General features: G+C 38.2%; 2 protein-coding genes, 1 non-coding gene and 1 pseudogene across 6 annotated transcripts; 1 reads left to right on the forward strand and 3 right to left on the reverse strand.

Annotated features, from left to right (window-relative positions):
- Positions 1–7646: 7646 nt before the first annotated feature.
- On the reverse strand, positions 7647–15549 carry LOC145778871 (1-acylglycerol-3-phosphate O-acyltransferase ABHD5 pseudogene; annotated as a pseudogene). Of its 2 annotated transcripts, XR_014290481.1 has the most exons (3): positions 15407–15543; positions 11494–11595; positions 7647–11364 (listed from the first exon to the last, which is right to left on the reverse strand). The product of XR_014290481.1 is annotated as a 1-acylglycerol-3-phosphate O-acyltransferase ABHD5 pseudogene, transcript variant X1 (transcript). The 2 variants fall into 2 exon arrangements; XR_014290482.1 differs by lacking the exon at positions 11494–11595 and having other exon boundaries at positions 15407–15549.
- A 1910-nt stretch (positions 15550–17459) lies between these two features.
- On the reverse strand, positions 17460–35340 carry LOC145778872 (heparan sulfate 2-O-sulfotransferase 1-like). Of its 2 annotated transcripts, XM_082590461.1 has the most exons (7): positions 35203–35334; positions 32277–32344; positions 28946–29119; positions 26341–26559; positions 25419–25516; positions 24362–24519; positions 17460–20687 (listed from the first exon to the last, which is right to left on the reverse strand). In XM_082590461.1, exons 1-7 carry the CDS (start codon positions 35312–35314, stop codon positions 20443–20445), a joined length of 1074 nt encoding a protein of 357 aa, XP_082446587.1. In that variant the 5' UTR covers positions 35315–35334; the 3' UTR covers positions 17460–20442. The 2 variants fall into 2 exon arrangements, with proteins under 2 accessions (XP_082446587.1, XP_082446589.1); XM_082590463.1 differs by lacking the exon at positions 32277–32344 and having other exon boundaries at positions 35203–35340.
- On the forward strand, positions 31035–31136 carry LOC145779187 (U6 spliceosomal RNA). The gene has a single exon (XR_014290535.1). It is a non-coding gene; the product is annotated as a U6 spliceosomal RNA (small nuclear RNA).
- A 23262-nt stretch (positions 35341–58602) lies between the features above and the next one.
- On the reverse strand, positions 58603–60299 carry LOC145779036 (uncharacterized). Its single transcript, XM_082590618.1, has 2 exons — positions 59632–60299; positions 58603–58822 (listed from the first exon to the last, which is right to left on the reverse strand). Exons 1-2 carry the CDS (start codon positions 60297–60299, stop codon positions 58603–58605), a joined length of 888 nt encoding a protein of 295 aa, XP_082446744.1.
- Between the last annotated feature and the right edge of the window lie 10455 nt (positions 60300–70754).

A 70754-nucleotide genomic window follows, 5' to 3' on the forward strand; every position in this document is an offset into this window, starting at 1 on the left:
GCAAATAGGTAGGTGGGAGTCTGGGAGGCTTGTCCCCCACGAAAATTGGACAAATTTACCTTGTTTTGACTGCTCCTTACATATTTTGTGTCTAGTAAAAACAGAGAGAGACTGTTCACCAGGCATTTGATAATAAAAGTAATTTGCGTTCTTCTGGTGACTATTTACTAGGTTACCTCCTGATGTTACCTCTTGACTTAAGCTAGTTATCATCTTTAACATCAGGAGGTAACCTAGTAAATAGTCACCAGAAGAACGCAAATTACTTTTATTATTTTGTGTCTTATAGCCTAATATTATTTTTAGTTTTAGACGTAAAACATTTGGTACTGGGTCAAATTTTTCAAATTAAAACCGTATTTTAATAAAAGTTGGAGTTGCAAAGTTTAGTTTGGAATTGAAGAAAAATGTCAAATCATATTTTATAACCACAGAAGGTTTTACTAATTTTTGGTCAACGAAGTTTTGTGTAGTCTTGTGTAGTTTTGCATACTTTTTTTAGTGGAATGTCGAAAATTCATCTGAAACGTCACCAATTTACCACTGCAGTAGGCTATGTAAGGCCAAAACATTTTTTATCTCATACTTCTATTCGTATTGGAATAAGTTTATTTGGTCGTTAACTAATTGAAGAAAACAGTGTGTCGTGACCCACGGAATGTTGTAGTAGGCCGTGAGTGTGTTTATTTCGGAATATTGCATTTTCTCAGTTCTTGAGTGGAAAAGAAAATTTTTTTATGCACAATCCCGCCAGTTTATGAAAGGTAAATTAGCAAGCAAAGCGAGAAAGAAAATGTCCCCAAACCAAATAAATGTATATTGCACTTTTTTTCTTGTTTTTTTTTTTAGTTGGAGTCACATATCCAAGTGGCTCCTTGGATTCGCCACTGGCCATTAGAGAATTCAATTTTGATTTTTTGAAATTACTACCTGACAACGCTACAAAATCTTCGTGGAATTTTAAAATCGAAAGACAATATTCCACGAATCACTGGCAGCAATAATTTTGCGACAGGCCCTGAGGACATATACGATGATGATAAGGAACGTACACACAAGTTAATTTCTGTTATACATCGAAAAACGACGTTCGTCTGATGATAGAACATGCGTCTGCAAAAAGTACTAATCCTGGCTGCTAGCTGACAAAAAAGCAAATTTTTTCAATACGATAACTTTACCTACCAGTTAATAATAGAATAAAGTCGCTAAAAAGTGATACCACTGTGTCAAGTAGTAGGAGTTTACTTATCAAAATTAAAAATATTTAATAAATTATGTTTGCCAAATGAGGGTTCGTGTTTTTTAATGTCAGTGATTATAGTTTCATTTCTATCTTTTACACTTCAGGTCCATATATTTGAAATACATTAATCCAATAGCTGCGTAACTGGCTTACACGACGTAAAAAGTCATAAAAGAGTAAAAAGTCGGCTATATTTAAGCTCTGAGACCAGTAGCATTGACAAGGGGTCTAGAGGTGTAGACTAGAGATTTCATTGGTTCCGGGCACAAATTATCTTTTTAACAACCCTCTGTGAAACCATCTGAATTGTACTAGTGTAGGTTTTGGTTGGAAACTTAAGGAGACACGCAACACTCTTGTAGCAACACATTCTCCAACTTGATGGCTAGTGTGGAGGCTACACCGGTATGGTTAGCGAAACACAATGCTCGCTGTTCTATAGTGAGTAGTCAGGTACGGTAGTGCTGACGCCAGGAAGATCGCTCCTTCTCAACGGCTCAAGTATTCATGATACGTTTTTTGAAGAATTTGGATTATTTGCTCCTAAAAATTGAAAAAAGAAGCGGCTATGAGTTTATAAACCTGTCGGCCTGCATAGAATTTTCGAAGACGTGTATGGGGGATTCACCTCATTAGTGCCGCGGTGGTATAATCAGATAAAAAAAAACGAAAGCGTTTTCGATATATTTTTCGTCTTTTAATAGACGTACTGACGCAGTTAACAGCTTTTCTTCAAAAACCATTTGCATTTGAACGAGGGCTTATCTATTAACTATGTCATCAAGATACCATTATGTAGCGCTTACGGTGATAACAAAAAACAAATAATTCTACTCACACAAAGAGCTTAATGAACACGCACAAGATAATAGCTTTAAACGTAAACACTTTTGTCTAATTTTTGGCAGATTATTTTCTAATGACGTTTGTCGGTTTGTTTGGTTAGATTAGGATCTCAAGTGAAAAACAAAAGCATGATTTAGTAAAATAAACGTTGCTTGAATAGATAAACTACTTCTAAATGCTGATGATAATCTGATAAACTAAAAGCAATTGCGTTTCAACAAATTAAATTTTGAACACAGAAAAGCTTGTGTAAATTTTTTTACCTGACTGAAGATATTTTATGAGAGCTGACTTTGTGTTTGTTTTGTTTATTATTTAGTGTTTATTTTTGTCGTAAGCTTGTTAGAGTAGGCCATTTCTGAAAGAAGAAAATGTGTTTACGTCACTAATATAAATGTATTTCATGTAGGTTAGTAAAAAAGCTTCCGCTAAATCATTTGCATGCACGCCATAGCAATCACATTAGGCATTGAATGTAGACCTGCTCATAATATTAACAAACTCATTTACATGCTGCATAGCAAGTGAAATGTTCATGAGAGATTGAAATGTCAGCCAGTTGATCAAGATTCCGTTTCATGAATACAGGAATGTGTTGGAGAAGCATTATTCATTCTATTTTTTTTATTTAAACTATTTTACTGGTTTAACTTGTAAAAACGGCTTGACAACGGCAAGCTGCAACTACAAACTGAGAGGACCATTTCGACATGACAATTCTCCCCAACTTTGATATGTCTGGTAACCAACAGGAAAGATGTTTTTTCGATCTTCCATTTTTATATTTCCTTGAATTTTATTTCCATTCCACAGAAAAAACTTCCCACCCTAGCTTTCATCTTACACCTTAGTTGTTTATCGAGGTACGAAAATAAATTGTTCGACATCGAACTAAAACGAAAATTTACTTGACAGTTTTTGTATGCGATCACCAACAAATCTAAAAAAGTTGGGGTGGCAGTGACACGCAGCTCAGCCAAAACAAAATTTGAAAAAATGTCACAATTAGTACGGAATATATAAAGCATTAAAATCGGGTATAGGGACTTGCAGCATTAGGCTAAAACGTTAACAAATTTTACCATCCTATGTTTTGTTTGTTTTTTCAAGTACGACAGCTTATATCATTGAGCTCGAAAGATGCGTCTTGCACATTTTAATTGTTGACTATTTAACTGTAATAAGTTATAATCAACATAATGAAACATTGTTTTTGTAAAAGTTAGATTTAAAAGATTTGACATAAAATTGAATTAAAATCATTTCATTTAGAAACAAATGAAAGCCTATAATTTACAATGTTTTAGCTTTTTAAATCTTCGTTGATTGGAGAAAGCGGGGACAGTTCATGTGCAGGATTTATTATGGAAAGGGGGTCACGTTTTTTGAGTGCTTGGAGCTTCTGAAACATGTTAATGTGGCCTTGAGCAGCGAAAATGTCATTTCAAACATTCGCGAAACATCGAAATCAGAGCTAAAAGTTTAAGGTATGCAGCGCCACCTACCGTTCATTTTTTCTCCTCGTAATTTACAGTTTCCGATCTAAAATTCTTGATTGATTGTGAGAATCTTGATCTTCGGACAGGAAAAACGTCTTCGAAAGCTTAATCCTGGAAGTTTTGCATACTTGTAGAGGCTTTAAAACACTGACGCAAGCCAGGTCACCGAGATTAACAAACTGTAGTTTCCGCTTTTTGCCTAAGTTATGAATTATTTCACCCACCAAGTAGGATAGGCTAACCCTGAAAGGAGAACTATCCTTAAAGTGCCCCTGACAGGTTGGACCCAAGTATAGTAACTTTTCTAAGCATTTTCTAGCGCAGAATTATGCTTAACACTTTCACTGCCAACCTTTGGGTATCCAGAGACAAAATTCTAAAAAACACACACTGTTTGCAATCACCATAAATCTGGTCTTTGTTTGCCAAACTGCATGAGTCTGACTGTTTTAGAAACAGGAAGACTTGTATTGTCTAAAAGTTGAAAGAAATTACTAGGTTTGTATTTAGATTTTTACTGCAATTATCAATTATTTACAAAAAGTTGTCATTTTTTGTGCAAAGTGAAGTATATCCAGTTCTTTATTCGCAAAACGGGTCAATATCGCCGTGACAACCTTTGTGCGGCAAGCGTAGTACTTGCCTGACATCTACCGGTGAAGTTTATCGCAGTTTGAACATTTTTTTCAGATATCTAAACGGAAGCGAAAAAAAATCAAAAAAACACAGATTTTTTGTAGTTTGTCATAAATTTTAATCATTTAAGGCATTTTCAAAAGAAAATGCACAAAATTTGTAAACGTATTGTAAAAGACTGTTGAAAATGCAACAACTTTCATGTTTTGATTTGTTTTCTAGCAGTTACCGTTCTCAAAATACAGCAGTTCAAAATCAAAGCCTTTGCTCAAGCTAAATCCTGAAAATTTCATCAAAAAACGCGTGGCAGTGAAAGTGTTAACGAACTTTTTAATCTTAACCTCGAAGCTCGACTGGTAAGGGCGAAATTTATACAAAACGACAGTTCCACAGCGCCACCACAGGCGAAACTCCATATTTCACTGCTCTGCGACGACTTTGGTGGTATTATGTCATCGTGGGTGGGCGTCGTTAGCGACGAATAAAACAAATGCTTTCTAGATGTAATTGGTGGATCACAGTTTGGTCGGAGTTGGTACAAGCGGTTGCTTTTTTCGAATATTTATTCTTTTTTGCAGTTTAATAAAACTGTACTGGATACGTTCTTACAAAACCTAAAATATACTTGAGGTGAAAAATGAAGAAATCGTACGAATCATCATTCATATTTATTTCATCATCACTATTCATAAATAAATAAAAGTTCTCTTTCTCTCTCATAATGTGCCTTCAGTTGGCCATTGAAAACCGGTGTAATAGCCATCTGGACTTTAAAATTGTTTCGGATTTGCCAAACAATGCATGATGGCAGCACAATCCGATTGTTGCTTCCGAGAGTACCACCTTGTAGTATCCACTCCAATACATGCCTGTAAGCGACTAATTACCGATACTGCCTGCAAGGAAATAAAATCACTTTGTTTAGTGTGCATTCTTTAGCGTTTAGGGTATTTTTAGCCTAATGTAGCATCCTTACTCTTTCGATAGGTCTCCGTTTTCTCCTTTCGGTTTATTGCTTTTTCTCCAGTTCTTCCTGCTTCTCATAAAAAAAGTCCTCAGAACTGCAGGATGTAAGTGTGCCTCAAAATGGGTCAAATTGGTAACACAGCTAGATGGGTCTTTCTTCAAAAGTGCTTTCGTCTGTGGCACTTCATGGCAACATACACATTCATTGGGCTGGGACATAGACTCGCACTTGTGGCAAACGCACCACCTACAGTTCCCAGCACGCTACTCATTGCTGAGAAGATCCAAATCGGGTTTGTGGTGTTAACAAAATCATCTCCATTGAAGTAAAGAGAACATATACGACTAGTTTTGTATGGTCCATCCCACTTTCGAAGACTTGAAGAAAACTTTGACTATTTTCTTCTCAGCACCTTGTTTTGTTTGAAAGCATAAAAATATAGCACACGTCTTTGTCAGTGACTCTGTCACATAAACAGCAATTTCCAGGCATTACCTCAACCATAAATTAAGGGTACTGTCTGTGAGATACTGCTGTTACACTGCAAATGGCTATAGCCAGATTAGGACAAACAAAAAAATTATCCAAATTGTAGCCCTACAAGAGTTTAGAAAAACTGCAATTTCAATTGAATTGAGATGCTGTTTGATAAAAATAAACTCAATCTATTTGATCTAAACCTGATAGTAATAATAAGTTGACTTTTTCATTTCGGTAATTCTCATTTTGCACATGCTTTAGACCAATAGAGCCCCACACATTGACGTTTTGGAGCAGTCGTACCATACCTTACCAACTCACCACAGAGAAAGAATGTATCCTTCCCACTCACGGTGACGTCACAGCGGTGTTGCCGTTTTTATTTTCGTAATTGACTGATTGCCAGATTTGCCGAAAATGAACGAAAGTTTGCAAGCGTGTAACTTAGTAGCCTGTTGATATTTTTTACGATTTGCTGGTCAGGGAAGTTTGTTAGTGTCATCTCTTTGGTATCTTAGGTAAATTTAGCAAATTTATTTTCCTGTCAGAGGCACTTTAAAGTCAGTTGCTCAAGCGCCTAACCATCTCCTGCTTAGTGTTGCGTTTATTTTTGTGCACAAAGTCTGGCGCATAACCATCCGCTTTTTTTGAAGTTTGAATAACGTGAGAATAGGTCTATTTAAGTGGACTAGTAGGCTAGTTAAGAAATCAGGACACTTGTGATGGTGCACTTCAGCAGCGGAAGTACGACTAAAAATGTAGCGCTTGTCCGCTACATTGGAAAAAAGCAGTGGCTACTAAAAAAAGTAGCGCGCTATACATTTCTGTACATAGCCTCTTCTAAGTGAACAGATTGAAAAAAAAATTCGTTGTCCGAGAGAAAAGTGGTGGAAATAATTCAGCATCATGTCGCCTATAAGTATTGTTTGTTTTATATTTATCCTGCATTGCGGGAAAGCGGACTTGAGCGCTATGCATCGGTGTACGCCTTCCGACGTACACCTGACCCACGCTGCAGCCGACGGCAATGTCTGTTTCCGGTTGTCTACTTTATTTATGACTTATAATTTGGTACTACCCATTACTCGAAATCGATCACTGGGTAAAGGCAATTATCGTAAAGTTTCTTGCCCAGAGAAACAACAGCAAGTGCGGGTGGCTGGAGTCGAACATGCAGGCTCTCGACTGCGAGCCCAACGCGCTAACCACTCGGCCATTGCTGCCGACTGTAAATCGTATGTGTAGAAGAAATTAGTATGGTATGTGTAAAAGAAATTAAGGGTGATCCTGAAACTTTTTAAATATCATTACCCCTAACATGGTAGATTTTAATTATCCTCGTATCTAAAATAACAAATTATAGCTTGCATTCAAGTAGTAATAAAAAAAAGTAACATCAGGATTTAAAACCAAATGTCCATTAAAAATAAATTTAAAGACAAACGCTCTTTTTTAAAGAAAATTGAATAAAAAAAAGATATTGTCTATGCAAGAATGAAATAAACATCATGCTGAAATTTCAACGGTTTCCCCGTTAGATCAACTTTCAGACGAGAATTCACGCACAAGAATTTTCATAAAAGAAGCATGCAGATAAAACAAGGTTGTGTTGCAGCCAGCCCCTTTTTCTGCATTTTATTGTGTTTCAACGTGCACTCAACAAGCAGAGAAATAAAAAAAACTTCACTCCTTCTTGTGCCACATATTCAATTTTTCTTTCCTAGGAAAGTCAACCTCATTGGTTGGAAAGCATTCATTTGAACGATGCCAAAGAATTGCGAGACTTGTTGAAACGTCCGGATGGAGCCCAAAGATCGGGCTGAGCGATCAAACCAACCGGCAAAAGTTGTAGGCCTACTCTTACATAGTTTGAACGCCGCTAAAAGTAGTTGCTATCTAAAGATGGTTGACAGGAGCCATAATAAAAAGTCATTGGTCTAATTCCAGTAACCACTAAAAGCAAACATTGTTGACAGTAAAAAAATAAATTTTATTCTTTTGCATGCCATATAAGAAATTACAAAAAACTTCGGTTAGCCTAAAGCACAACGTTGCTTGATTTGATCTTTATCCTTGGACTGAAAACGCTTTATGGAGAGCTTAAACCTTGCAGTTTCGCAAGCTTTAAATCACTGACGCAAGCGCACACCCCGAGAGCCGAACCAGCGCCGCTTGACCTTGAGTCTGGCTCGTAACCACTTAGCTAACGGGCCGGACATTTCCTATGAAACAAAATGCTCTCAAAAACCACTACGGTAAATATATTTATGTCATTAAGTCGGTCAAGCGGTGCTGGACTGCTGGTCCTATTCAAAGGGTGTGCACTTGAACAATGCATTTCAAGGACCGCTCTTCAATCAGCGGCAGTGAGTAAATGAAATAATTTACAGACAACACTTCAGCAACAATCGGAAACTTCATTCTGTCAATCTCGGTGACCGGTCCTGTGTAAGTGGTCCAAACCCTTTACAAGCATGCGAAACTGTCAGGATTAAGCTCTTAAAAAAGCTTTGAAATGGAGACAAACAACATTCGTAGTAAAGTATACAAAATGGTGTAATATTTGAACAGGCCCAAATTGATCTATCACAATAATCTCACTGCAAAAAGGCAAGAAAACCGTACATGCAATATGGAATGCATGCGTAAATATGGTGCAAGACGCCACAACTTGGTACTCTGTGAACCAATGCTTGACACTGCAATTGCAATAATATTTTTTTCTTCAAAAAAAAGTACGCAGAAACCAAAGAGGTAAAGTATCATAAATTTTAAGAGTGTGCTTCTAAAAACAATATGAAGAAATGTGAGGCTGCAAGGCATAAAAATTGTGTAAACGGAACAAATTGAAACATTTAAGTGAACAATTTCAAACGTAGGCGAAACTTGCTTCTGGTTTTAGAAAAGCAGAACAATATGCAAACAACCTTCACCTGAAGAATATCACAATCTTTGAAGATACGCGCTCATATTGTCACTAATCAGTGATAATCTTGCACTGTACCTATAACTACAGGATTCAAAGCTCTGATGTGAGCAGAACTAGAGTTTATACATCAGCAGGATCATTAAGCTATTTCGAGGATTGATGACTTGAAATGGATCTACGGCAGGGATTAATGAAATTAAATGCTAAAAATCATAAAGATTAAGCAAAGGACTACGTCACGACAGTGATGCCAAATCCAAGTTTGCAATAAAACTAAACAGTCTTGCTATACTAAACTATACAACCCCACTTGCTTTGCTTAAGACAAACGCCCAATATCCCAAAAGTCCATAGCAATTCCTTTATAATCTGTTATTGCATGGGGCATTGCTTGCTCAATTTAGATACGAGTCTCCGAATGATGTGCATTGTTTTTCTACTAGTTCTTCAGCCAAGGGTTTGCTGTTCAATAGCTTCAGCTGATTTTTGGCTGAACAAATGACAAGAACAAGACATGACAAAACGTCAAAACTAGTGACGTATAAAGAAGTTTCTAATCGAGAGAGCTTTAAATCCCGTAGTTATAGATATTCTTTGTCTGAAGCACGCATGATAGTAGTCCATCTTAACCTGGGTAGTCAGCCAGTCACACGTTGTGCAGTTAAAAACCGGTTGAAGCCAGTTTCTATTTGTTGAAACCAGTCATGTACGTGCATTGTGCAACCGCACAAAGGTTGTTAGGACATCATCACAACATACACGACGTGTTCAAAGAAGTAACTGCGGCTGTTTTCGATGCAAATTTCCGAGGCTTCTATGCAAAACTCCCGGATGTAGAGTGAATTCAACAACAAAAATGCATAAAGTAAATAAAATTTCTTAACTGCACATTGCCAAAACAAAAGGAAACAAATCTCCAAAAAATTGAAACCAATCTCTTGACAAACCGTAAAGCCACAATGAAAGAAAAATAAAAAAAACTATGTCACAAAAAAAGCGTTAAATTGCTTTTATGCATCACCAACTTTGAGGTATGAAGATAAAAATCATCAGTTGAAACACACATACAAAATATGCACTTGGAGTAAAATCGTGTTGACTGCACTCTTCCACATGAGGCTTCCAAGAGTTGGTAAAAAAATATGTATTGCAAAATTAAAGACATTCGCACAGTTTATAAAGGTGAAATAACAGTGAGGCAATGTTCCGTAACACTTTGAAGATGCACCCAGCGTTACTGTTGCAATGCTGCTGACTGTTCGAACATGTTCCATCGCTAATGGCCCCCATGAGACATTCGACGTTTTATTTCTCTTTCGCTATTTTGATTTTTGATAATTCGCTTGCCCACTATGACCGTGAACCATTAAGCGGTAATAAGCAACTCGAAAGCACCAGAAAATTAAGCAACAAGCTGCAATACCTGGTGCCACCACTTGCTGAAATTTCTTACAAAGATTTAAATACTCGCTGCTTCCATAACAATGGTCTAACATTGCGAGTTCGTTACTCTAAAAGAGGCAAAAATGCTGGTTCAGAGCGTTGCACAAAAGATAAAAAACAGACCTCATGTGTCTATTGTCCGTGCTTCTTGAGGAAAAATAAACGAATTTCAACTATCGGATATAAGCTCTACAATCTACATCGTACAAAGAACATTTCGCTTCTACAAGATCACCAAACTCTTTCGGTTTGTCAGCATACAGATTATGAGTGGCTCCCTCAATTGAATAAACATCGACATTATGATTCGGTAGTTTTCGTTGAGTCTCGTAACCAGACTCAGCACCAATCCAAGACTTTGACCCGAAGATAAACGTCACGGGAATCTTGTTTTCTAGGTCACCTATTCTTGAAAGCATAGGCCAGTAACTATGACCAAGATTTCGGTTAAATTTTCGAAATGCCACCTCGCCAGAGGGATAACGCGCATTGCAATGATAGACATAGTTTAGAACGGCATTTTGATGGTTGGCATTTAAAGTCGGATAACGAAACTTGTAGTCTTTTCGAGAATATTCCAATAATCCCTGGCCCCAGGGACCTGCGGCCCGCACCAAGGCAAAAGGGTTGAAGGGACTTGTCAGACGTATCCCTTCCCTAATCCACGCCGGGCGCTCCCACGGGGCGGAGTCGAATTGAGAAGAAAGCGGGTTAAATGGGGTTAAAACCTTAAACAAACACCGGCACCAACTCAAGAACTTAAACGCTCTTTCGTCTTCAGATTTACAAGGGGAGAAACCCCATGGATCAACAAGAATTAGACTTTTTACTCGATCTGGGTATCTCAAGGCGTAACAGCTCACGAGATAACCACCGAAACTGTGACCAAGCAAATGCATTTTCTCAAGTTCTTCCTCTTTTCTCCACTCTTCGATAGAACTGACGTATTTTTCTTCAATTTCTTTCGGATCCTTTGGAAACTTACATCTTGAACTGCGCCCAAAACCCAGCAGGTCGAAAGCGTGAACAGACCGCTTCTTGCTTAAGTCATCGAAGTTTAATGACCACAAGCCAACTCCACCAGCAAAGCCATGAACCATTACCAACGGTGTGTTGTTCGAAGCATTTTTATTTGCTGCAACCGTCCATATCTTGACACTGCCAAAAATGTTAACGTAGTATTTCTCCAATCGACATTTCACAACAGAGAACATTTTCTCTTCTGCTTCTATCAGCAGTTTTAAAGAAGTCGGTTTCCATCGAAAATAACTGGTTTCATCGTCAGCATCGATCATTTCTGAAGAAGCCGACACTTAATCTGAAAAAAAAAATACGGTTATGAGATTAATCGATAGTTTTTCATATGACAAACCAGACATCAGGAAATAACAACTGAATCTATTCTGGACGTAACTGTTTGAGCGTGGAGTAATTTTGAAAAACCTACGTTTTATTGTGTCCTCCTTGGAAAGTATCTTTAGGATGAAGACTTACGATGAAGTTATAACCTTTCAGCAGCAGACCTTGCTCGAAGCAAACTTTTCAACATCTAAAATCCGTAGAAAAAATAAGACTAGTTTGAGCACTATCAGTTAAGATTTTAAGTCTTTGTGATTTAAACTTTTGTGAGAAGGTGTAATATATATTTGTCTTCTGATCTCTCAGAATTTATTAACGTCCAACCAGTGTCAGGTAATATGTATATTAAATAAAAGGTAAGTCGGCCGCACTTCACTGTGACATGACCCACTAGGGTGTGTCATACTTTTGCAAAAATTTATTTTTTATCGGCTATGCTAAAAAAGGTGATATTTTAATGACAATGGCAAGTCCTGATAATTTGAAAGAATTTGAAGAAGGTCTACCTACATCGATTTTCACTTGAAAATCTTCATTTTTGGCCAAAATTTGCATTTTTTAAAAAATTTCTTGATTTTATAATTTGATGCCCAACAATTTTTTCAGCTTTTTTGACTCCAGTATGGCTCAAAATAGTTACACTCTCCCTCCTAAATGTGGTTAAATGGCTCTACCCTCCAAAAACATTCTTGTAAATAATGTCAAAAAACCAGTGAATTTTGAAAAAAAAAGCCAAGAATAGTCTCCATTATTACTTTCTGATTTGAGGGCAATGAGGATCCTGACATGCTTGTGTTTTGCAGAATATTAAAGGATATGATTACATTCTAAAACAACATTAACAATAAAGTGATAAACAAAAGTTTACAAGATAAATATGTGATAAAGTGATTGAAACACCTTCTCCAAGTGTATCAAATCATTTGTGATGCAATAATGAACTCTGGTTGCTTGATAATGGTAGCTTGAAGGTTGCTGGTTTTCCAGTTTGTTTGGGAATGAAAAACCAAGGAAATAGTAGGCTTTCAAAGATAATTTAGCAATATCCAACACCAATGTATAGAATCAATGTGAATATTGCTGATTTAACAAAAGCCAGCTTTAGTTCAGATTGGTTTAACCTGTTCACTGGGTTCAGTGGTCAGTTAGTAGCCTAAGATTGTTAAATTTTGCAGTAGCCTATGTCTGCAATGTCATTCAAAGCTTATCCAGATCGCTTTTTGATTAGATTCATCAGGCATTGTTTTAACCAGATATACAGTGCTCGTACAATATAAGTTATAACTTAAGCTAAGCATTCAGCTAAGGTTTACCATGCAAAGTAACATACTAAGCACAAGCTATTACAGGTAGGCTACTGCAAAAAGTTTAGTCATTGTTTTGTTTTTGTTGTTTCCAGATCATTTTTACTGTTTAGTAAAACTTGACTGCAGTTTTAATGAAATAGTCAGTATGGCTACTAACACAAGAAGTGCTTCCAGCTGTCATTTAAGTAATATGATAGGATGTGGCAGCAAGATGCTGCCATCAGAACTTCCAACTGTCAGAGATGTGCTGAAGCTGGGTCTCTTTTTGCGAGAAACAAGTGAGACTAATCGCAGAAATTATACACAGAATGAGCTCATTACATATATCTACAACCACGTGTATGCTCAGTGGCAAAAAGCTAATGCCCTATTCAAATTCCCTGTCATTATTGCAGAAAAAAGCATTATGAACCGGTTAAAAAAACTGTGGAAAAGAGCAAATGAGATTGGAAGTGGTAAGGGAAAAACCGAAGTACGCCAAAAGTTTCTAGGAAGCATAGACTCATTGTTTGACATCCTTCATTGCAACTGTGTTATAAAAAAATGTGATGAATGCCAATGTGGTTCGGGTTGTGAAAAAGTGGTTCATATTTTCTGTACCTGCACCCGTGAACATAAGATTACAGTTATGGATTTAGAGTACATCAAGGGACAAAGGGAAAAAAATAGCAGCAAGGGGCCCCATCAAATGTCTCATAAGGATGTTCCTGAAACAAGAAAACAAATTGCAAGTGCTTTAAATCAAAAAAGAAAGATGGAAGCCAGCGAGAAAAGAAAATTTAGACTAGAAGAGAAGGATGAAATGTTCGAACCTCAAGAAGAAGAACAAGATGACTATCAAGCAAACGAAAGTCCACAAGATAATGAATTTGTTACAGAAGCTTCTGCTGGGCCTTCTACTATAAAGCGACGTAAGCGTAACACAGAAAAAATACCAAACATTGCATTAGCTAGTTTACGACACAACACAGGCTTACGAGAGGCAGCTGAAATAGCCAGTGCAGCTTGGATGGATGCTGGGATTATATCAAAGGATGACCTATCTAAGGTGATTGACCATAACAAGCTCAGAAGAGCACAAACAGAAGTGATGAAAAGCATCGAATCCAAGCTTGAAGAGCAGATCAAAACGGAAGGAATTTCCTGTGTGTTTTTTGATGGAAGGATAGACAATACTAATTCTTATTTCTATGTTGAAGGATCTAGCCAAAAGTACCCAGGAATGGTAAAGGAGGAACAGTACTCGATGTATAGTGAGCCAGGAGGAAAATTTTTATTTCATTTTACACCAGATACTGCAACTAAAGAAAAGAAACATGCTGAAATCATTGCTGAGAAGATAATTATTCGAATGGTTGGTCGAAAGAGGATTGGACAAAACTATCCTGGCGGTCGGCGGTGACTCAACTAACGTAAACACAGGTTGGAAAGGAGGAGTAATGCACTGTTTGGAAACTAAATTGAACAGAAAACTGGTTTGGATAGTTTGCGACTTGCACACTGGAGAGCTGCCTTTGAGGCATCTTATAATTGCTCTTGATGGAAAGACCGTAACTGATAGTAAGTGGCCTGGACCCCTAGGCAGGATGTTAGACGATGCGACGGAGATTCTGCCGAATTTGGATTTCCAAGCATAATTTAAAGGGAAAAAAGCTACAAAATCTTCAAAGCATTGTTCAATTTATCATGGGGGTCTATCTTCCTAACTGGTTTAATATTAAAGTGAAACATAAATGGACAGAAGGTCCCGCCAATTTGTTGTTCATGCTAGAACAGATAAGAAAGCAAAAGACCGAAGTGCAGCAGCTGGTCATTCCTGCAGTGCAAAGATCAGCTTGGAACGCCTTCAGCGAGACAATTTTGCAGGCAATGCTTTGTTCCCAGGATGAAAGTGAAAGGGTTTGAGCTGTTAACAAGATCATTGAACTGAGAGGAGAAGGAGAAAGCAAAGTCGGAAATGAAGCAGTGCGAGTGAGACGGGTGGAAGAGATTAATATCGATGCAACTAAGATTTCAGACATGATAAAGTGGGAAGTATCGGCTTATGAGCCACCTCTTACATGTTCTCTTACAAGCAGTGAACTGAGAAAGTTTTATGCTGTTCCTATGGACGTGCCCATGTGGTCTAGTCACTCACAAAGTGTTGAGAGGTGTGTAAAGATAGTGTCTGAAGCAGCAGCAACTGTTTTTACACAAGAACGAAGGGAAGGGTAGGCTACATCAAATCCCAGCAGGTTAGCCGTATGCTGATGTCCAGAAATCATTCCAAACAAGACATAGCAAAGTTGATCCAGTTTGGCAGTTTCGGAACAATTTAAATATCCATTTTGCCAACTCTTGTTGTGTTTTTGTAGTTGTGCAACAATTATCTACGTGTTTTACGATGTGTTGCTGTGTTTTAAATGTTTTTTCAATTTTTTTTAATTTTTAAAAAAATTGAAAAAACTTCAAATTTTCTCGAAATTTCGGATGCAAAATGATGTAGGTAAACAAACTTCAATATTGCTAAAACTTTTTTCCCCAGTACTAGGCATATATTTGCACCATTTGTTGGGGTAGCCGAGAGAATATTTATACAGATTCTAAAAATCAAAAAATATGACACACCCTAATGACCCACTCTTAAATTTTGCACTGAGCAAACAGAAAATACTTCTGTGGACTTTTGATAAAACTAAACTTAGCAGAAATTACCTGAAAAAAGAGGTGGAGTGCTTTGCAGTACTTCATTCAAGGATTGTGAAGGAAATTCAATGGTGTTATTTACATGTTAAGAATGTTTCATATTTTGGTTTTAGCTTACCAGTCATTGTACAATTTAAAGTCACATGGCAATATTTCTGCAATACATATAAGAAGCTTAGCTTTAATATAGTGTACGTCAACAAAGGGAATGACTGAATAGTCAATGTTCAGAAAAATACTGCAGCAAAAAAAAAGAATGCGCTGAAAGACTGAAGTTTTTCGACGGCTTTAACAAACTGTACGTACCGCATGCTACGGTACGTGTCACACACACTTAATAAATCAGTTGCATACGAAGAAAAGGACACTGTGAAATATGCAACGAGGCTACAGCAGACGTGATTTTAAAGCAATAGTTTCGTGACAAAATAATGCAAAAGCACAGGTTGCTAAGATATTAATGCAAGACAAACATATTGTCAACAAACTGATATGAAACGGTTTAACAGTAGTACCATACAAGAAAGTTTCGCATGAAAAACATGATGATTTTTTTCATGAATTTTAAACTTAATTATGTTAACAGTTGCACATTTAAAATGTTAGAGCGATGATTTCTGATGATTGAACGCCTGCTTGAGGCAAAACAAAATGAAAACGGAGAAAAGCATTATCGTACATTCTTGGCAAAGACAAACATGTGATTAATGACTTTAATATTAAATCGGTGATGAAGCAGATATCACAGACGACACGACATAATAAAAGGACAAGAAAATTTAAAAGTAACAGTGGTGGCCAAGTAAAGCCCTACTGTAGCCGAAGCCGACATAGCAAAATTGTGAAGACAATAGCCAAAACCGGTTTTAACCGGCTACAAACGCATATAGAGTATTGAAAAATAACTTTTGTTGCTTATATTTAACAACGATTGTCCGCATTGAAATGATAAAGGCAGAGACTGCAATGAATAGGTGAGTTGAAGTCAAATTAAGAATACGCTCAAAGTCATGGTTTTTAACGAACAAACACTCCCCTTTCAAAAACGTCAAAGACAAGGCAAACCTACTCAACAGATAAAGAGCGCATTAAATGTAAAAGGCAGTGGCGCAAAGCATCGACTAAGATTAGTGTTTTGTGTTCAGAGTTCCACAACACACCACAAACTAACCAGTCATGAAAATTTAAAATTATTTATGAAGCAAAGGTTTAAAAATATTTAACAATACATTCAAACCCAGCGCATTGCTGTTCACACACAGATTTATCGAATATTTCTCTGGTTTTAACAAACGTACCGATAAATAAGATTAAAATTCACAGATAGGTATTGTAGTCACAGACATACAATGTTAGAAAAATTCGCTCTTCCTACATTACGTGACCGTGTACGTACGTTCTAAATCGATTGGAAGAATTTACTAACTGCGCCTAAAACAAGCGCAAGTTTTGATCAATTAACAATTCAACAGATGGTATCAAAAACAATACTGGTTAGGTTTTCACCGCGATAAAAATAATAAAAAGTTGACAAAAATTGTTCAGTTTTGAGTATACACGCCTATGTTAAAACGGAAAAAGCTTTCAAAAAGCCAGAAACATCTGTTTCCAGTGGTCATTGGCTGGTAGCTTTCACATGTAGCTTGATGAACCGGTGTGATCGTGGTATTCAAACTTATTAGATTTTACCAGTAGCAAATAAAAAACTGTTTAGTACCTTCTCTGGCTGCTAGAATGTTTCATACAGCAGTTCGGTTTGAACGTTTTGGTCTAAACTCGAATTAGTTGATTTAAAAACCATCACTTTTACCTACAGCTCGAATTCGATTCCAGGCTGCGTTAGATTCTACTAAAAACTTAAGTAAATTGAGCAATGTGCTCTGTCTTCTAAACGTTATACAATGTTCTTCCAACGTAGCAGAAAAAGATCATTTCCCGTTGCTGTTAAAAGTTGTTTGAAATTGTTGTGAGTTACTGAAACAAGGGCTCACGTCATTTTCGTTCCATTGTATAAGAACGAAGCATCGTGATCGTTGAAGCTTTTATTCAACTTTGCGACGACAAAGTCCAAAACAGGAAAAAAATGGCTATTTGCATTTTTTTTTTTTGCAGACTCAGCTTGTTGGGTGGTTTGCTTTGTTATATGAACAAACCAAGGAAGAAAACTCATCAGGCCATAAACATTTGTCTGATGGAATGTACTTGCATAATGCAGCACATTACCTCTCATTGGTGCAATGTGGAGCATACCAGACTGAGTTTATAGCTCTAAGACAGAGGCGTGCAACATACGGCCCGCGGGCCAGAGCACGGCCCGCGGTACCCATTTACGTGGCCCGCACATTCTTCATTAAGTAGCCTATTATTTTTAAATACTTTTCACTGTTAGATCGGAAGATGTTGTTATTTGTAACGTCATCATTAGCATTATCGACTTTTAGCATTATTACATCATTAGCATTATTGTTGCGTCATTAGTAAGCGTTCTAGAAAACCGCCTTGTTCTTCTGGCAATGATTCAGTAACATAAATCTTACTTTATGGGTGCAGTGTGGTGAATATATTAATATTTATTCTACAAAAAGCTTAGCATAGTAAAAATGTCTAAAAGTAAGAAAAGGAAGGTTGATTATGAAAGGCGGAAGTTCAACAATGAGTGGTGTATAAATTACTTCGTTATTCAACACAATCAAGATGTTGTTTGCCTGATTTGTCAAAACACTATAGCAGTAATGAAAGAGTACAATATCAAGCGACACTACTGTGCAAAACACTCTGCTAATTATGATAGCATTGTGGGTCAATTACGGGTTGACAAAATGCAGCAGTTGAAAAAGTCTTTGAGCAAACAGCAAGAGGTATTTCACGGTTACAAGAAAGACATTGAGCTTGTTACAAAACTGATCTTCAAGATATCTGAAACTCAATGTGTAACTTGATTGTGTGTACTTTTCCATTAAATAAATTGTTCATATAAATTCATGTGTTATTCGATAGACTGGCCCTCAGCATCATTATAATTGTACGTTGTGGCCCATTGCGATAAACAGTTGCACGCCCCTGCTCTAAGATCTATATTCGAAGTCAAGATTATCAAAAAGCATTAGCCTACTTTTGGGACAGGAGAAATATTCTAATAATTCATTTTTGATTAAATTCGGAGTAGCCTTAATGTAAATTACAATATATCATGACATAATTCGACTCTTGGCTCTAATACCGAAAATTTAGACCATTTCAAAAATTGAAGTCCATCAGTTCTCTTCAGGTGTAATTAACCAAGTGCCACCCTTTCTACTGCTGAACTGCAAGCAGCAAGTTTAAATTGTCTCAGCCGATGGTTTGGGTCGTATACTTTTGCAAAAGTTTCAAACATTTGCTGACAACTATAGCAGGTATAAATGAAATACCTTTTAAACTAAAAAAATGTGTTAACTAAAACCATTTAAGAAAAATCGACAAAATTGTGCTTTTAGCCAAAACAGTAAGTTATTTCAGGTCCAGAATTAAAAAAAATCATATAAACTTATTGTAGTTCTTCACTGGCATCACTGCTACAAACGCAGCACCGCGTCCACGAAACGTTTGTTTTGTAGAAATAAGAAACTAATGATCCAATAAATGAAACGAGGGCATCACTGCACAGTGCACAATGCATGAAAAAGATAACTTTAGCAACAAAGTGTAGCACTAAACGCAAGACAATGCACATAAGCTGAACTATCACATGATGTTATCAGCAAAAACCAACATTTATTTGATGATGCTATTTAAAGTAGACCTATTTTCTTTAGCTTGTTCTAAAATTTAGAATGCCGTATTTTGTTCCGAGTTTTGTGATTTTCCTGGTTTACGTCATCATGGTTCTGCAGTTTGCCGAGGTACAAAAGTAATCGAGCTCTTCGCACAAGTCAGTATCTGATTGACAAAGCGTCAGAAAAAGAGTAGTTTGTCACTTACAACATGCTGTGATAGCTTAAACTTATTTAAACAAGAACGTATCATACTTTAAAGCCGACGCACGGTAAATACACTCTTATTAAATTGCAGCATAAACCAAATATGACGTTGACCGAGAACAGAATTGCACCCTGTGCACGAAGAAAGAAATCTAATACAAGCCGTTTATCGCCTATAAACTCGAATAAAAAAACACATTGCGACATGAAAAATCATACAAAAACTAGTGTGGGTAGACAATTACCTAGACGTACATACTTCAGAGCATTGTTAACAGAAGCTTTTCATATAAACGGAGAGCACTTTAACGCCGATATTTTGTTACATGGAAAAATAACGGTATGTCCAGCCTACAGTGGCGACAGCTGTTTAAGATATTTAATAGCACGGTTATACTCATCAAAAAATTGTCAACTACCAGTATACGCAGTGCACGCCTTTTGTATACAAAAAAAAAATCAAAGTACAGTAAAGCAACCTCTTATCGCAGCCAGCGAATCAGTCTTTCTTACAGCAAAAGTAATGCTGTAGGGTAGGGGAAGACATAGTAAAGGATGGTTGCAAAGGAATGGTTTCGTTTTGTTGTCAATGTTTAATGAAACCCTTGAACAGGCGAGTAATAAGCAATGACTATCAAGGCAAGAAGCAAACCTAAAGCAAAAAAATGCAAAAAAAAAACAAAATAAGAGAATAGTAATAATTGCCTAGCTGCCAGACATTTTTATGTTTAAGACAGCAAAAAAATAAAGAAATTAATAAATGCTGAAACAATTATGCATGTATTTGTATAGGTGCAAGTAATAAGATGAGAGGGAAGAACGAGGTGTAGGTGAGGGAGATGGTATAAATCAAAAGGCTAACTTGTCACATACCAGAGAAACTAAGCGAAAAGACTGATATATGTAGAAAGAATTGACAGCCAATCTTCGAACAGATGGCATTTGATGATGCACCAAATAGAAAATGTCGTCAAAACAAATTTGGAATTTCTTGACAATTAATTAAACAGATCACCATTATTAAAATAGAATCTCTTCAGAAAGTTCCTCACCAAACACTCTAACGACTCAATTTTAGCAATCAGGTCAATCTCGCACTCGACCATTCGGGCCAAACAACTTTTCATATCTAAACTTTTTCTCTTTGATGGGCTGCAGCAATCCGTCATCATCAACGAATGTTGAATACCGTTTAACAAATTCAAATTGTTTCTGCGCAAAATCATACAGTTCTTTCTCCATTCTATACGTCTTGGTTTTTTTCAGTAAACTGATAGTCTCTTTGGAAGGAAGTTCTTTATGGATTGTCTTTCGCAAATGAGACTTTTTACCTGAAGATATAGACGTTAAAAGCAACCAGTGCAAAAGCAACAACAAAGCTTGTGCATGTAAAATAATAAAAACTTGAAAAAAAACTGGAAACAGATCGCTTAATTAACACATGAACAATATTTATACAGTATATACAATTATACATGATAGTTTTGCAGTCTATGGTTTACCTGCTGTGGCATTGGCGTTATGCAGATAAATATAATACAATATTATTAAATAGTTTATAGTATATATAATATAGTTCATATTATACTTAATTTATTAGTATACATACATATAATAACCGGTATATATATATACTGTATAATATAATAACGAAGATAGTATTTAAGGGATTTTTAAGTTAACTGAATATTTAAGGGGCACCGACACCACCCAAAATGATATTTACGAATTATGGACACTAATGATAGCGATGCAGCAAGCTACACTTAAATAAAACAAAGCTTTTAACGTTGACCAGGAAAAAAATTTCCAAATTTTCAAAAAAATGTAACATATTAATTGTTATAAAGGTTATTAACATATATTTGGTTCACTTACGTTTCCTAACTCTAGCTGAACGGCGCAACAAACTTATTCACAATCATCCACTGACGTTGACGACTGATATATCGACTAGGCCTAGCTATGGTGACACTGCATGAACATATGTAGACATCATGGTGATCTTTATACAAAGGCCATGACAACGTGCAGCTTAAAGTTTGATTGAAGGCCGATCTGTTCGTAGCCAAAATCGCTAGTACAAGACGATAGTTTGAGTGTTAGTTAATAAATATAGTTTTTGTGTTTACTTTGTGTAATTTTGAGTTACTTTAGTGCTATTGTTACCATTCAAATAACGTACAAGGTTTTGGCATTTGTACTGAAAATCCGAAAAAGTCTGGTAGCACTTGTAACTGCAAAATATTTGTTATTTTTTCAACATAGAATTAAGAGTATTGCAGTGATTCAAAATTCAATGATCACTAAGGCCATTTTATTTTGACCTAAAAAAAATTTTTTTTGACTTTATTTTGACCTAACGAAATTGCTTGTTTGTAGAAGCCACAGTTCTTCCTTGAATATTGATACCAGTTATCCAAACATAATTTTTGTCGATTTCAGACCCAAACGTGTTCAATAAAAGGGGCTTGTTCAATAAAAGTGTGCATTGATTGCGATTAGGGGTGTTCAATTTCGATTATTTGAATATTCGAAATTCAATTTATTTTTCGATTTCCGAATTTCGATTTCGAATATCACAACTATTCACCACACTGCAAAATGTGATTTTATTGAAAGAAACGACATGAAAATTCGCTAGAAAACGCGAAAAAAAGCGATAAAAGATTGCAAAAAAAGAACACAAAATAACGTCTACAGCTCCAGGGCAGGCCCATGTTGGTGTTTATGAACACAAGCTGATCGACATGGTCACCCGTCAGTCGGGATCTCAGCTTCGTGACGGTCAGGCCAGCTTTTGAAAACGATCGCTCCGCTGGAGCCGAGGTCGCTGGGTTCCCAAACACTTCAAGTTCATTTTCACAGCTAGTGATTCACTGCCGCGACATTTCACTGCAGAGTGCAGAGGTTTCGACTCGAAAGCGACATCGAGTATGTTTGCAAGCGCATAAAGCTAAACGCACGCTCCGTCTACGTAGCAAATTATGCTGTTTTTGAGTGCATTCAACATCTGATGACATTGAATCGACACAAAATGGTAGATTTTTGCTATGTCCCAGGCAGCAAAATCAGTCATTTTTATATTGATTCAACGTCTGCAGACATTAAATCAATGTAAATATGACAGATTTTGTTGTCTGGTGTTGGATTGTAGCATCGCAACTCGTTCTAGTGATTATCGCGAAGCTGTTGCCGTGTTGCGGTTTGCATTCAAAAAGTGTTTTCCTGCAGCCGATCGCTAGTTCTTCTATTGTTTTATGTATAAATACAGCATAAAAAGTTGCCCCCACACAGAAATATGTGTGGGGGCCTGGCCCTCACGCAGGCCTATAGCCAGGGGGCCTCGCTTCCCTAAAAAAAAACTCGCCCCCCCCTTGGCAAAATCTCAGCATTCTCGAGCAACAGCTACAATTATAATGATTTTGCCGATTTAAATTTTTTTAGCCCCCCCCCTAAAAAAAGTTGCCCCCCTTGTTCTGCGGTCTGGCTACACCCTGCCCCCACGGCTTAGGCGCCTATGGATTCGGTAAAAAATGGATAAAACTGCGACAAAGCTCAGCCTACACTTTCTGCCATTGCACAACCTAGCTATCTTCATTCTTGAGAGAAATTTGGCATTAAAAATGCCAACCTGGCATCCCTGGTGCAGGACTGGCCGTTGGACCCGCGAGAGCGTGTGATAGTCACGTGATCGACGATGCGCATGCGTCAAAGTCTTTTTTCGCTTGCAAAATGCGACAAGACAGATTTTGCGCCACTCGCGTTACTTTCAACGCGTTCAGCCGAAAGGGCGGCTATAATTTCGAATATGTCCCATACGAAAAACGAATTTCGAATATCACCTTAATCGAAATCGAATCGAAAATCGAAATTGAACACCCCTAATTGCGATGCTTATCGCTGCAATCCAGCTTGATGGTGTTTACTTTTCCTGTGGCTTTCAACAAAATACTTTTTATCGCACTTCACTATAAACTCGCAAAAATTGCACCTTAAATTACCCCCGTGAATTGCATTAAATTCATCAGAAAAATCTCGGCAAATCTGTCTAACTTTTGCTGAAGACGATTTAGCTTGCTTAGGCATTTTTGGATTTCAAAATGTCAGTAAGCTATTTCTAAAATCCAAACTGTTGATTTTCGAAATGACCACGTTTGTAAAGAGGAAGTGTTTTATTAGAATTATTTAAATACGTAACAATGAATAAACAATGGACAATTTGCGATAAAAGTTATTGCTGATCCAAGTGGGCATTGTGACATATTTCTTGCTTTTATGGGTTAATGTGGAGTTCATGATTTACAATGTTTCCACGAAAATTTTGACAAAAATCATTCTCAAAAAACACATAAAGTTTATCAAAAGCCATAATTTAACAAATTTTGACTGTATTGAAAATTTTGGCTTTATAGTCAATTTTGACTTTATTTTGACTTATATATAAACTTCTTAGAAACAGCCCCTAGGTGCTGAAAACAACTTTATTCTTTGATTCGTGGACAGACGAGGCCCTTAAATTTTTTGACTGTATTGACTTTTGCGGGCCCTAGTGATCACACTTCGGAAATTTGGATTGTCAAAACTATCATTTCAAAGGGGTATAAAGTAAATTTAGCTTAGAATATAAAATCGAAAGCGCATTGGCCTTCAGCCAAGCCTCCAGTTCGCACGTTGTCAAGGCCTGTGTAGATAGATCGCCATGGTATACACGTAACACATACAATTACAAGTTAATGAAACCCCACAAAAGCAGATCACCATTATTAAAATAGAATCTCTTCAGAAGGTTCCTCATACAAAACTCTAAAGACTCAATTTTAGCCAACCAACAGGTTGTCCAAGTTACTTAAATAAATCAATGCTCAACACGCAGTGGTTCCATTCAGTTGGAATTTTCCAGCTTGGCATTGTGTTTAAAAGTCAGCACTTCGCTTGCCAATCATGGTATATACCATACACTGATATCTATTGTGCATAAACACACAAATACAGATCAACTAACCACTCCTAAACCTTTCCGTCAACCCGGTAAGCATATGTGGAAAAGTAGATTCCAGTACAACAATGAACTCTTCCATTTGCTCCATTAAACCAACAGTGACGTATTTTGTTAGTAGATTCGTTTTGGCTTGATCTAAAGCCCACTGACTGCCAACCTTCCTACAATCGAGGAAGTCTATGTTAATCGATTGATACAATGGTTTCTGAATATGGCCAGTTGGCCACCTTGTTCAGTGTTCACTATTCAAGGCTATAGGTCAAATTAGTTTAGTAATTAAAGAGCCAGGTTTCTAAAATACTTTTCTAGTAGTTAAAGTGCCCGATTGCTTTGCTACAGTTGATGATATAACTTCAATGACATGTGAAAGTTTACTATGCCACCTTTCACTTGATGTCATTGAGGTCTCATAAATTCTCGTGAAAAGCATTATCCAGCCTACCAAGCTGTAAAATAGAAAGTATAACAACAGTCAACAGTTTTAGAAATAATTATTCGGCCGGCCTGTTACGTGTGAGCCTTGCTTGCCCATCAATAAAATATCTCATGCAGTATGGGAACCAACCATCTACTCAAGAAAGTGCACTTTACTTGGAAGCATTATAGCAAGACAACAAAATAGACATGTGAAAAACTAAATCAACATTTAAATCGCTTGACAACAAAGTGCCAACCCTAATCTGGCAAACGCCTGACAAGATCAAACAGACGTGCTCGGATCTGCAGCTATGATGTTTTCGTTATAATTTAGAGTCAAGTTTTTGCAATTGATTGATTGATTGAATCTTTATCCTCGGACTGGTAAAGTTTCTTGCAGAGCTTAATCCTGGCAGTTTCGCATACTTGTAGAGGCTTTAAATCACTAACGCAGGCCCGGTCACCGAGATTGACAGAGTGAAGTTTCCGATTGTTGAAACCTTGTTGTCTGGAGCATTATTCCATCCATTAGATGCCGCTGAAAGTATAATAAACAACGAACCACCTCAATCAATGGAGCAACCGGGAAAAATGTAGTGCGTGCAGTTAAAAAGGTTAAGCAATGAAACATGGTAACACTAACCAGCATTCCGCAGTATGACCGCAAAGAAGGGGTATCTGTAGCCACAATTCACGGGCTTGGCAGTCACGCCCTTGTCGCGCAACACATTCGTCAAATGTCTGCAATAAAAGCATCACTGAATGAATATATACTTGCATACCTACCAACTACCAATCACCATACTCCTATATCGCTTGAGGCTTGACGAAAAAGCCCAAAGTCAGGTATAGTGCCACGTAACTAAACTGAGAAGGCAGTGTTATGCAAGATAAAACAAAATTCCGCATATTGTTATTAAACATCTTCTTCTCGTGATTTCAATTTCAACTGGGAGTTATCCAAGTGACTATGTCTCCAACTGATTAAATGTGGCAAGACACTGCATAAATATGAAGTTTAAGATCGCAATCGATGCGCATTTAAGCCAAGATCACCATGGCAGAAATTAGTTGGCATCAGTTAAATTAGATCCTCTTGCATGGTAATGTTAAGAATGCGCAAGCGCTTGATACAGTTTGTTTCGACATCAATGTCACTGATACTGATCTCATTTCAGCCAAGCTGACTTTGTAGTCACACATTTACTTGGGATTGGACGCAACAGCACTTAACAACTGATCTTTTAAGGGCCCGATTAGTTGATCAAAAATCACCTTGGCAAAAGTTAATCGCCACATCAGTAATCTGCGTTTCTAATCAGTGGATAACGGCTGGTGCACCAGAAAAAAGCGGTCCACGAAATAAAGTTACTTTATTAGCAGATTTGCTTGATTGATTCCACTGTTGGTACATCCTACCCATAATAGTATGGGCAACAAATCACCCTCAGCTCGCAGTACGGTAGCATACAGAATGGTAGTAAAGACCCACTTTAATTGCAATTTGTTATGGAGATACAAACGCTTCAAATGCAACATAAATATCAATAAAAACAATTCCTCACCGTCGTATCCCCCTGCTTTGGCCTTTTTAATCCCTTTCTGAAGTTGTCTCCATATCTCATGAAATAATAGTGAGAAATCAGTCTATCTAATGGCTCTCGAAGCATGTTGATGTAAAGTGCTTCGTCGGTTCCAAATTGTGTGAAGGGAATGAACGCAAAATGCCCATGGTAAAAAGCAGGTTTTCTATCCCAAGTTGTAACGTTTCTAACAAAGTTGAACTAAAAATCCAGTGATAGAATAGTATTAGTTGCCTGGTGTATGCGTGAGATATATCTGTTGATTGTGCGGGTCTGCTACTATTCGGCGAGTCCGATTCGGCGAGTTCCCTATTCGGCGAGAGCCTTTTTCGGCGAGTGCCCTATTCGGCGAGTTTTTGAAATTTTATTTTTGAAAGGGAATTATCGGGTACCGTAGCCTAATTATAATTGCCGTTTTTACATCGTTAAACGTTGAAATCGTGCAGAAAGGAATAAAAATAAAATGTTTGAACTATTAAATTAAAATTCGTTATGTCAGTTCAGTTGAGTTGTTTTTATTTCTGACTATCATATGAAAAACAATACACATCAACATAGCAAAAGTAGAAGCGACAAAACGCGAACGTTAAAACGTGCTTGAATTCGTCATGTCAGTTCAGTTGTTTTTATTTCTGATCATGATATCAAAAACAATATACGTCAACATAGCAAAGGTATAGAAAAAGGTAGAAGCGACAAAACACGAACGTTAAAACGGGCTTGTAACCGAAGTAAGTTATATTGAGTTGAAAGAAATTTGGCACGGTTGCAACACCTTCAGAAAAATTTAAGAAATGAAGGGAAAAAAAAAAAGAAAATGTTACAAAAAAAAATCATGTTTAATGTCTGTAAGTTAGTACTTTTGAATAGTTAAAATGATTAGTTTGGATCAACAAATATGTGGCCTACAGCTTGGATTGAAAGGAAATTATCGGGTACCGTAGCCTAGTTATCCTGACCAGCAGAAATTGCCGTTTTTACATCGTTTTAACGTCGCTAAACGTTGAAATCGTGTAGAAAAGAGAACTTTGCTGACTAGGATACGTTGAAACTGGGAAACATTCACAGAAGCTCTTCGATTTGTTCCAAGAACCCATTTAGCCTAACAGTTCATTTGTACATTGATTCAACGTCTGAATACATTATCTTAAAAATGCATAATCTTAAAAATGCAACGTATCGAAAGGCTTCTGTGAATGTTTCTCAGTTTCAACGTATCCTAGTCAGTAAAGTTCTCTTTTCTACACGATTTCAACGTTTAGCGACGTTAAAACGATAGGCCACGCATTTGATTAGCCTTTTCATTATGTTACTACAATGTAAAAATGAACTGTTAGGCTAACTGGGTTCTTGGAACAAATTTTTGCTGGTAGGGATAACTAGGCTACGGTACCCGATAATTCCCTTTCAATCCAAGCTGTAGGCCACACATTTGTTGGTCCAAACTAATCATTTTAACTATTCAAAAGTACTAACTTATAGATATAAACATGATTTTTTTTTGTAACATTTTCTTTTTTTTATTTTCCCTTCATTTCTTAAATTTCTCTGAAGGTGTTGCAACCGTGCCAAATTTCTTTCAACTCAATAACTTACTTCGGTCACAAGCATGTTTTAACGTTCGCGTTTTGTCGCTTCTACCTTAAAAACAACTGAACGGACATGACGAATGCAAGCACGTTTTAGCGTTCGCGTTTTGTCGCTTCTACCTTTGCTATGTTGACGTGTATTGTTTTTGATATGATGGTCAGAAATAAAAACAACTGAACTGACATGACAAATTTTTATTTAATAGTTCAAACATTTTATTTTTATTCCTTTCTGCACGCTCAGCGACGTTAAAACGATGTGAAAACAGTTAGGCTACGGTACCCGATAACTCCCTTTCAAAAATAAAATTTCAAAAACTCGCCGAATCGGATTAGCCGAATCGGACTCGCCGAAACGAGCCATTCCGTGATTTTTTCGCAGTTCACATCTACAACGTTAACAGTAACAATATTTTGAGCAATGTAAGTTACAAGGTCTTCCTGCTTACTCCTGCAAAGTAACGTAAGACAAGGAAGTGCCCAAAGTTTAGCGATTGCACGCAACTGCAGTCTGCAGATAAAGTATATCACACCCCATCAAACAGGTTGCTCATATGATGTAAGTTACATGGGTGGAGTAATCTATTCATAAGAGAAGGGGTTCCAATTATTGAATTCCATACGGAAAGTGGACGATAGCAATAAGCACAAGACAAGCCACCTCAGTTAGTAAAAAATTACTGCTATTTATCATCCTATGAAATTCTCCTGGGACTGTTAAAGAAATACAATTAACAATATTTTTTTACATGAAAATAAGGTAAAAGCACTGGATGAAATGTAAAGCAATGTTATGTCGGACCACGACATTATGACGTGATCCGAATGACTTCAACCCAAATGGTCGAACTTGGTTATTTGTTGAATAGGTAGCCCTGTTCAGAGATATAGCTTGCATTGCTAGTACAGCTTAAGCTAATCTCTTAATTCTTATTAAAGTTAATTGGTGGAAAATAGTGTGATATTTAGCAGTGAAATTAAAAATAAAATAACAATACCTGATCAGAAACAGACATTTTTAAGCTGTTTTTAGATGTGTTGACATGCAACGCATAGAACTTATTCTGTTTTGTTAAGTCATAAACTTGGTTAGCAAATGTGGTACTTCCAGTTTTTGGAATCCTGTTGTAGACGATGATTGTTTTCATTTCTTTTAATACATTGTCCAGAATCTAAAAAAAATATTGCAATGAAGCTGTATAATTACATTTCGGGATGCCACAGAAACGACATCTTTTTAGCACCAGCTAAAAAAGTAAATACAAAAAGCGAAAAAACTAGTAAAACATTAAAAATTTGATACAATTGTTACGTTTTTAATGACACGATTTAATAAAAACTGTTGAAATATATACAGGGTGTTTCAAAAAATTTGACATCTTTTGAGACTCAAATATCTCAAAAAGTATGTACTCCAAGCAAATGAAACTTGACAGGTACAAGGGTAAACATATTAAATTTCATGTCAAAATATCAAATCAAATTGTCATTTGCACGCTATCAATGGCACAACACATGTGTTATTGGTTTTCAAAAATGTTCTTCAATTTTCAGTGTGTGCTCCGCCAACAACGGCATACATCAAGTTTGTAATCGAGTACGTCTCAAACTCGTTGCAGCTTGGGGGTACGTACACTGAACCTTTCACATATCCCCAAAGAAAGAAATCCCAGGGAGTCAGGTCGGGTGAGAGCGAGGGTCATTTTAGCAGCACACTGTCATTATCGGCCGTCCAATCCAATCAACTAACTTCCTGGTAGATTCTCATTCAAGTAAGCTCATACCGAAAGCTTCCAGTGAGGTGGAGCACCGTCCTGATGGAAAATGAAGTCATCAGCTTCATTTGCAGTGAGTTCATCCATAAGCCAGGCATGCAGCAAGTGCTGGTAATCATCGCCATTCACACTAGCCTCGAAGAAAAACGGGCCATGAACAATTGAACATGTTTCTTGGAAATTGCACAAAAAACATTAGTTTTGGAGAATTCCTCAAATGCTCCACTGTGGCATGGGGGTTCTGATTTTCTTCACCCCAACCAAATTCGAACATTGTGTCTGTTCACTTTACCACTTGCGTGAAGAGTGGCCTTCACTGAAAACCAGTTTTTCATCAAACTGGTCTTCCAGTTTCTGTTGCATCTCAATACAGAACTGCATACGCTTTACCTTGTCATCTGCTTTTAACGCTTGGACCAGTTGCAGCTTGTAGGGTCTCATGTGCATTGTGCAATCGTTTCATTAGAAAACGCCAAACTGTTGTTGCAGGAATTTGAACTTTAAAACTCGCTTTTCTTATGGACTTTGCTGGACTGTTCACAAGTTTTCTGCAAACCTTCTCTACTGGCGTTGACTTTAGTCCAGATCCTTTTACTCTGCACAAGCAACCTTCTTGTTCTACGCCAGGGGTCACCAACCTTTTTTGCATGCGGGCCACTTTGGTACTAAGGAGAGCTGTGGCGGGCAGCACTAATAAAATTTTAGGTATATTGACTCTTATGCTAGAAAAGAACGAATTTCGTACCCAGTATCCAGCGTTACATGTTGTTAATATTTGTCTTAGAATACCGCAGCAACGCAATTAGTCGAACAACGCTACTGCCAGGCCAAGCTCCTTTAACAACACTTTTGACTTCTTTAACAATGTTTAATAAACGAGGCCACTTGTTTTGCGCACTTATAGCGAGGCGAGTGGTTTCATCAGAATATTCATCGCCAAGCAAGAGTGGTGTTGTCACTTCGCTTCACAAATGATATCTTGCAATTAACAATTTCAGCAAACAAGGAAATGTTTGACACAACGCAATACAGGCAACAATAGTGACCTGCAAACATATCAGCGAAAAATAGGCTCCAATAACAGGGAAAAAGACATCAGGCACCATGAGACAAACGTTTGTGGAAATCACCGAAAAAACGTAATTCTATTGTAATTCATGAACAGTCTTCCCTCTAAAACAGCAATGAGTTGATTTTTCATCCTTTTTGTGAGAGTCTATAAAACTGTCTTTCTTTTATTATATATACACAACTGTCACATGCGGTGCTTATTAGCGTGGCAAGAATTTGTTGATTAACAACATTTTGCAGTACTTGCTTTGGCAGTAGCTAGTAAAATTCTAACGATACAGAGAAGATTAGATGGTCCCTGCACAAGGATGACACGCAAAATTGTGAAGTGTTCCATATTTTGCCAATTTATTATAAATTGAGTTGGCACACCGACCTATTTTGTCAACAAAAACTTGCATAAAGAGAACACTGCTCATGAAACACAATAACGATGAAACGCACACTAGTGTTTACATGATATTTGCAAACTTAAAATAAGCAACCCTATGCCCACAGAAATTCGAAAACAGACGTTTTAATCAACCACAGGGACAATGTGGTTGGACATCGCATTGGAATAACTTTAAGCAACCTCCACCTAGAACTATAATCTGATTGGTCGGTCGGTGGAATCGTATGCAAAGCAAAAATATGCTTCCCGGAAAGTATTTTTTGCCTTTGTGCTCTCTAACTCCTCAAGAAAAGTATTTTTGGTTGTACTTGTACGCTGATACCTTCCGCGGGCCGCAGCGATGCGGCCCGCCAGTTGGTGACCCCTGTTCTACGCTATTGTATATATGGCATTTCTACACATAAAAAGAAAAACGCCTGAAAATTGAAGATAAAATTTTATGTTGTATCTGTACATACTGTTAAAAGTTGAGATCGTATAAACAATAGTTGACAAAGTTACAACATTGTATAATGATGTCAAATTTTTAGAAACACCCATGTATATAATCAGCAAATGATCTTCTGTTTTAGTAAATAACAGATAAATATTTCCAAACAAAAATTAAGATGAAAATAACCATTAGAGATCATGACACAAATCAAGCATACATACCAGTAAACTTACAAAGCATTCCCTGTGAAACTTACTGTAACATGGATTGCGCAAATGTGAAATGTCATTTTACGTACATGGCTTCAAAGGTATCTCTACCAAATTACACGGAATGGCCCGTTTTGGTGAGTCTGATTCGGTGAGTCCGATCCCTATTCGATGATTTTTTTCATTTTTTTTTTAAATTATTGGCTACCGTAGCCTAATTACCATTGCCGTTTTAGGGTTAAGGGTTAGCCTAGGGGTTAGAGGTTAGGAACTCACCAAATCGGACTCACCGAATAGTAGCAGACCCCAAATTACAACCCAATTCACAATACTTATTTTAATTTTTAAGCAGGAACATTGAGTCAATATTCAAGTTGCCACAGCATTAAGAAATATCTTTTAATCTAATTTCATGAATATTATGTACTATCAAAAACTTTTACAAACCTTTTGATCTAAAACCGGTTGAGACTCAAATGCACCGCGTTCAACATTGTGTGTTAGTATATGACTTTCTAGAAAAGTTTTAACAAATGCAACATAAATACTGCATAAAGTATGGAATGGCAAAAAAAATACAAACATGTTAAAAGTAAAATTCATTCTAATGGTATATATATGCAAATTGATTATGATGTTATTAAAAGTAAAAATATTCATGAACACAAATTTTGCATTAAAAGTACATTCAGAACTGCATCAATCACCAAAATAAATAGAATATAAAACAGGGGATTTGAAATTTTTATCCTTAGTTATTCGTCCACACAGAAATATCCTAAAGATAAATTCACTCCTCTGTCATCTATTTTCAATCTAGCAATTTTTTGCATAAGGTTATTTATCTTTCTAGCTTCAATAAATTTACCCCTGGCAGTAAACCTCAGACACAAAACAAATAGAAAATGATTGCTTAGGCTGCAAGGATGGCATAATATTTGTGTATCCACCTGGGTTTTTTTTTTCGCTGAGACTTTTCGGCAGAGGTGGGCAAAAAGTAGCGCCTCTCCCGCTACCGCTACTTTTTTGGTAAAAGTAGCGGTAGCGGCGCTACTTTTTAGTTGAAATAATGTCTGCAGTAGCGGCGCTACTTTTTTTCCAAAGTAGCGGTAGCGGGAGAAGCGCTACTTTTTGCCCACCTCTGCTTTTCGGTCATTTGTCCAAAATGACTTGAAAAAATTCGGTCATTTTTTATTTAATTCGGTCATTTTTTATGATGAAAATATTTCCTTTCAAGTAGCTGATACAAACCAAAATTTGCACTTCCTGACTAGCTACAATTAACATTAAGTTTCGCTGAGAAACGTTGTCATGTTTTATCTGAGAAAAGTTAGAGCAGACAAACGTTTCTTCAACGTTCATCAGCGAAACTCAACCTTGCAACACTCGGCCGCAAACATCTTTTATTGCACACTAACACACGTTCAAACATAACTCAAAACAGAAAGGAATAAAAACAAGAATGACCAAATAAAAAAAACACGTTACACTCTAATGGTTCGCAATTACAAAGTGATTTAACTCTTCAACAATTTCACCGCTCACGTTGTAGCGTGCTCGCTTCGCGTTACTGTGCCAGTGCGCGTATGCTGCATCATAATTGAATGTTTTGTATGATGCAGCATTTAAGCTCAAACGCATAAGTTTATCTGCAGTTGAACAACGCAAGCGATTTCTTGTTCGATGTGGAGTCAAACATTTGATCATGATCACCAGCTCAAAATTTAACAACATTATGCAACATGCTGGGATAATTTCCTGACTGACAGATCAATCTTTTCCACGGCTCGAAGGAAAGATTTGAAAACACAGTGGCATTTCTAGAAAGTTGAAGTCTTTGAGTGTGTTTCTTTCATGTTTGCGGAATTGTGTTTATCACAAGCAATGAGACATTGGATCAACGTACAAACGGATACTTCGTTGTTTATCAAGGTCTGATCAATAACATTTCGAAAGGGTTGGCCACCAGCTCAAAAATTGATAATACAGTATATGCAACATGCTGAGAAAATGTCCGGATTGATAAAACGGACCGATCAATCTCTACCAAACGGTTTGACCTTTCCAAGGCAACCCAACATTACGTCACACTTGAAAGCATCCGTCAGTCACGTTTGGGAAATGTTACTTCTGTATTTGCGTTATCACGTATAATAAGACATTGGATCAACGTTGAAACACTAAGTCTACGTCTTGTATTTCCGATTGACAAAAATCGTAGAGTGGCGCAAGGAGCTTCTTTGCAATCACTGAAATCGATTTGCGCACGTACATATTTTTTCTGACATTTTGACTGAATTGACTATATATTTTTTCAGACATTTTGACCGAATTAACTATATTTTTTTCGGACATTTTGCTAAAAAATCGGTCAATGACCGATAAATGACCGAAAAAAAAAACACAGGTATCCACTCGTTAATGTCAAATTAAAACCACATGAACATAAAAAGTCAATGACTGCAGACAGTGCACACCGTTTCAGCATTCCATCTCAGTGCAGTAGGTACACTGGTATGGCCATGGAGATATATACCTCCATGTGACGTTTTCCCATTTGTGGTACCTAAGTTCTAAAAGTGGTACTACTGCCTACCTTGCCGTCAATATTATGTCTTCAGATACAAACTATCTGTATATATGCACTTTCTGTTACAAAACTTTCTACATGAGCAAAACACAAAACAAAAACGTATTCTTGCAACAAAATAATAAATGTTATATAAAGGTTAATGAATTTTAATTTTGCATTTAAAACAATTTTTGTAGTCTAGGCAACCGGTGAGGCACTCATATTTTCAGGAACATTACACTCTGGGACAGTAAGCAACAAATTACTTCAGATCAGATCTGATTTTCAGATTAAGATCATAAAAGCCTTAAGAATCAAATATAACAATCCATCTCTCAACCGGCAGTTATTCGGCTGTGGCTCATCATTCCTTTTGTGTGTGTTCTAATTGTTTGTCCAATGCCTGTAGTTTACACCTCATGTGATCTGTTTCCCGCCGTATAATTTACTCGTAATCATTCTTGTATCATTTGTTCAGTTTGTGTTTTTCAGTCCGGAGTGTCGTTACAGTTATAGTGCAAAGTCAAATTAATCTTACGATTTTTCATTTTATGTATATTGCAGATTTAATTCCTGATGAGAACACACGTACGGGTCGTACGTGTAGAAACCGTTTGAGTTATTACGTTATATATGTATATATATATTTTGTTTTGTGTGTAATACATTATACATGTTAAACTCGCAAAGGTTACTTTGTTTTGCTTGTCTATGGTTCAAAAATGCAAACTCTCCATCAAAGCTTCATCACTCATTAAAGTAGACCATCGAGAAATAAACTAATAACCTTCCAAAACTTACCAATTTCTTTGTAAGAAGTTTTCAATTCATTAATTTGTAGTTCAAAAAGATAGATTGCTGCACAGAAGATTACAAAACATAATGCCACTATAAAACGCTTATTTAATATCATAATATGTCGGCTAATTTTCATTCTCTAAAAATAAAAAGTGTGAAAGGTTAAACAGGCCTCGAAATTCGTTTTTGTTGACGGCGGACAAACGTGTCCGGTCTGAGCAGCTATCTCGGCGGACAAATTAAGTCTCACGGCGGACACTCCAATTTTAGCGTCAATCGTCATGCTTAATCACTTTATCTTGATATTTCTTCGCCATTTGAGAACTATAGCTACGGTTTAGAAACCTTATTAAAATTTCAACAAAGTCACTTTGAAAGGCTTTCATCAGACCAACGACGTGCGCTTGAAGAGTCAAAGCGCCGTGTAGCTGCTTAATACGCCGCATAACTGATTAACTTCCATCGAACGAAGACATGTGGCTTCTTGCGTCACAATGCTCTGGGCACGAGTTGGAAAACTTCTACACTAACACCACTATTTTCTGCTGTGCAAAGTATCACTAGGCTTTTTTAGGTTTATTTTTGCGTGTCATGTGAGCGAAAGTGAATTTTCCCTGGGCTTTTTCTTAATGTAATACCAAAACTTAACAAATTTTGCTGCATCTTGCTGTAATAGCCTACTCGTATTTCTAGTTTTGTAACCAACCTTTCCTTATCAATATTACTTGGAGATCAAAGCCAGACATTGTGACATAAGACTTGAACTAAGTTGCGTGTGATTAGTGTAGAAGTAGGCCTACCGGTACTCCCATCGATTCTTAGCGAAGAATTCACCTTTGTTGCGATGATTCAATGTCATCAATCGTTGAAGCAACGTAAAAATCAAAAGTTTTCCTGCTTGAATGAAAGCTAAGGGAGACAGTATTAACATTTTTTAGATGCGCGCTAGAATGCGCGAGAAATTATATTATTGCAACAATGGTTTGTGCTATGCAATGACGATTTGTATCGCTAGTTCTTGTGTTATTTCTGGCGGACAAATATGACCGATCTAGAGGGTACTTCCCGCGGACATCACATGCTGTGACGGCGGACATGTCCGCCGTGAATTTCGAGACCTGGGTTAAACATCAATATGTGTTGTTGGCCTCTGCAAATCAAAATTAGCCTATTTTATCAAATCATGTAAATTTTATGAAGCCTGGCAATTAGATGACAAGATACCCTAGTTTAACTACAAGTTTATGTATACAATAGGCTACTATGGTGGTATCTACTTGGTGGAGCATGCTTGGGTTTTTTTTTCGGTCATTGACCGATATTTTAGCAAAATGTCTAAAATAAATATAGTCAATTTGATCAAAATGACCAAAAAAATGTATAGTCAATTGACTACATATGACCAAAAATAACCAAATTTTTTCAAGTCATTTCGGACAAATGACCTAAAAGTCTCAGCAAAAATAAAACCAGCTTGACTGTAACCTGGCCTTGTCTGGGAGCTGCTCTAGATTGGGAGCCCTGCGGGTAGCAAGATTGAAATCAAAATAAGGAAAATGTTGAGATCGAAAGTTCTGTGCCAACAGGCCCTATGCCATGCCTTTTCTATTGATTATCTCAATCAACCATCAGTTTATTTGTTATATATATAATAAAAAATATGCTATAAACCAGTGGTTCCCAAAGCGGGCGCAAACGCATTTGCGACCATGAAGGGGGAGCTGGCTATAAAGTGGGTGATTGGGGGGCGCTGAAAGTAAATCGGGGCAGTTAAAAAAAAAGAATTGCATTTGCAAAGCATTTTTTGTCATGTTTCGCTTCAAAGAAATACAAAAGAAGACGGTGACTATAAGAGCTCTGTGGCAGATATTGTGGCAATTAGGCCTATGTTGGCAACGTCGCTTCGCAGTGCTTTACAAGTTAATTGAGGTTGTAACGTAACTCATAACAATTTGAAGCACTGCGATTACGTAAATCCGATCTTACAATCCGAGTGTTTTGATCTAGCGTTTGTCTTAATTTATCTTTGAAGGCTGTCATCAAAGCAGGGTCATTTCATTATAATACAGACATTGGTTGGCACCACCTAATTTTTTTTATTGGCCTAAAACAGTGGTTCCCAACCTTTTTTGGTGTCGGAGCCGAATTTCAAACTTCAGAGTACGTATGGAGCCGCATGAAAACACTCAAGTAATTATAACGAAAATTCTAAAGCATGTACCAACGAATAGCAATACTAACAAGAAAAATAACACAAACCAATTTAATGTCCAACTTGGCATTGGCTTTGAGCCAAGTTTGTCAAAGCGAGGCGCAATTGCAGAGGATGCAGTAGCTGCTTGAGGTGGTCATCGGTCAACCGATTGCAATATTTATTTTTGATTCTGATCATTTTACTGAAAAGTGCTTTACATACGTAAGTTGATCCAAATGCAGAGCTATTTTTCTGGGCATTGTTTTTCAAGTTCCGATACTCTCCCTCTGGAACTCGACTACAAAATTCAAGTAGGTCTTCACTTTGAAATAATTGTTTGAGCTCGATATCTGATTGCATGTCTAGCAACTCCAATTGAAAATTATCAGGAGCTGTGGCCACGTTAACTGCAATAGGATTTGCAAACATGTTCATCATTGGCAAAAATAAATTCATTCCGTTAATGCGGCAGTTGAACTCATCAATCAAGTTACTGATAAGTCTGCTGTATGCTTTAAATGATCCATTGGTTTGATGGTCAGATAGTGTTGGGAAATGTGTTGTTTGTAACATCACCTGCAAGCTGCGTTTTCCTTCAGATTCATTACTAACCTTGAACACTAATTATTATTAATGGATTTTTTATATTTGGTGTGGGATTTTCAGGGGTCAATGAGAGCTGCAAGAAGGCTAGCTTGGAGCCGCATGCGGCTCTAAGAGCCGCGGTTGGGAATCACTGGCCTAAAAGGTGCTTCTCACTTTTCTGAGAAGAATGGTGCAAATTTGATAAAAATCACATAGGCGATTCTCGAGTTATAAGTGAAATAACCCTTGGCCACTAGGTGACTTCATAGATAAGGAGCAACAGAAAAACGGCAATATCTCAAAAACCGCTCAACATATTTGGATAATTTTTAGTTCTACCCCCATGTTTTCTGGGGTGGGCTATATGTTCGTCGCCGTGTGAGCGTCTGGGGCCGAGGGTCTATCCTTTTACCACCCCAGATTCACGATGTTCCCGGACTACACTGGAAGGCTACTAGAGAGCAGCCAGTCTTTGGTTTCATCATCCATGACACGCAGACCTTCCACTCCGTTAGGTGGCTTGAAGATGGAGCAGTCATTGATGATGTGGTCTGCGGTCTGTTCCTCGGCACCACATTCACAGGAGGAGGAAGAGGCCATTCCCCATTGGTGCATGGTTGAGCGGAAAAGCCCGACGCCCGTACGGAGACGGTTGAGGCGCACCCATGCCTGTCTTGGTAGTGTTAGACCGATGGGGCGTGTGTCGGCGTCGGGGATGAACGAGTAGAGTCTGGTGGCGGTTGACTTCCATTTAGAACTCCATTTATGGTCCGCCCAAGCAGCCGCAGAGATGTCTTGTACATCAGCTTCGTTGATAAGAAGTTGAGCGGCTGGCACAAATGGGTGTCTTGATTTCAGTCGACGGGGGTGCTCGTTTGGGAGAGCAAAAATCTTGTGGTGGAGAAGGTGGTTAGGCTCCAGTGCCCGTCGACCGAGGGACAGAGTGGCTTCTTCGCGACGAAGCTCAGCGGGTTGGATGCCAGCGAAAATGGGGAGATTGTCCAATGGTGTGGGACGCAGGCATCCGGTCACTGTGCGCAAGGCGCTGTTTATGGCAGTGTCGATGTTATGGCAGTGAGCACCGCAGCACCAAACAGGTGCACAGTACTCTGTTATATGTTTATGACCATTAAAACAAGTTTTGGCTACTACTTTTTGAGATACAAAGAAATTGACCTCTTGTCGTTACTCACCAATAAAACTATGATGCGTAACTTAAAAAAAAAATATTTTTTTCATTGGGTAGAGGGAAGATTGATGAAAAGTTTGGCAAAAACAGAAAACTGCTAAAGTCTCAAAGTCCTGCAAACTAGTTCAAATTGGATGGATTAAGTGCAACCATATTTCTGCTTAGTGAATAAAATTAAAACGCACACTCTGAATACACGCTTATTCAAATGATTGTGCAATGAGAATGATGAAGCTTTTGAGCGCTTACTACTCCACACCGAAGTACGATGGCTTTCCAAGAGAAATTGCTTTGCACGATTTTATTCCCTGTTTGAAACTATCGTGGAATTTTTAAATAGTTGTGACCCTGGCCTTGCGAATGACGTCCTGGTTGTGAGAAATAATATCGCCTACTTGTCAGACATATTTTCCAAATTTAATCAATTAAAATTATCCCTTCAGGGTAACGAAATAAGCTCGTGTTGTATCAGCGAAACTTATTTAGACGAGAATTTTTCCAATTCTCAAGCTTGCATTAACTTGATACAGTGACAAAGGCATATCTGATGTTGATGTAGAGACGTAAAGCAATCATCTTGAAGAAGTACACAAAGGCATGGGAGTTCGATTCCAGTGATGTATTCCAGTTAGAACTCCATGACTAGATAATCAACCCATTCTTTGATATTTCCAAACATGGAATTCTTGAGGAGGAACTGATAACATTGCAAAGCGATTTTGCACTCAAACCAAAGTTCAATATCTTGTATCAATCGTTCTGGCTACAGAACCAAACCAGTAAGAAATACCCTCACATGCGGAATCGGGTCAAAGTTTTTATCATTGCTTTTCTTAGCTCATACTTGGTGGAGCGTACTTTCAGTGCCGTAAAAACGCTTTTGGATAACAAAAGAAACCGTCTTGATATCGCTAGACGAGGAGACTTGAGATTGCTCTTATCCAAACTGAAACCCGATATCAAGAGGGTGGACGGGTGGTGGCATTGCACCAAGCCCATCCGTCTCATTAGAGTTGTGATGAATGGAAAACAACTTTGGTTTTACTTTTTTTGTCGAAGGGGGGTTTGATACTCTGTTTGTTGTCCAGGAGGGCGCTATTAAAAAAAAGTTTAGGAAACACTGCTATAAACTGTGTGACTGTGTGTGCCATATGACAAAGAGACATTGAAAAGACCAGCTGGTCTTCGAGTCAGTAGCCATCTCAAGTCAAATGATGAATATACATAAACAATGAATTGAATAGCCTACGATACATAAAAAGTTAAACACATACAAAAAATCAAGCATTTGCTGATAAAGATACAAACAGCATTTCCATTGTGTAAAAAAACTCTACAACTAATGCCATTTCAATAAGCTATTTTGGTGCAATATTTTTATCTTTCAATGACATTAGGCAATAATTCTGCTCCATAACTAAACCAAATAAAGCTAACTACACTTTACAGTACGGTAGCCCAAATTTCATTTTCTGGCCTAGCATAGTTATATCCATAGCTGTAGGAGATGGGGGGCGAATGCTTCTCCGCTGAAAAAAAAAACTCGTAAATTTGGGAAAAAATGTCCAGTTATTTGGACAAATCGATCTTACCATGATGTTTTGATATCTGAGTTTACAAACTTTACATAATTGTTACAATTTTGAAATACGTTAATATTTTCCATTGAATGTAAAAAATATTAATTATTATTAGGGATGTGCCGATTACAGAATTTTTGCCGATGCCGATTCTTAAATATTTGCCGATTCCGATTCTTTGGTTAAATGATTAAAGCTGCTTTTAGTTGGCGCTCTACAAGTGGTTGCGATTTTGTTACAAGAAGCTGCCTTTGAAATGTCTAAAAGCGTTCACTTTGTCGCCTGCTCTAGACAACGTGATTTTTCACGGTAGTTCTTCGCTTCTTGCGCGCTACAAAGTGGTGATAGACACGCATTTTATTTAACGGAAATTAGTAAAAAGAGAAAAATTGCCATTGCTCACAGAATGCAAAATAAACGTAGCTTAATGCAGTGTGCAAAATATTATCTTGTGCGGTTTGCAGTATTTTTCTCGCAGAATTCAAGAAGGTGCCAGAAACAAGAAGATAAAAAGACTAGAGTGTAAAAGAAAATGAACGCAGCGGTATTGAATGTACAAAAACCTTTAAAAAAGTAACACACCAGCCTTGCATTCAAAGTGCATCAATAGGCGAAAAAAGAAAAACATCTTGTGAAGAAATTAGTATTGTTTTCGAACGCAGAGTTGCAACCAATCTTGTTGCTTAGCAAACACGTGAAGATTACCAGGTAGCTGGTTTGATTACGTTTGCGCAATCACACGATTGTTTGTTGAACGCATTAAGCGTAATAGGCCTATACTTGGAGTTGGAAGTTACTTCTCTCTGCTTAGTAAATTAACATTAAGCAACTTTTAGTGAATACAAATTTTACAACGATTAAACAATAATTACAAAAGAACATTTCCGCTTTTTAATATTCAAAATTAAAGGCACGTAAATTAAAATGCAATAACATCAACTTTTCTCCAGTTGCTGGAGTAAGTCTATTCCGTTGAGGCGTAAAAATATTGCCACCTGTGCTAAAAATTCGTTCGCTTTCGATCGACGATGGTGGGTCCACGTCTTTTAGGCGCTGACAGTTAGGCGCTGGTCTAATAGGCGCGCACACTGTGGCGTCTGGATATTTAGGTGCGGAGCACTGTGGCGCCCGGTCATTTAGGTGCTATTCCTAGTAAAGTCTGTAGATTGTATCAGCTTGGCAGGTAGGGGCGTAGGGCAATGCTTTTCACACAAAATATTATATTGAACAGGAAAATATATTGTTTTGTTAATGCGTGTGCGTTGTTGGTCATGGCTTCAGTGAGTGAAGTTGCTTAAACTGGCAATGCTTTTTCACACAAACAAATATATGGGTGAAGCATGAAGCTGCTTGAACCGGAAATGCTTTTCACAGAAAATGTTATATTGAACAGAAAAATATGTTATGGCTTCCGTGAGTGAAGCTGCTTAAACCGGCAATTATTTTCACATAAAATGTTATATTGAACAGAAAAATATATTGTTTTTTAATGCGCGTGTTCAGCATTGATTTGTTGTTAGTCCAGGTTTGCGCCGGCGAAAGCTTTATCAATAAATTATTCAAGTTTCCGAACATGTATTAGTTCACTTTTAGTTAGGTCAAATAATAACTAAACATCAGTAAAAAATGTACCGTAGGCTGTACTCAAGCGAGCGGTAGGCTTGAGTGAATAGTAACTTAGTTTTCCGTCAAAACCCGGACTAGGTTTAATAACGAGCGAAGTCTCACCATTATGCTTGCAACTTGTAGCCAAGGTGTAGCCTATATGCCCTGTAGAAATGTATTCATGTGAACAGTAGTAGAGCGTCTTACGCGTTCTCGTCACATGGCCAATCCATCCAGAACAGAAGTAATTTATATTTAATCCAAATTACCAGACATTTTTCACACAAAACTGTTGTATTTACGCGCTAAAAACATGTCATGTGATCGACGTAGACGCACAATCTTGACATCAAATGAAAGCATACATCTTCAGCTATCCGAAGATGCAAAGCTTTGCAATAAAATTTAAAACATTTTATGTACAACTAGCAACTCCAAACGGTATTTTTTCTAATTTCTAAAAAAATTAAAAATTGGCAGAAAAGTGTACTTCATTATAATTTTTACTACCCAAGCATGATACAATAATATGAAAACATATGTAGTTTAATCGAATGCCAAAACAATTCTGCACATGAGAAAAAATTTACTTCGTTTCTGCGCGCAATGCTTTAGGAGGTACAGCAGAATGATTATAGAAAAATTTGGAAAATTTTACGCAAAAAGTTTACGTAATTTAGCCTACAGTCTTTTTGATCGAGAAATTCCAAAGTAAGGGGTTGCCTAGCCAGTTTTGACTGCCAATTCCAATGAGTGAAAGAAAAAAAATCCACTGTGTCCCCATCTTTAAGAAGTCTTCATCTGATAACTGCACCGCCAAAATATTTTTTTTTAATTAGCCAAAAAAGGACAGGCAAAGACTATGGATCTGCCATCATTTACATTATTTTTTGCTTGAAATAGGCTACCTTTTAACCTTGGACGTAGGGATACTTCCTTGGTCATCATGGTAAAAATCCCAAGACGTGTGTATACGTCCGTGATCGCGAAAGAGTTAACTAAAAATGAACTCAATAATGTTCGGAAGCTTCAATAATTTATTGATAAAGCTTTCACCAACGCAAACCTGGACTAACAACAAATAAAACAATAATAAATCAATAAAACAACAATATATTTTTCTGTTCAATGTAACATTTTGTGTGAAAAGCATTGCCGGTTTTAGCAGTTTCACTCACTGAAGCCATGATATAATTTTCTGGCAAGCTGCCAAGCTGATACAATCTACAGACTTTAGTAGGAATAGCACCTAAATGACCGGGCGCCACAGTGCTCCGCACCTAAATATCCAGACGCCACAGTGTGCGCGCCTATTAGACCAGCGCCTAACTGTCAGCGCCTAAAAGACTTGCTCCCACGATGGTGGTGACAAAAGCAATTTATTTGCAATTTTGCTCAGCTCAGGAAACATAGTATTGTTTGCTTTCCACCAAATCATTTCTCTTCTTGCTGCGCTAAAAGTGTCTGCATTAAGGTATGTATATTCTACAGATCAAAGAAAACTCCCTAATTTTGCCGAATGCCGACTAGAGCTGGGACAGCATTTGGCTGTAACATTGTCCGTTTCATGGGTTGAACAAACAATCGAGTGATTATTGCGCAAACGAGGTAATCTTTTTTCACGTGTTTACTAAGTGACAAGATTAATTCACTGCAATTCAGCGTCTGAAAATATATAACTTGCAACTTCACTCGTTGTTTTCCATTGACGCCCTTTGTTTTGTTTTTTCTAAAAGCGTTTTGAATCTTTCAGACAGTTGTTCTCATTTTCTTTGCAGTTTATACTCCCTCGCTTTTTCTCTTAACTTGCTTTTAGCGCCTCGCATACCGTAAGCTAATAAGTATATAATAACTATTACGTAATAATCCATTTCTCCTTTAACTTCTAACCGTTGTGTAATCATTCAACTTTTATATTTTATCTGGTCTGATTTTCTCTTTGAACGTTTTTCGTCATTTCAAAGAAAGAAAGTATTTTGATCTTGTGCCTACTAAACAAGAGTTTACAAAATGGCGGACAATCGTCATAATTTAGAGTTTTAGACTACCGCTCTCCGAATGCTAGTTGACGCTGATGCGGTTGTTCAAAGAAACCGTTCTTTGATCGGTATTTCCACGCGCTCGCGCTACTTTTGATTAGGAAACTTTGATAAAGAATCGGCAATTTTTTCCGATGCCGATTCTCCAAAAATTGCCGATACCTGCCGATTACGATTAATCGGCACATCCTTAATTATTATCGATATTGGAAACTATTGCATGTGGTAGGCTACTGCAATATCGGCAGAGTGATAAACTTTAATTCAACATTTGCAAAAAGCATGTGTAAAAAAACATAATTGGCAAACAAAGGTAGCATAAGCTTATTCAATAGCATGTAGGAGTAGGCTATATTTCTTCACTGCTGGGTACCGGTAACCTGGAGACTTTCTTCTCTATATGCTACTGCAAATGTTGATAAAATCATTTGGGCAAAAATGTCTAGTTATTTGGACAAATCAAATTTTACTACCGGTATGAGTTTTTAACATTTTACCAGTTTAGGAACTTTGTATCTAGTGTTGTATTTTAAAGAAACCACATTTTCTTGGAATGTAAAGTGTAGCATCATCAGTTTTGGAAGCTTATGTATTTGGTATTGCAATTTGGGCTAAATGTTAAGCTTCGATTGAGTATCGGCAGAAATTAAATATAAAAAAATGCAATTAGTAAGCAGATGTAAGCTTATTTTAAAAATTCATTTGGATACTGCTGGGTACTGGTATTCTGTAGTGTATGAGGTTTCTGTTTTAGCATCAAAAACCTGTTAAGGTTTTGTAATTTTTTGTCCATATTCTACTATAAAAATTGTCCAGTTATTAACGTAAGGCAGTGGCTATTTGACCGGCGCCGGTCTTTGAATCTGAAACACTATTTGACCGTCATTACGTCATTGTCCAGTCACTTTTTTTCTTTTTCTCTTTCAAAGCAAAAGATGAGAAGCGCGCATATAAGTTCTGAATCCAACCATTTATTCAACTCGTTATGTGGCGCGTGTGGTACGTCGCCGCTTCCTATTCTAGAGGGACTGAGTTCGATACTACCCAGAAGCGTTCTTTTTTTTTAACTAAATTTTGACCCAAAGTGCATTTTGTTGAGAGCAAAAATGTATTGCTTCGTTCGGCAAACACGGTCACATCAATCAATCATTTTATTTTTCGTCATTAACGCGTCCGGGACGAAAAAGATACTAACTACAAAAATCGATACATATAGACCTCCCAGCACGTTAATGAACGGGAAGACGTGGCAAAACCTTGAAAAGTTTAAAACGTGCCTGAATTGAAAAATTATGTAGGCTATATACTAAGGAAGTGAATAAAAAAATAACAGTTAACCTCTCAAGTACATGTAGCTCCACACAGAGTGAAATTTACATGCCTTTTGACTCTTTTTTATTTCTTTAAAAGTATTATTGACTCAAAAAGAATGTCTAAAAAGACATTACGAAAAGTAACTACGGACAAAGGCCAGTGTTTCGATCTTCCGATCTCTTCAGCGTAGTAAAGTGAAAGTTGTCTTGAACTTGAAGCGTTGGTTGAGATGATGATTTGAAACTTGAGTGATTGTTGTGAGACAATGAGCCTGGATTTAAGTTTTAAAGTTGGACCTCAGCGAAACGTAGTTTTACAGCCTATTAGAAAGTGTGATTTTTTTAAAAGAATTTGTGCTAAGAAATGGCAGGAAACTGTTAAAAATAAAAACTAGAAAAAAAGACAAGAATTTGCAACTGAGCTAGGACAAAACAATCATCTGAGATGGATCTAAAATACAAGAAATTAAATTCTAGCGGCACATATAAGTATTAAAATTCAAAGAAAATGAAGGGGTGTACCAGCAAACATCTATAGGATTGGCCCATGATACAAGAGAAGGATCCCCAGAGGATACAAACTGATATGAATAAATCAACAAGTGAATAAAAAAATAACAGTTAACCTCTCAAGTACATGTAGCTCCACACAGAGTGAAATTTACATGTCTTTTGACTCTTTTTTATTTCTTTAAAAGTATTATTGACTCAAAAAGAATGTCTAAAAAGACATTACGAAAAGTAACTACGGACAAAGGCCAGTGTTTCGATCTTCCGATCTCTTCAGCGTAGTAAAGTGAAAGTTGTCTTGAACTTGAAGCGTTGGTTGAGATGATGATTTGAAACTTGAGTGATTGTTGTGAGACAATGAGCCTGGATTTAAGTTTTAAAGTTGGACCTCAGCGAAACGTAGTTTTACAGCCTATTAGAAAGTGTAATTTTTTTAAAAGAATTTGTGCTAAGAAATGGCAGGAAACTGTTAAAAATAAAAACTAGAAAAAAAGACAAGAATTTGCAACTGAGCTAGGACAAAACAATCATCTGAGATGGATCTAAAATACAAGAAATTAAATTCTAGCGGCACATATAAGTATTAAAATTCAAAGAAAATGAAGGGGTGTACCAGCAAACATCTATAGGATTGGCCCATGATACAAGAGAAGGATCCCCAGAGGATACAAACTGATATGAATAAATCAACAAGTGAATAAAAAAATAACAGTTAACCTCTCAAGTACATGTAGCTCCACACAGAGTTAGAGTTTATTCACTTGTTCATATCAGTTTGTATCCTCTGGGGATCCTTCTCTTGTATCATGGGCCAATCCTATAGATGTTTGCTGGTACACCCCTTCATTTTCTTTGAATTTTAATACTTATATGTGCCGCTAGAATTTAATTTCTTGTATTTTAGATCCATCTCAGATGATTGTTTTGTCCTAGCTCAGTTGCAAATTCTTGTCTTTTTTTCTAGTTTTTATTTTTAACAGTTTCCTGCCATTTCTTAGCACAAATTCTTTTAAAAAAATCACACTTTCTAATAGGCTGTAAAACTACGTTTCGCTGAGGTCCAACTTTAAAACTTAAATCCAGGCTCATTGTCTCACAACAATCACTCAAGTTTCAAATCATCATCTCAACCAACGCTTCAAGTTCAAGACAACTTTCACTTTACTACGCTGAAGAGATCGGAAGATCGAAACACTGGCCTTTGTCCGTAGTTACTTTTCGTAATGTCTTTTTAGACATTCTTTTTGAGTCAATAATACTTTTAAAGAAATAAAAAAGAGTCAAAAGGCATGTAAATTTCACTCTGTGTGGAGCTACATGTACTTGAGAGGTTAACTGTTATTTTTTTATTCACTTGTTGATTTATTCATATCAGTTTGTATCCTCTGGGGATCCTTCTCTTGTATCATGGGCCAATCCTATAGATGTTTGCTGGTACACCCCTTCATTTTCTTTGAATTTTAATACTTATATGTGCCGCTAGAATTTAATTTCTTGTATTTTAGATCCATCTCAGATGATTGTTTTGTCTTAGCTCAGTTGCAAATTCTTGTCTTTTTTTCTAGTTTTTATTTTTAACAGTTTCCTGCCATTTCTTAGCACAAATTCTTTTAAAAAAATCACACTTTCTAATAGGCTGTAAAACTACGTTTCGCTGAGGTCCAACTTTAAAACTTAAATCCAGGCTCATTGTCTCACAACAATCACTCAAGTTTCAAATCATCATCTCAACCAACGCTTCAAGTTCAAGACAACTTTCACTTTACTACGCTGAAGAGATCGGAAGATCGAAACACTGGCCTTTGTCCGTAGTTACTTTTCGTAATGTCTTTTTAGACATTCTTTTTGAGTCAATAATACTTTTAAAGAAATAAAAAAGAGTCAAAAGGCATGTAAATTTCACTCTGTGTGGAGCTACATGTACTTGAGAGGTTAACTGTTATTTTTTTATTCACTTGTTGATTTATTCATATCAGTTTGTATCCTCTGGGGATCCTTCTCTTGTATCATGGGCCAATCCTATAGATGTTTGCTGGTACACCCCTTCATTTTCTTTGAATTTATATACTAAGGTGTTGCGTTTTTCAAAAAAATTTTGAATCTCTTTTTGGAAGTATGATTTTCTGACCGGAAATGGCGTGAAACGACACCAGAAGAAAAAATTTTTGAAAAATTTTATGTTTTAGGTGTCCCACGCTCACCCCAAAAATTTTGCGTTTTACCGCAAATGAACATATTTTCAAACGCAAGCAATTTCTGCATTTTACATCATAACCACACCATGTTGGGTATCATTTTGATCAGAATTTTATGGAGAACATCACTAAACTATCAAAAGTTAATTTTCTGCAAGAATGTAAAAATTGAAAATTTGGCCTGGTGTAATATTTTGACAAAAATCCATTCGAAAAAGGTGGAAAAATTGGAAAATTAGACACAAAATGTTTTGAAACATAGGGTATGTTATATACACAATACTACAATAGTCTTATCAGTTAAATGCCAAACAGTGTCAAAACTAAGTGTCAAAGATCATTGGGCTTGTCAATCATCCTTGAAAATCACCATCTCATCTAAAACTTTGAAGCTATCCAACTCTTGTATCATGGGCCAATCTAATTGATGTTTGCTGGTACACCTTCTCTTTTTCTTTGAAGTGTCAAAACTGTGTCGTCGTCATCGTGTGAGCGTCTGGGGCCGAGGGTCTATCCTTTTACCACCCCAGATTCACGATGTTGCCAGACTACACTGGAAGGCCGGAATGGCCCGTTTCGGCGAGTCCGATTCGGCGAGTCCGATTCGGCTAGTCCGATTCGGCGAGTTCCCTATTCGGCGAGAGCCTTTTTCGGCGAGTGCCCTATTCGGCGAGTTTTTGAAATTTTATTTTTGAAAGGTAATTATCGGGTACCGCAGCCTAACTGTTTTCACATCGTTTTAACGTCGCTGAACGTGCAGAATGGAATAAAAATAAAATGTTTGAACTATTAAATTAAAATTCGTTATGTCAGTTCAGTTGTTTTTATTTCAGACCATCATATCAAAAACAATACACGTCAACATAGCAAAGGTAGAAGCGACAAAACGCGAACGCTAAAACGTGCTTGTGACCGAAGTAAGTTATTGAGTTGAAAGAAATTTGGCACGGTCGCAACACCTTCAGAAAAATTTAAGATGTGAAGGGAAAATAAAAAAAATAAAATGTTACAAAAAAAAATCATGTTTATATCTATAAGTTAGTACTTTTGAATAGTTAAAATGATTAGTTTGGATCAACAAATGTGTGGCCTACAGCTTGGATTGAAAGGAAATTATCGGGTACCGTAGCCTAGTTATCCCTACCAGCAAAAATTTGTTCCAAGAACCCAGTTAGCCAAACAGTTCATTTTTACATTGTAGTAACAGAATGAAAAGACTCACCAAATGTGTGGCTTATCGTTTTAACGTCGCTAAACGTTGAAATCGTGTAGAAAAGAGAACTTTGATGACTAGGATACGTTGCAAACCTTAAAGCAGCCGGCGACCATCGCGGCCATGGCCGCTAAGTAGTGCTTGAATGACCGCCTGTGCTACCTCTTCCGTCGGCCAAGTTTGGCCGCCGGTTTCTTCTAGCCAATTATTTAATTTCGCAATAGAATGATCGTGGATTAAATGTCGAAAATATGTAGTATCAAAGAGTGACGCAGAAATAGGTCAGCGCATCATAGTCACCACTGTTGTATTGAATATATCCAGCTGCGATCACCAGCGCTGTAAGTCTTGTTTGCAATTCCCGATGTTTACTTTAACGAAGTGTTAATGCGAAGTGCTAATTTACATCGGCTGGCAATATTGTCGTTTTTATATCGATTCAATGTTGTCGGATATTGAATCGTTGTTAAAAAGGAGAACTAGGTTAGTTGACATCCGTGGGTAAAACACGTATCTTCATAGTTGAAAACGCTGTGGGTTAGTGACTTCATACCCTCAATGATGACATTATAACGGAATAAATGGTCAGATTTTATGAAAGGCGGTATATGCAGTTGAAACAATTTACTGAGCTGCGAGCAGTTAAAACAATTTAGTGTCGTTAGATGGTCCCGCAATACTGGATTACAATCCCGATAAAGCATTTAATGCGTGGTACAACGATTCTATTGCAGGACGTCGCCCAGACTTCAACAACGCTAAGTGATCATTTTAACATTGTTGCAAGTTTAATGCTATTTACTTGTGCTATCGTTATTGTATTTTGGCCTCCAAGCACGCAGATTTGGCCGCCGAGAAGGAGCTCTCGGTAGGCCACGATGGCTGCCGGAAAAAAACACGAGTTTTAAGGCCTGCGTTGAAACTGAAAAACATTCACAAAAGCCCTTCGATACGTTGCATTTTTAAGATTATGCATTTTTAAGATAATGTATTCAGACGTTGAATCAATGTACAAATGAACTGTTATGCTAAATGGCTTGGAACAAATCGAAGGGCTTCTGTGAATGTTTCCCAGTTTCAACGTATTCTAGTCATCAGAGTTCTCTCTTTTACACGATTTCAACGTTTAGCGACGTTAAAACGATGTAAAAACGGCAATTTCTGCTGGTTGGGATAACTAGGCTACGGTACCCGATAATTTCCTTTCAATCCAAGCTGTAGGCCACACATTTGTTGATCCAAGCTAATCATTTTAACTATTCAAAAGTACTAACTTATAGACATTAAACATGATTTTTTTTTGTAACATTTTCTTTTTTTTATTTTTCCTTTATTTCTTAAATTTTTCTGAAGGTGTTGCGACCGTGCCAAATTTCTTTCAACTCAATAACTTACTTCGGTCACAAACACGTTTTAACGTTCGCGTTTTGTCGCTTCTACCTTTTTCTACACCTTTGCTATGTTGACGTGAATTGTTTTTGATATCATGATCAAAAATAAAAACAACTGAACTGACATGACGAATTCAAGCACGTTTTAACGTTCGCGTTTTGTCGCATCTACCTTTGCTATGTTGACGTGTATTGTTTTTCATATGATGGTCAGAAATAAAAACAACTCAACTGAACTGACATAACGAATTTTAATTTAATAGTTCAAACATTTTATTTTTATTCCTTTCTGCACGATTTCAACGTTTAACGATGTAAAAACGGCAATTATAATTACTAATTAGGCTACGGTACCCGATAATTCCCTTTTAAAAATAAAATTTCAAAAACTCGCCGAATAGGGCACTCGCCGAAAAAGGCTCTCGCCGAATAGGGAACTCGCCGAATCGGATTAGTCGAATCGGACTCGCCGAATCGGACTCGCCGAATAGTAGCAGACCCCTGGAAGGCTGCTAGAGAGCAGCCAGTCTTTGGTTTCATCATCCATGACACGCAGACCTTCCACTCCGTTAGGTGGCTTGAAGATGGAGCAGTCATTGATGATGTGGTCTGTGGTCCGTTCCTCGGCACCACGTTCACAGGAGGAGGAAGAGGCCATTCCCCATTGATGCATGGTTGAGAGGAAAACCTGACGCCCGTACGGAGACGGTTGAGGCGCACCCATGCCTGTCTTGATAGTGTTAGACCGATGGGGCGTGTGTCAGCGTCGGGGATGAACGAATAGAGTCTGGTGGCGGTTGACTTCCATTCAGAACTCCATTTATGGTCCGCCCAAGCAGCCGCAGAGATGTCTTGTACATCAGCTTTGTTGATAAGAAGTTGAGCGGCTGGCACGAATGGGTGTCTTGATTTCAGTCGACGGGGGTGCTCGTTTGGGAGAGCAGAGATCTTGTAGTGGAGAAGGTGGTTAGGCTCCAGTGCCTGTCGATCGAGTGACAGAGTGGCTTCTTCACGACGAAGCTCAGTGGGTTGGATGCCAGCGAGAATGGGGAGATTGTCCAATGGTGTGGGATGCAGGCATCCGGTCACTGTGCGCAGGGCGCTGTTTATGGCAGTGAGCACTGCAGCACCAAACAGGTGCACAGTACGGCATCCAGGCCGGATAGCGACTGTCAAAACAGCGACTGTCATAATGGCGACTTCATAATAGCGACTTCATAATAGCGACTTCATAATTTTTGGATTTATATCATGCCAGTCAGCAGGTTTTGACTTGGAGGCCAAATTTCGAGGTCGCTGTTTTTAATTAATCGAGTTCTTGATGAATCGCTGTCGTGTAGTCGCTCTATTGACAGTCGCTGTTTTTAATTAATCGCTGTCGTGTGGTCGCTCTATTGACAGTCGCTGTTCTGACAGTCGCTATTTGGAACCCGAGCCCACAGTACTCTGCTGAAGAGTAGACAAGGGCTAGGGCTGCTATACGCAAAGTGTCAGCCCTCGCCCTCCAGCTAGAGCCTGCCAGGCGCTTGAGTAGCGCAGCGCGGGATGTGAGTTTCTTGCGCAGTGACACCAAATGGTGGCGGTATGTGAGCGATCTGTCCAGTGTCACCCCAAGATATCTTGGTTCGGGGCAGAAGGACAGAGATTTTCCGTTGTTCTGGACGTGTAGCTCACGATCAGCTTCCCGATTATGGAGGTGGAAAGCTGCTGCCACAGTTTTGGTTTCGCTGAATTTCAGTCGCCAGTTCTGGAGTTAGGCTGAGAGAGTTTTCATGTCTTGGCTCAAGGTGTCTTCTAGACTTTCCCACGACTTTGTGGAGTGGAGAATTGCCAGGTCGTCCGCATAAGCATATTTTGCGGAAACCGTAGTTGGCAGGTCGTGGGTGTAGATGTTGAAAAGAAGTGGAGCCAGTACCAATCCCTGCTGTGGGACGCCGTTTTTCAGGCAAGGTTTCTTTGCTCTCCTTGTTTGTCACTAGGCCAGCCTAATGATTGGTTGAATGGGTGTCCTTCAAAAACAACCAGATGGCGAATGAGAGGCTGATTGGCAACATCACCAGATGTTTGAATAACCGAAAGGTTGAAGACAGAAACGATGCAATGTCAGACGACAAAATAAAAGAAACTGATGACAAAATACGAGCTTATGTCACATCAATATGTTCGGATATCACACAGTTTTGACACTTCAAAGAAAAAGAGAAGGTGTACCAGCAAATATCAATTAGATTGGCCCATGATACAAGAGTTGGATAGCTTCAAAGTTTTGGATGAGACGGTGATTTTCAAGGATGATTGACAAGCCCAATGATCTTTGACACTTAGTTTTGACACTGTTTGGCATTTAACTGATAAGACTATCGTAGTAACCATATGTTTCAAAACATTTTGTGTCTAATTTTCCAATTTTTCCACCTTTTTCGAATGGATTTTTGTCAAAATATTACACCAGGCCAAATTTTCAATTTTTACATTCTTGCAGAAAATTAACTTTTGATAGTTAAGTGATGTTCTCCATAAAATTCTGATCAAAATGATACCCAACATGGTGTGGTTATGATGTAAAATGCAGAAATTGCATGCATTTGAAAATATGTTCATTTGCGGCAAAACGCAAAATTTTCGGGGTGAGTGTGGGACACCTAAACCTTGAAATTTTTCAAAAAAAATTTTTTTGGTGTCGTTTCACGCCATTTCCGGTCAGAAAATCATATTTTCAACATAGGTTGTAAAATTTGCAACACCCTACTATATACCGTATCAGTAGTTAGCACGGCCACAATCGGAAAATTGCCCAGAGAAATTCTCAAATTCCAGCAAATTAAAAAAACTCCAACTTTATTACTCACATTTGAAAAGACATAAAAAATAATTAAAAACTGACTACAAAAATGCACTTCGTGTCAAAATTTAGTTAAAAAAAATAAATAAAAAAAAAGAACGCTTCCGGGTAGTATCGAACTCAGTCCCTCTAGAGTCGGAGGCGGCGACGTATCGCATGCGCCACATTACGAGTTGAGTGAGATGGTTGGATTTAGAACTTATATACGCTTCTCGTCTTTTGCTTTGAAAGAGAAAAAGAAAAAAGTGACTGTATAGTGACGCCATGACCGGTCAAATAGTGTTTCAGATTCAAAGACCGGCGCCGGTCAAATAGCCACTGCCATGATGGTGTTGAAAGAACATTGATGATGATTCCATTGTAATATTATATCAAATACCGGTACTAAAAGTGTTTTTTTTTCAAAGATGCAAGTTTGATGCAAAAAAGATTCAATTTGATGGTTTATTTAGGGTAATTGGGACATAGACAGGGTTATGAATGTAAATTAAAGTGGATTAAAGTGTACCCTGAACATTGAACAAGTGAACAGTGAAAACTTTGTACCCTGTAAAGATCAAGAGAAAAAATAGAACAAAGCCAAAGTGGTTGATCGGAGTTTCCGCAAACATTTCAGGCCTTAAAACTCATGTTTTTTTCCGGCAGCCATCGTGGCCTACCGAGAACTCCTACTCGGCGGCCAAATCTGCGTGCTTGGAGGCCAAAATACAAGAACGATAGCACAAGTAAATAGCATTAAACTTGCAACAATGTTAAAATGATCACTTAGCATTGTTGAAGTCTGGGCGACATCCTGCAATACAATCGTTGTACCACGCATTAAATGCTTTATCGGGATTGTAATCCGGTATTGCGGGACCATCTAATGACCCTAAATTGTTTTAACTGCTCGCAGCTCAGTAAATTGTTTCAACTGCATACCGCTTTTCATAAAACTTGACCATTTATTCCGTTATGATGTCACCATTGAGGGTGTGAAGTCACTAACCCACAGCGTTCTCAACTATGAAGACACGTGTTTTACCCACGGATGTCAACTAACCTAGTTCTCCTTTTTAACAACGATTCAATGTCCGACAACATTGAAGCGATATAAAAACTACAATATTGCCAGCCGATGTAAATTAGCACTTCGGATTAACACTTCGTTAAAATAAACATTGGGAATTGCAAACAAGACTCACAGCGCTGCTGATCGCAGCTGGATATATTCAATACAACAGTAGTCAGGGTTCGACCTTAACTTTTTTTCGCACTGGCCAACCGGACCAGTGGCTCACCATTTGCACTGGTCCGCACGAGATCGCACTGGTCCGTCCCGTTTACTGATAAAAACAAGATTGTCGTGGGAAACACGAGGCCAACCCAGGAAAAACCACCTTAAAACGACAATAATGAATGGTGGCAATAACATGGAAAATTTGGAAATATATATATAATACAATGGCAATAACAGTAACAACAGTTTATCTAGGCAAGACATTCAATCTGCGTTGAGTCTTCAATCTACTTGGGGCTCTTCTTCAATTTCTGAATCCGATGATGGGTCATAATCGGAATTTGATGACGGGACGATCACGGATTCACGGTGTCATAATCGGAATCGATGTGTGTTTGTCTGGCCTTGTAAACACATAGCCAGTGTCGGGCCTTCTTGACCTCACAGATGAATCGTTTGCCTGGCTGGCTGGCAATCGTTTGCCTGAGCTGGCTGGCATACTCAGAACCAGGTCTACTCAGCTCAGAATGTTGTCAAACCTGCCCGTGTCACGTGTTGTTGCGATTACCCTTTTTCCTACGACTTAACACCGTCACGTGATGTTGCGATTGCTTATTTCTTACGATTTAACACGTGGTCTTGCGATTGCCTTTTTCTTACGGTTTAACACGCACGGATCACGTGTTTTGTTGTTTGAAGAGAAGCGCAAATGAGAACCACGCACTCTTAAACGATCAAACGACATAATACGATGATATTTTCGCACTGGACAGTCGGACCAGTGCGAAACGATTCGTACTGGTCCGCGGGGAACTCGCACTAGACATTGGCCAGAGGATCAGTGCTAAGATCGAACCCTGGTAGTGACTACCGTTTGATGCGCTGACCTAATTCTGCGTCACTCTTTGATACTACATATTTTCGACACTTAATCCACGATCATTCTATTGCGAAATTAATTAATTGGCTAGAAGAAACCGGCGGCCAAACTTGGCCGACGGAGGAGGTAGCACAGGCGGTCATTCAAGCACTACTTAGCGGCCATGGCCACCGGCTGCTTTAAGGCTTGCATTTAAAAAATTTCCTCTTGAATTAATCATTGAATTTGTATGGGCCACCATAAAATAAGTGTGATTTTTTTCTTCGTAATTTTGTCTAGAAATGTCAGTTGTAAGTGAATAGATCATTGCAGTGTGGCAGCTCGTGATCATTTGTAATGGAGGGGCTACACTCCGCTACAGTCTTAACCCGATTTGTGTATTGACCTGGACCAGGAGTCGAGAACCAATGGCTCGCGAGCCATATACAGCTCTTCGTGATGGCATCTGGCTCACAGAAAGTTTTATCTTACGGTAACTTTTTATTACAATTTAAAGCTGAAAATACGCTTAGAAAGAATGCAACAAAATGCTTTTTTATTAATTTTTTCTGAGAAGGTCTGCCAGAAACCTGATGTTTTTCTCATGTGCAGTAAACACATGGCCCCCACTTTACAAGTCATCACCTGCCACTACATGTTGGTTGTATAAAGTGTAAAAGCATTAAAGGTACGGTGGTATACCAGTAGCCTATGGTTCTTAGGAAAACATTATATATCATATACCGTACGGTACATTTTCAAAAATGTACGGTAGCTTTCATGGCTTTCTTACCTAAAAAGGTTCCCGGCCCTTGTATTAGACTATACACCACCTCACTGTGAGTAATGTTGCATTTTTGAAAGTGTATTTGCACAGACAAACTTTGTTTGCCCTCCCAAAATGTGTAACTCTTCAACCTACGGCTGTTGGCTTTGCTTACATCAGTTATTCAAATTTGATTTACAGTCATGCTTATAGGTTGCTGTTACAGCCTATACAAAATATGAATGAAATAATAATTAAGGCCCTTGTAGCAGTACAAAACAACCCATTTCATGATGTCAAATAAGCTGGCCATATCGACTAGTTTTCTTCAATCTACTGCATTAAGCTTGACTGTTGAAAAAGGAACCCGATTGCCAGTCTAAAATTCTTATCTGTTCCTTTCAAAGTTTTTTTTTTTCAAAAACTCAGCAAGAGCACAAAAAGGGTCACAATTTGTAAGGACATTAGCAAAAAATAAAGAACAAAGGAAAGGGAGTTTAAGACTAGGTTTTAGATTAGGCTACAGATTCTCTGGCTTCAGGCACATCAGTGATGCCAGATGTCCACTACCACTGGTGAAAGCACTTCAAAATGTTTTTTCAATTCAATTTATTTTTCTTTGTCGGAAAACAACAGCAATGATAAAGTTACAAATAGTGAAAGGGAACAAAACCAACAAAAGGAAAAGGTGGCAAAACTACAAAAGTTTAACACGTGCATGCGGTGCAAATTTAAAGATTACGTACACGAAAGTAAATTAAGCACGGCCCACTGACCAATAGAGTACGCGGACGCGAAAGCTTTTTTAGCCCTTTCATTAGTAGTCCTACTTAGTCAAAATAGTATTTGAGTAAAACCAAAGCAATTCTTTCTTCTACACCTGGTTTTGAGCATAATGGTCACCAGGTGAATACAAATTAGACTTATATCAACGTTAATTAAACGTTTATTTTCGTAATTTCAACGTAACATTTAATATGTACAATGAAATCCATATAGGCTATAGCTTGCAGTAAAGCTTGATCTATGTTTCAGAAGTGTACGCTATACAAACCTAACAGCTAATCGTCATATTTCCCATCAATTCAATGTCACTAAACGTTAAATCAACGTAAGAAGATCTTAAAAAGATCAGTTTCTTAACAACATTAAACCCAACAAAGCAAGATTCATGCTTGATAAACTACCAAACCTGACAAGTGACAATATGGTAAACAAAAACTAAGACGCTTTATACACCAAAAACACAAGGCATGAATAACTTGATACTGGTATAGGTAAATCATGCCAGCACAAAGCATAGTACAGGACAATAACTGTGACTAAACAAATGGATATCATAGCATAGATCCTAAGTCGATGATGTCATGCAGTATTGCAACCAGGTCTACACAGTGGAAAACAGCATTTATGGTAGCTCTATGGTGCTTCACAAAGCAACACAAAAGTATATTAAACGCATAATAATAGCAACCTGGACGTTGTAAATTGGTAAAACATAAAAGGTTCATCGGAGGTTAATACATACCGTACCCCACCCGGCGCGCATACTGACCCTCCTTTTGCGATAAATGTTTTACGACGTAAAAACGGTTCATGCAAGAAGCTGATATCTTCTGACTTTTTTTGAAGTTTATCGGGGAACATTTAGACAAAAAAATGTTCAAAAAATACCGGGTAGGGGTAAGACACGACAAAAGCAAAGTATGTAGAAACATCAGAGGTTGAACCTCTTGTCAATAAACAGCATAAGTAGACCAGCAGTAGACAACTTACTGCAAGAAATCGAAAGCTTATAACTTTCAAAACAGTTTACAGCCAAAAATTCTTCCAACATACAAAAATAAAACAGAAAACAACAAAAGGCATTACAACGATTCTTTTCTAACAGAACCTTTTCCTGTCAATTTGCGAATTTTACGGTTACTTGACAGTGTGGCAGGCGCATCTTTGGAAGATTGCTTGGATTTAAAGATGCTTTTTGCAGTGTGTGAGCAATCTTTAATGTTTTGTGCTCTTCTATAGAATACAATCTTTTCACGTGATCGAGGCGTTCGTCCTGCTTTGTTGGGTGAACAATACTTTGTGAAAGTTTGCCTCCACACAAGTCCATGAACATCTTCCTAAAACAAATGAATTGCAATTAGTGCTCCACAACCACTGTTTCTTACCAGTCAAGGTATACACCATGCGACGACGGGTGCATCCAACCATTGATCGTTAGATGTTACATTACATGTATCTTTAAAATGTGCACCCTCCTACCATTTTCCACTTAGTAACGGTACTTTATCAACAGCACTAGTAGATTGTGACAGTCTAATACTACCCATGACAGTTTGTTCAAACAAATAATATAGAATAGCAGCAAAGCACAACTATTACGGTTATATTGGTACTATAGGCTACTATACGGTGCATAACAATTGAGGAAGTTGTAGAAAAAATAAAACTGCCGCAACAATTTAGCATCCGCAAAAACCATACAATAGAAATCTTTTTTTTTCCTTGTTCAAAAAAGCAAACAATTCTGGCACATATTTAATGTCAAATTAAAAAAAAATCTAAATCAAAGATGGAATTACCCGTTCAAAAGTTGATACCATAGAGGATATTTGATAATATTTTAATGTTGTCCACTGGTCTAGTATACTTCACATGCATTGTAGTTCAACCAACAAAGTTAATGTATCTATTATATAATTAACTATTAAAACAATGAAAACTATTAATACTACAAAAAGTGCTCAATACCAAGCAAAAAGGCAAAGCAGAGCGAATTAAATCAAATATAGTTATTACTATCTGAAGCCTTTACAAATTGTTTCACCTAACGGATCATCAGAAGGTCTTATTCAAATTAGATTCTATTTGAATAAGACCTTCTAATTAACTATTATATATATACAGTAGGCCTAATTAATTTACATACCTATTACAAACATGATTGTCAACAGATACAGCAATCACGACCAAAATGTCATGCAGTGCCACCATTATCTTGTTGAACCAGAAGCGCTGCAACTTAGTGTCCAATTTGTTGACAGGTATCAAGCAGATGACATCCTTATATTTTCCACATGTTGACTGCACCATAAATGTGAGAACCGTCTTTGCAGAAGTCCCATCTTCCGTAAGTCCAACAAAGGCTCCATTACTGTACTCTATTCTTTGCGCTGTATAAACCTCATCTATCATCAAAGTGACAATTCGCTCTTCGTTCCGTAGGGAAGCAGTGCGTTGCTTTATGTACTGCACATCAATTTGTCCACCATTCACAGTGTTTGAAACAGAAAGCTGTTGAAGTCGTCTTATAGAAGGCAAAATAAAAAACTTCTTTAATATCTTGTACAAAGAAGTGCTCTTCAGCTGCCACAAGTAAGACACAGTTATTAAGTTGCTGGAGTAATGGCGTTCTTGTTTTGCAACTAGAAGCAGGTTAAGCTGTTCACATATAAACAGAATTAGTGATGCATCTGAATGGCCATCATCTCCGCAGTCAGGCAGTGTCTCCGCTGAGAGATAGTTTTGTAATGCAGATACAGCAATGCTAACAAAACTTATACGATTGCTGGTATTTTTAGAATCTTGTTCATCCATAGTAGATTTGCAGAAAGCTAGAATATTCGCCAATTCAGAGGTGGTTTTCAATGATTGAGACTGCAGCAAATGCTTATACAAATGTGGTGGCACTACAGCCAAAGAAACAAATGCAGTAACTTTCCAGCTCTCAGTCACTATTACAGATCCAAGCAGCTGGGGGGCACTTGCAAAATCCTCAGCATATTTTACATAATGAAAGACAACTGTGGTTTCTTTAAAAACAGTTACAAATCCAAAAGGTAGATGAAGATGCGCATCTTTCAGTTTGGCTTTAAGTGATGCAAAGTTATCAAAAACATCTTGCTGAAGCAAGCGCTGATTTTTCTGCTGGATTCTTTCATTTTCCACATATCGCCTTGCTGACGCAGTAGCCTACTAGCAAAAGTAGCACGGGCTGAAGAAGATGGTTTCGAAAGGTATCCTGGCAATTCTGGAAATACTTTTGGAACAGCAGTGGATTTTATGCGTAAGCGCTTTAACTCTTGCGTGTCTCTGGCAAGACGTATATTTTTTGCGAATATCTGAAGAAACCTGTATAAAATCCTCTTCGTGAAAATGTTTTGCACACACTTTATGTGTATCTGACACAATCCAATCCTTACGAGGAATAGCTTTAACCCAACTTTCTCGTAATGCTGCATCTTTGGGAAATCCAAATAATGTTGTTTTAGTGGATCAACTTTCATAGTAGAGACGTAACCACTCTTGCAACCAGGCACACAACATTTAAACCCCATAGTCTCAGAAGGGAGGTATTGTTTTCAAAGTAGAATATGAAATTTTACTTGCAGTAAAGTATTAGCCTGAAAGAAATAAAATGTACATACTACTAATTATTATACGTAAAATTGTTCATATGTGTCTTTCAGACCCTGAAAGTCACATAGAAAAACTTAATCCTATCAGTTGTGTCGGAGCACCTAATCTAAACTAGATGCCACCAATGAGTAAAATGACTCCAATTAGTAAAATGCTGAAATGGGTGCTTATTGGTCAAAATGTGCCGCTTAAAAACAATTGTGGGCCATTGCTTTCGCAATGTTGGCCGATAAAATTATTTGGTCCGGTTTTTCTTTTAAGTGCAGGGCCAATTTGAAGTTCCAGTCCGCCCTTGCCACTAGGTTACCATACCAGTTTGTATGCTTCTATGTGTATCGTAGCATTGTCGCTGGCAATTTATTTCTATTCTTTCATTTCAATGCTTATATCAACCACTTTGCCCCCGCAAGCGCTGATCGACGCGGCGCGTTTTCAGTACGGTAAGCACGACGCAACGTTTTGTTGCTTAACGTTGAAACAATGCTTCCAAAGATGCGCCTTGGTCGTATACAGCTTGTATGATTTGGTAAATTCCCTGAAGCTTCTGTTATCTATATCAGAAATAGTTTGGCTTCAATAAATCATCGTTATGATTCTGTTTTCTCAGCGAAAAGCAGGTCTGCTAACAAGCAGTTTCGAGAAAAGTCTGTTCAAACTGGCTATTCACATTCAATGAGCCTTTTCACATTGATTCAAGGCCTGGACACGTTGAATCCATGTAAAAAATGCTGATTACTCCACACCGGCTAGATTACCCAGCGGAAATCGTTTCACATGAGTTCACATGCTTTTTAGGAGTCTCAAAATTGAAGAAAAGCTTGTTTGTTCACAACTGGTTTTAAACAAGTCATTTTACATTGATTGAAGGCCTGAATACGTTGAATCTATGTAAAAGAGGCTGATTTACTGTTTGAAGAACAATATCTGCCATTTGAAGTAGTTTTATATCGGTTTACAAGACCTTGGTACAGACCAAAAGCCGGCACAGATTTTCGCAAAAAAAAAAAACGCCGCTGCGTGGGTTAGCAAAAACGCCCGACGCGCAGTGGTTAATAAGAATCTTTGCATATTTAAAAAAAATTGTTTCAAAGTAATTCTTTACTTCAACATGTGACATTTTTCCTGGCATGTAACTCGGGCATGTCTACCCTAGCTATAGGCCAGGCCCACAGTCAAACTTTCCGTTCAGTAGACAGGAGAGCTACTTCAAATCATATTGTTACCATCGTATTAGCCAAAAAATTCACCAGAATGCACCTGCTGCACCCCCTGAAACAAGTCAACCTTAAAAATAACTGAAACTCTTTATACAATAAAATACTGCCTGACCAGGCTACTCCAGGTAAAAAATTAAGACACAGAAAATCTATCCGAAGACCATGCTAGCTGCCATGCTTCTATAGTTAAACCAACTGAATTGAATGTCTTTTGTTCACGTTATGGCACAATACAGTTTCGGGAGAGAGTTTGCGTTCTTGTACCAAAGACAGGCAAGGCACAACAATACAACAGGGTTGAGCATTATCACTATATTATAACAATGTATTTTACAGTTTGATTGTTAAAACTATTTGTAAATATGTAAAATCTATTGCAATAATGCTCAACCCTGCTGTATTGTTGTATCTTGCCTGTCTTTATTTCACAATGTTATCCAAACTTTTTACGTTGCAAAATACCGTAGCCTATCCTACTTGTTTAGCGATTTAAAACAAAGGCCTTTTGAAGACCTATTTAAAACTCATTTTCCAAGCCTTAAGCCTGTCTAAATCAAACAGGTCAACTAATGACAAAAACCAATCAATATTCATTCCAAAGCAAAAACATAGCTAATGCTGCGTAAAGAACGGAACCTTGCGAAAGACTTGCTTTTCTTGCGATTGCGCACTAGATAAAGACGAGCGATGGAACGAGACTTGTTTGTTTGTTTGTTTGTTTATCTTTATCCTGCATTGCGGGAAAGCGGACTTGAGCGCTATGCATCGGTGTACGCCTTCCGACATACACCTGACCCACGCTGCAGCCGACTGCAATGTCTGTTTCCGGTTGTCTACTATACTTATGACTTAAATTTGGTACTACCCATTACTCGAAATCGATCACTAGGTAGAGGCAATTATCGTTAAGTTTCTTGCCCAGAGAAACAACAGCAAGTGTGGGTGGCTGGAGTCGAACATGCAGGCTCTCGACTGCGAGCCCAACGCGCTAACCACTCGGCCACGGCTACTAATGTCACTTCTCTCTTACGATAGAAAAAGCTTTCACGTCCGCGTACTCTATTGGCCTGTGGCACGGCCACCAAACCTAACAGTTTAAAGTAGATGAATTAGTTGGAAGAACCAGTTGGCTCCACATACGGTACCTAAAGCAACTGGAGGTGTGCCAGTTGATGAAATCATGCGGGGACGACTGAACCTTACAACCAATATATAAAAGAAAAATCAGCAACACGAGCATTTAAGAATAAACAATGAACATACGGCATATTATTACATATTAAACATTACTACTGGATTCGCCGATCATAACAAGCATTTTGCTTCTTTGTAATGTCATAGATGTTGCCATCATTGTTGCTTGGTTTCCATTGGGACAAATTGATTGAAACTTTATCGTGGCGGATGGAGGCTGTCCTTAGTAATTCTGGAGTTTTTTTCTACAGATTGGATTACGGTTATAATATTTAATATCTTTTCAGGAATTCAGGTTTAGAGGTTTTTTTTGCAGATTAAATTACAGTTGTAATATTTAATATCTCCTCAGGAAGTACAGGTTTAGAGATTTTTTTTGGCAGATTAATTTACAGTTGTAATATTTAATATCTTTTCAGAATTATCGATTCTTTACTGTTTACATGTTTTTTGCAGACCTTCTGATGATCCGTTAGGTGAAACAATTTGTAAAGGCTTCAGATAGTAATAACTACATTTGATTTAATTCGCTCTGCTTTGCCTTTTTGCTTGGCATTGAGCACTTTTTGTAGTATTAATAGTTTTCATTGTTTTTGTTATAGTCGTCATTTTATTTACGTTGAATATATGTAACTCGTGACCAGCGTCACTACATAATCACCGTTCAGCGTTTTCTGGTACAGACGTTGGAATTGATTACCACCGCACTGCGCGTGTAATCAATTGAGCGTTCTGTACCACGTTCCTCAGTTGATTGTTTTGCGTTTCTTTCGTACTATATATTGCGTTGATTTTATACACTAAATCAGTAAGTAACAAACCAGCTCAGTGGCCGAGTGGTTTCGAATTCGGCTCTGGTGCTGGTAGACCTGAGATCGATTCCAGGTCGGGTCAAACCGAAGACTTTAAAAACGGTACCGATTGTGTTCTACCCTGCATAGCGCAGTGAGAATGAGTCGGGTAATAATGTGATAACATCGTAAACCTGATACAAATTAAAAATGAGCCCTGTCGCTAAAAGACCTTAGCTGTTGTAGAGCGACAATAAATAAAACCATAACATTATTATTATTAGTAAGTAACAAGAGGTAAATGGTTTTCTCACTTGGTTGGCTATCGCTACAATTATTATTGTTTATTTTATATTAAACGTCTGGAAATACAACAGACATTTAACTGGCGTCGCCGGCAGGATTCTTTACAGAATTTCTACAGGATTTCAGAAACATGGAGAAACTGATCGAAGTCCTGCAACAACAAATTGCCAACCAAGAACGCCAGACGAAGGAGCAAATTGCCAGGCAAGAAGAACGTCACCAAGAACAAGTACAACGTCACAAAGAACAAGTACAACGTCACCAAGAACAAGAACAACGTCATCAAGATCAAATTGCCAACCAAGAAAAGCGCCACCTTGAACAACTACGAGAAATACGAGCCCAAACTTCAAGACCACAACCAACAACAATACAACAACAGGTATATTTACCTAAGTTCGTAACGTTCGATGCCACCACTGAACTGTGGGCAGACTATTGGAAGAGGTTTAACACCTTTGTAGCAGCACATTCAGTCGCACAAGACAAAATGCCGCAGGTTTTTCTCACCAATCAATCACCTACAATCTACAAAATGTTAACAAATTTGGCTGCGCAGGAAACAAACCCAAAAGAAGTCAACGATCTCACCATGACGGAAATTACAAATTACATGGCTCAACAATTCGACCCAAAACGCTTCATCGTGAGGGAGCGATTCCGTTTCTGGAGCGAAATGAAGCGCAAGCCCGGTGAAACAGCTCAAGAACTAGCCATCCGCATACGCCAGGCAGCTGCCACCTGTGACTTCTCGTCCATTTCAAATCCATTGGACGAAGCTTTACGTACTCGTTTTATTTGTTCAATAGGTAACGAGGCGGTGCTTAAGGCGTTATTCAAAATCAGAGCTGATGAACTTACTTTCAAACGTGCGGTGGAGGTTGCATCAGAAACCGAAGAGGCAGCCAAGGTGGCCAAAGAAACTGTTTACGGCACTCCACCAGTACCAGTTGCGAAAGTAAGGACCATCAGCAAACCTCCAAAAACTAGGCAACTTACAGGTACTTTCTTTTCTTCTAAAAATAAAGAATGCTATCGCTGTGGTAATTCCAACCACAACGCCAATGACTGTAGGTTTAAGAAAGCCACTTGCCATTTCTGCAATATTACGGGACACTTACAGAGTGTTTGTCGAAAGAAAGCTAGACAGTTCAAACCTTCTAAGGTAAATTGTATCGAGGAAATTAACATGCTTTCTAGTTCTTGCAGAAAACCTCGAAATTCAAAGTTGGAAGTACCGATCTCCATTAATTCGGTAACCACACACTTAGAACTGGACACTGCTACAAATGGAAATTTCCTTTCCAGCGACGTCTGGACTCGGGTAGGCGCACCTCAATTGCAAGCACCAGTGTCGCAGTTCCAATCTGCTACCAAGCATCTAGTACCAATCACGGGTTCTTTCACGGCCCAGGTAACTTGCCCTTCCACGGGAAGGTCAGATAATATTCCTTTTGTAGTCACGACAGTCAAAGGACTGAACTTGCTAGGTCGTGATGCAATCTCGTCTTTAGGAATTTCTATCGATAAATTCCTTCTGTCTAACTATTCTACTTTACAGAGTATCCAGTCATACGACAAGCCTGATAAGAGTCTGGAGAAAGCATGCTCCCTCTTATGTGACGAGTTCAAAGATGTTTTTAAGCCTGAACTCGGGTGCTTACGAGATTATGAACTAGACATAGATTTTAAGTCTGATGCTAAACCTGTTTTTCTCAAACCTAGGCCTGTACCTTTCGCGCTAAAGGAGGACTTAGCGCAAGCCTATGATTCGGGAATTGCACGTGGTGTATGGACACCAGTTCAGTTTTGCGATTGGGGCACACCGGTTGTTCCAGTCCGTAAGCCTTCAAATTCTTCAGAAGCGAAGGCCAAGTTACGCATTTGTGGCGATTATTCAGTCACGGTGAACCCTTCCCTGGAGACCCATCGTCACCCGTTACCCTTACCAGAAGACTTAATGCAAAAGTTGGGTGGTGGGTATGGTTTCAGCAAGATAGACTTGGCTGATGCCTACAATCAGATTCGACTTGGTTCTGACAGTCGAAAACGACTCGCATTAAGCACTCACCGTGGCGTACTTTTACAAAATGTTTTACCTTTTGGCATATCTTCTGCTCCAGGTTATTTTCAGAAGATCATGGACGACCTTACAGCCGACCTTCCAGGGGTCGCAGTCTACCTAGACGACATTCTTGTCAGTGGCACTACTGCTGAGGAGCATCTCCAGAATCTTAGACGGCTCCTCGATCGACTTCACTCAAAAGGCCTGAGGTGTAGGAAAGACAAGTGTAAGTTTGCACAACCTCAGGTAGAGTATCTCGGACACATTTTGTCCAAGCAGGGTATCTCCAAAGGTCCCAAGGTAAACGCCGTACTGGAGATGTCTGCCCCCACTGACGTATCTTCTCTTCGTTCGTTTTTAGGTTCCTTACAATTTTATTCGAAGTTTCTACCGTTGAACGCTTCTACTGTAGCAGAACCACTATACCATCTCACGAAAAAGGACATTCCTTGGAGATGGGGAAAACAAGAGGAAAACTCTTTTGCTCAGCTGAAGCATCATCTATCTACTGATGAGGTTCTTACACATTTCAATGCGTCACTTCCGGTAGGTATCGCATGTGATGCTTCTAGTGTGGGCATCGGTGCTACTTTGTTTCACCGTTACCCAGATGGCACAGAACGGCCTATAGCAAACGTTTCAAAGATATTAACAGCTTCGCAGAGAAACTATAGTCAAATTCAGAAAGAGGCTTTGTCGATAATTTTTGCGCTAAAGAAATTCTATCAATATCTTTTTGGTAGATCATTCATTTTGGTCACAGATCATAAACCATTGCTTAGTCTTTTTGGCCCGACTAAATCGACACCTTCTTTGGCAGCAAATCGTTTGGCTCGTTGGGCACTCTTTTTGTCGCAATTTACATACACTATTGAGTACAGGAAGACGAAGGATCATCAAAACGCTGATGCTTTGAGTCGCTTACCAGCAGGAGGGGATAAAGTCTTTGATGAAGAGGAAAGTGCGGATGACATTGATATCGTCTGCGCTATCGATGCTTTGGATTTACAGGTCCAGACCCCAAATGCTGCCTCACTGCGTAAAGAATCTTCTAAAGATCCTACCATTTCCACGGTAATGCGTTTCATTCATGAAGGATGGCCGGCCAAGTCTTCTCCACAAGACCCGGTCGAACCGTTTCGTAAGTACGCAGACTCTCTTTCTACTTGTTACGGATGTCCACTTTACGGTTCCAGAGTGGTCATCCCGTCCAAACTTCGTCCTTCCGTCCTTCAATTGCTTCATGAAGGACATTTCGGCATTGAGAGAATGAAGCAGTTGGCAAGAACGTATGTCTACTGGCCAAACATTGACCGAGACATAGCGGAACTTTGTCACAAGTGCAGTACCTGTGGCGAATATCAACCGCAATCTAAAACCCAGGTCCAATCATGGACGGTTCCAGAAGCACCGTGGAGTCGCTTGCACATAGATCATGCGGTAGAATTCATGGGTTACCATTGGTTACTCAGCATTGATGCTTTTTCTAAATACCCATGTATTCATGCTACTACTTCTTTATCTTCAACAGCTACTATCAACCTGCTAGAAGAAGATTTTGCTCATTTCGGCTATCCCCATACTATAGTTACCGATAATGCTACTACTTTTAAATCCACACAATTTCAAACTTTCTGTAAGGAGAGGGGTATGGTACACATCACGGGTGCACCTTACCATCCGGAAACCAATGGAACGGCGGAGCGCCTCGTACGTACGTTCAAGCAAGCACTTCGCAAATCTTCCTTGCCCCCAAAACAAGCCGTCGTGGAATTCCTACAGCAGTATCGACGCACGCCAACTCCGAGTGGCTACTCTCCAAGCCAATTACTCAACAATCGTCAGATTCGAACCAAGATCGATACGCTTCTCCCCACATCGTCTCAAGTGGTACCCCGACAAAAACCTCACAGCACGGACGCCTCCGAAGGTACAAAACGGCATTTCAAACCGGGAGATCCCTGTTACGCGCTATCATTCACTCCACGACGGAGCCAGGATCCTCGTTGGGTTCCAGCCGAGGTGATTAAGCGACAGGGTAGCCGAATCTTCCTGGTACGTCTGCTGCCACATGGTCCGACGTGGAGGCGCCATATGGACCAACTGCAACCTCGCTATGCATCATCGGAGGACCAGGAGCCGGGAGAAACTCCTGCACCAACAGTCGACTCCTCCCCTGTCTCCACCTCAGCTCGAACGGATTCGGACGACACACCGACTGTACCGGAATTCGGGCCACACAACCCACGAAGGTCGAGCCGTCGCCGCAGACCTCCGGCCCCGTTTCGGACTTTGAGAGTTATTGTTTAATTCGGTGTCTTGTTCATATTTTTCTTTGTGTATAAAAATTATCGGGGGAGGTGTTATAGTCGTCATTTTATTTACGTTGAATATATGTAACTCGTGACCAGCGTCACTACATAATCACCGTTCAGCGTTTTCTGGTACAGACGTTGGAATTGATTACCACCGCGATAAAAATAATAAAATCACCGCGATACCGCGATAAAAATAATAAAAAGTTGACAAAAATTGTTCAGTTTTGAGTATACACGCCTATGTTAAAACGGAAAAAGCTTTCAAAAAGCCAGAAACATCTGTTTCCAGTGGTCATTGGCTGGTAGCTTTCACATGTAGCTTGATGAACCGGTGTGATCGTGGTATTCAAACTTATTAGATTTTACCAGTAGCAAATAAAAAACTGTTTAGTACCTTCTCTGGCTGCTAGAATGTTTCATACAGCAGTTCGGTTTGAACGTTTTGGTCTAAACTCGAATTAGTTGATTTAAAAACCATCACTTTTACCTACAGCTCGAATTCGATTCCAGGCTGCGTTAGATTCTACTAAAAACTTAAGTAAATTGAGCAATGTGCTCTGTCTTCTAAACGTTATACAATGTTCTTCCAACGTAGCAGAAAAAGATCATTTCCCGTTGCTGTTAAAAGTTGTTTGAAATTGTTGTGAGTTACTGAAACAAGGGCTCACGTCATTTTCGTTCCATTGTATAAGAACGAAGCATCGTGATCGTTGAAGCTTTTATTCAACTTTGCGACGACAAAGTCCAAAACAGGAAAAAAATGGCTATTTGCATTTTTTTTTTTTGCAGACTCAGCTTGTTGGGTGGTTTGCTTTGTTATATGAACAAACCAAGGAAGAAAACTCATCAGGCCATAAACATTTGTCTGATGGAATGTACTTGCATAATGCAGCACATTACCTCTCATTGGTGCAATGTGGAGCATACCAGACTGAGTTTATAGCTCTAAGACAGAGGCGTGCAACATACGGCCCGCGGGCCAGAGCACGGCCCGCGGTACCCATTTACGTGGCCCGCACATTCTTCATTAAGTAGCCTATTATTTTTAAATACTTTTCACTGTTAGATCGGAAGATGTTGTTATTTGTAACGTCATCATTAGCATTATCGACTTTTAGCATTATTACATCATTAGCATTATTGTTGCGTCATTAGTAAGCGTTCTAGAAAACCGCCTTGTTCTTCTGGCAATGATTCAGTAACATAAATCTTACTTTATGGGTGCAGTGTGGTGAATATATTAATATTTATTCTACAAAAAGCTTAGCATAGTAAAAATGTCTAAAAGTAAGAAAAGGAAGGTTGATTATGAAAGGCGGAAGTTCAACAATGAGTGGTGTATAAATTACTTCGTTATTCAACACAATCAAGATGTTGTTTGCCTGATTTGTCAAAACACTATAGCAGTAATGAAAGAGTACAATATCAAGCGACACTACTGTGCAAAACACTCTGCTAATTATGATAGCATTGTGGGTCAATTACGGGTTGACAAAATGCAGCAGTTGAAAAAGTCTTTGAGCAAACAGCAAGAGGTATTTCACGGTTACAAGAAAGACATTGAGCTTGTTACAAAACTGATCTTCAAGATATCTGAAACTCAATGTGTAACTTGATTGTGTGTACTTTTCCATTAAATAAATTGTTCATATAAATTCATGTGTTATTCGATAGACTGGCCCTCAGCATCATTATAATTGTACGTTGTGGCCCATTGCGATAAACAGTTGCACGCCCCTGCT

This window comes from Aplidium turbinatum, chromosome 10 (genome assembly GCF_918807975.1).
Source record: "Aplidium turbinatum chromosome 10, kaAplTurb1.1, whole genome shotgun sequence".
Classification (NCBI taxonomy): Eukaryota; Metazoa; Chordata; class Ascidiacea; order Aplousobranchia; family Polyclinidae; genus Aplidium; species Aplidium turbinatum.

Coding starts and splice junctions, on each gene's coding strand:
- LOC145778872 (XM_082590461.1), bottom strand. CDS start 35,314: ATGATATTAAATAAGCGTTTTATAGTGGCATTATGTTTTGTAATCTTC. Junction 32,345..35,202: donor AACTTCTTACAAAGAAATTG/GTAAGTTTTGGA, acceptor AAACTTTTCTAG/AAAGTCATATACTAACACAC. Junction 24,520..25,418: donor GGTCATACTGCGGAATGCTG/GTTAGTGTTACC, acceptor CCTCGATTGTAG/GAAGGTTGGCAGTCAGTGGG.
- LOC145779036 (XM_082590618.1), bottom strand. CDS start 60,299: ATGGATGAACAAGATTCTAAAAATACCAGCAATCGTATAAGTTTTGTT. Junction 58,823..59,631: donor GACAATCATGTTTGTAATAG/GTATGTAAATTA, acceptor CATTTGTTTTAG/GAAGATGTTCATGGACTTGT.